The following is a 53,730-nucleotide window of genomic DNA, read 5'->3' on the forward strand; positions in this document are numbered from 1 at the left end:
TGTTCGCTGCTCTGGCCCCCCCAATGGTGGAACAAACTCCCTCACGACGCCAGGACAGCGGAGTCAATCACCACCTTCCGGAGACACCTGAAACCCCACCTCTTTAAGGAATACCTAGGATAGGATAAAGTAATCCTTCTCACCCCCCCCCCCCCTTTAAGATTTAGATGCACTATTGTAAAGTGACTGTTCCACTGGATGTCATAAGGTGAATGCACCAATTTGTAAGTCGCTCTGGATAAGAGCGTCTGCTAAATGACTTAAATGTTAAATGTAAATGGGAGAAACTCCCCAAATACAGGTGTGCCAAACTTGTGGCGTCATACATACCCAAGAAGACTCGGCTGTAATTGCTGCCAAAGGTGCTTCAACAAAGTACTGAGGAAAGGGTCTGAGTACTTATGTAAATGTGATATATTCTGTTATTTAATACATTTTTTGCTTTGTCATTATGGGGTATTGTGTAGATTAATCAATTTTAGAATAAGGCTGTAACGTAACAAAATGTGGAAAAAGTCATGGGATCTCAATATACTGTTGATCACAGTTTGGGGAAAAAAAAACAGATCAATGTCATTCTTACTAAGTTATTCAATATTTGATGTAACACTTTACTTGTCCTAATCTATGAAAATAATTCAGAACATCTGTAAGCAAAATAAATATCATTTAATGATACTGTAGTTACAACTGTAGTTACAACATCTCTTATGATTGAGTAGTGACATAGACAAGCATTTGTTAAAAGTACATCCAACAACATGAAGTGCTTCTAATACCAAAAGAAGGAAAAGCTGAAATTCACGAGGCATCCCGCATGATTGGTAGTGTTAAGAGGGCATGCTTGGAGGTCAGCCACTGCAAAGATTCCCTTACACCAGCTGTTCTACAGTGAGACATCTAATTTAGTCCTGCTTGAGTATCAACAGTCATTCATTTGGTTGACTACACAGATTGACATGCTTTATTCTGAACTAGAATGAATGACCAACGCCTTGAATGGTAGAATGTTTGCGTGTTACACTTCAGACACTACTTTGTTGCCACCAGGGGACACTTAATGTTTGTAAGTAGTGCTGCTGTATTTCTGTAAGGCCTTGTGTATGAGAGTCACTGCTTTATCATTTGTTTCACAAGGCAGAAGTCCCCTAGAGTCATGGAAGAGAACATTAACTTCCTCCACTACGTTTATGTAGTGAGATGCAGATCTCTGGCTTGTGACGAAGTAGTGATCAAAAGTATGGTGCATCACCACTAGAATGACATCTTTGTTACCTGTTGAGAGACACAATTAAATCTTTAGTACTTTCACATAAAAAAAATATATATTTTTCATTAGAGTCAGTCATTCTACAATATGGACCAATACATCCTGTTGAGTTACTTTCATGCTGTAATCCTAAAGGGCTTTCCTACTTTTAATATTGCTCATGGCGGCATCAATGTCTGTTCCCACACGAGATGTAATAGGACAGAAGGTTATTATGACTTGGCAGTCTTCTGGTCTGCTCTCCTCTCGCTTTAGTCCTACTGCCAGGTCATCCACTTGTTTCATGAGTGCAAGGTGAGTGTTCAGGGTTTTTCCACATACTTGTGAATGGACTTTAACTGTTCAAGACAAAAAAATGAATTCACACTTTATATACAACGCCAATATAATAATTCACCATATGTTTATAAATTAGGAGGTAAGATGAGTATCATATTGATTAGTCTCACCTGCCTGTTTCTTATTTAGAGGTTCAGTTGTTCTATGCCACCAAGATGAGGACACCTTTTCTGAAAGTATTCATTTAAAATCACACACTTTCTTAACAATAATTGTGTCCAATTACAAAATATCATTAAAGGATTTCATGACATTGAACAGTTTTTAGGTTTTGATATTGACTTGTGTGGCATTGTGCAGAAATGTGGTTCCTACCTTCTGCTCCTAGATGGTCTGCAGACCTTGATTTATCTTGTTTGCATCGTGGCTCGGGCAGCCTACTACCAGTGGAAATTTGAGGAGGATCCGTTATACTTTTTTGAAAATGGGTGTCAGCACCTAAGGATGAGAACCACATAGCCTACTTGTAAATTCTAATCAAACTCTTGCTAAGGATTTTAATACCAGGTACACAGCCAACAGTCAAATTAAATGTTTGATATACCACATACAGTTGAAGTCGGAAGTTTACATACACTTAGGTTGGTGTCATAAAACCTAGTTTTTCAACCACTCCACAAATTTCTTGTTAACAAACTGTAGTTTTGGCAAGTCGGGTTAGGACATCTACTTTGTGCATGACACAAGTAATATTTACAGACAGATTATTTCACTGTATCACAATTCCAGTGGATCAGAAGTTTACATACACTAAGTTGACTGTGCCTTTAAACAGCTTGGAAAATTCCAGAAAATTATGTCATTGCTTTAGAAGCTTCTGATAGGCTAATTGACATCATCTGAGTTAATTGGAGCTGTACCTGTGGATGTATTTCAAGGCCTATCTTCAAATTCAGTGCCTCTTTGCTTGACATCATGGGAGAATAAAATGAAAATCAGCCAAGACGTCAGAAAGAAAAACTATAGACCTCCACAAGTCTGGTTCATCCTTGGGAGCGATTTCCAAACGCCTGAAGGTACCACATTCATCTGTACAAACAATAGTACGCAAGTATAAACACCATGGGACCACGCAGCCATTATACCGCTCAGGAAGGAGACGCGTCCCGTCTCCTAGAGATTATCGTACTTTGGTGCGAAAAGTGCAAATCAATCCCAGACCACCACCAAAGGAACTTGTGAAGATGCTGGAGGAAACAGGTACAAAAGTATCTATATCCACAGTAAAACGAGTCCAATATCGACATAACCCGAAAGCCCGCTCAGCAAGGAAGAAGCCACTGCTCCAAAACAGCCACAAAAAAGCCAGACTAGTTTGCAACTGGGGACAAAGAGCGTACTTTTTGGAGAAATGTCCTCTGGTCTGATAAAACAAATAGAACTGTTTGGCCATAATGACCATCGTTGCGTTTAGAGGAAAAAGAGGGAGGCTTGCAAGCCGAAGAACACCATCCCAACTGTGAAGCATGTGGTTGGCAGCATCATGTTGTGGGGGTGCTTTGCTGCAGGAGGGACTGGTGCACTTCACAAAATAGATGGCATCATGAGGAAAGAAAATGTGGATATATTGAAGCAACATCTCAAGACGTCAGTCAGGAAGTTAAAGCTTGGTCGTAAATGGGTCTTCCAAATGGACAATGAACCCAAGCATACTTCCAAAGTCAAGTTATTGGAGTGGCCATCACAAAGCCCTGACCTCAATCCCATAGAAAATTTGTGGGCAGAACTGAAAAAGAGTGTGCGAGCAAGGAGGACTACAAACCTGACTCAGTTACACCAGCTCTGTCAGGAGGAATGGGCCAAAATTCACCCAACTTATTGTGGGAAGCTTGTGGAAGGCCACTCGAAACATTTCACCCAAGTTAAACAATTTAAAGGCAATGCTAACAAATACTAATTGAGTATGTAAACTTCTGACCCACTGGGAATGTGAAGAAATAAATCATTCTCTGTACTATCATTCTGACATTTCACATTCTTAAAATAAAGTGGTGATCCTAACTGACCTAAGACAGGGAATGTTGAATACGATTGAATGTCAGGAATTGTGAAAAACGGAGTTTAAATGTATTTGGCTAAGGTGTGTGTAAACGTCCGACTTCACTGTAGGTTACCAGCTGCTCCGGAAGTATGAGAGTGTGACATTGAGGTCTCATCTTGAGTTTCTTTGAAGGTGGGTCTGTTCGGCGCACCAGACACTTCTGTTCTGCATTGTTTGGGCTGGCTGTCAGAGGCACATAAGGCTGAGGACCACATAAAATACTATGAATTAAAATCAACAGTATTGCAGCACATTCTTGTGAGTCTGCAAGTCATTGTGGTTAGCTTTGCAAGCTGTAAAAGGGTTTCATAACAATCTGTAGAATTATTACATTTTGACAATAAAGTGCCCTGTTAAAGGTTTTGCGTTACCTGATGATCCTGAGGTGCGTTTAACAGATGTTTTCTGGACTACAAAATGATTGAAGGACTAGTGCCGTTAACTGGGGTTCTTTCAGGCTAAGACAGGACTGTGTTCCAGTGCCATTACAGTGCCACTAGTTGAAGCCAACCTAGGCCTTGAATGTTTAACTTCTCAACAAAACTATACTATTCTAATCAAAATCAAATCACATTTTATTTGTCACATACACATGGTTAGCAGATGTTAATGCGAGTGTAGCGAAATGCTTGTGCGTCTAGTTCCGACAATGCAGTAATAACCAACAAGTAATCTAACTAACAATTCCAAAACTACTGTCTTATACAGTGTAAGGGGATAAAGAATATGTACATTAAGATATATGAATGAGTGACGGTACAGAGCAGCATAGGCAAGATACAGTAGATGGTATTGAGTGCAGTATATACATATGAGATGAGTATGTAAACAAAGTGGCATAGTTAAAGTGGCTAGTGATACATGTATTACATAAGGATGCAGTAGATGATATAGAGTACAGTATATACGTATACATATGAGATGAGTAATGTAGGGTATGTAAACATTATATTAGGTAGCATTGTTTAAAGTGGCTAGTGATATATTTTACATCATTTCCCATCAATTCCCATTATTAACGTGGCTGGAGTTGAGTCAGTGTGTTGGCAGCAGCCACTCAATGTTAGTGGTGGCGGTTTCATGAAATCTACTACTGTGTTTATGATTTGTATGCCATCCTCTACCGTCTTTTGATTCATGAAGAATGAGGAATGAGACCCACTGTGCTGCAGCTAACACAGCAGTTAAGTCATTTACCCTCAACATTTGATGGCTGGTTTCCTGCTGTAGCAGAGTCAACTGATGGAGATGCAGCACTGCTCTGAGCCTCCATGGACTCTTCTGCAATGTAGCTCTCGAGCAAACCAACGTGTGCCTGAATGAAGTAGAGGGCTTCGGCCAGCTGCTTCTCCAAATCTCTAAGAATAGGGAAGTAGCCATGTAACACTCCCCCGGGAACAAGTGCATCTGTAAGGAGAACGTGACCAGTGCATACAATTACAACCAAAGATACACCAAAACTGTATTGGGTGAGTGCTATGCTGAATTGTTTTGAAAAGGGACTTACTCTCCATGACATCAACCGGAAGGAATTCCCTTAGCTTGTTAAGAACTAAAGTAATAGGTTTAGCTGTGTTCTAAGAATCGGAAATATTACAGAAAACAGGGGAATTAGTACATCCAATGGAATTGCACATTGAATCAAACATTCTAGTAACTAGTGAATGATTCCAGAATAGTGGTACAGTAGCTTTAGAAGCTATTGGGGCTATACCAACCTGTTTAGATGTATTTATAAGTTCACTGATCTTCTTTCTAAGTTTTAAATGTTGAAGGCCTGGCAGAAGTTCGTTCAGATCTGCTCTTGTTAACTCTTGAATGTCAATGTCATCTGTAATTTCAGCAACTAGAAACAAACGATGTAATTAGGAACACAGTTGACAACACAATACATAAAGCTCAGTCAGATGTTCCATGTTAACTTACTTGCCAGGGCATCTGCTGCAACTGGTGAGAGGCTCCTGATTTGCTCTTCCAAACTCATTGTCCTTGCCTAGGAGGAAGACGTTGATATGCTATTTATTAGTCCAAAGCATTGTTCACAGGTTTACACAGCTGCGTAATGTTACTGGTCCTTCTGTAGCTTAGTTGGTAGAGCATTGTAGCCAGGGTAGTGGGTTCATTGACCACCCTCGTAGAATGTATGCACACATGACTGTAAGTCGCTTTTAGCGTCTGCTAAATGGCATATATTATTATTATTATTACTGTATAATGTCATTGTAGTTACCTGACTCATACTGTACTTTTACTTTCACACTGATGCTGTTGTAGGAAAATAGGATTTGATCCCAGCTGCTCTGACCTGTCATTATGGTAACAACGCATTAAGGAGGGTATGTTTACTAGTCTGGGCACAACGTTACAACACTTTCAGAAAAAACATGTATTGTGAAGTAGCCTACAATATACAATTTATCTGCAACGTTTTACATGTTGCAAAATATTGAGTAAGCTAAGCCTGGATATTGAATTTACGATTCCAATAATAGTGACAAGGTATAGTCGACGTCAAACATTCAGCCTGGCACACAGTCACTATAGAAGCTCTAGACTATAGCGCCTGGTTAAATTGTGGTTAGGAGCATTTTTTAACTATCCATGGATAAAGTAGTAAGACATATTGTTTGAATGTCACAACACATCCGGGTATCTCAAGCACCCCGGTAAAACACAAGAGTTGCAGTAATGAACATTTACCAACAGATGGCATCACTGTGCCATTTTACACCCATAACACATATGTTATTGTTTTTTTAATCAGCTTATATTGAATTATTCTGACAATTTTATATTACACAACATTCCCTACGGTATACAGAACGTATTACATTAAACAAACTAACGTTTTCACCACACATGATTTACAGGAAATTACACATCCTTTTACCTCAAATAAGTGACTAGTGTGTTTAGGGATTAATTGTTATATAATTTCTTCCATATAACGACTTATTTCAGGATATTGACCATGAATTTGGACATCTAAAACCGGTATTTTGAAACTGGGCTATAAATCAAAAATCCATAACATCAGGGAGCAGAAACAGTATAATTTTAATGTATGTTTTAGGAATATAAATGATCATATTAACATTATTTTTCAAAATTAATCTACTTAATTTGGTAAAACTACTGAATGAGTCCAAAAACCGTGCTACAGTGTATTGATTTTGATTATATAAGTGAAATCGTGAAAATAAGTTTGTCCTAGTGCATAATCAGTCATAGGCCACGAATCGAGGCATGAAAATTATGAATAGCAACTCACCTGCTGTTGTTTAATATCGAACTTTATCACGCTGCCAAGATCAGACAGGCCATACGAAACCGTCACAGGGTTTAGATGTATATTTAATGCAATGACTGTGGGTTGGATGAGTTGGACGTCAAAAACAGCAAATTATCGGTGTCCTTCAACAGAAATTGTACTGACAAGATTTCTAGTAAAGTGAAAGCAAAACCAAAGACAGAATAGAAAGGTTTAGTGCTGTTCGGGATCCTTGGGACGTCCACATTCTAAACCCTAACCCCTACCTTAACCATAACCCTTACCTTAACATTGATCTGTAAAAAGAAGTATCATAACCATTTAAAATGTAAACTTTAATGGTGTAACGTCAGCGTTTGGACGTCCCAAGCATCCCGAATAGCAAGGATAATACAGGAACTGCTTATCCAGTACGTCACACTTGTAGGCACTGGGTGCGTTTGAGTGGTAAACCGAAAGTAGCCGGAAATCGATGAAGGTACATATCACAGATTATTCATTATATTGACCAGATACTCCATTGCCCACCCTAACAATGAAAATAAATGTATCTTAAAAAGGAGTGCTGTCGGGAAGAGGCAAGACCAGGTGGACCATTCTAGCCAATGAGAGAGCAGATACGAATGTGATAACAGGCACAGCGCCTATATAACGTGTTTTTTTCTCAAAGTTACCGGGGTGTCACGTGTCCTACTTATATCAGTACACTCGTACCAACCTAAGCACTAAGGAACTTATATTCAATCTAAAGCCGCACGTAGCAAATAATTACATTTTTTGTTAACCAAATTTGACACCCTCTCCATTGACCTCCATACAAAAGCTCCTCGCTTGGTGAGCGAAAGCACGCCACCTGCTGGAGAAGGCAGATTTTGGGCCCATTTATCCCTTTTCCTCCTCTGCTGTTTTTAGGAAATGCGCCTCTAGTTAGGATTTTTTTATATATTGGCTACTTAACCAGACGGCCTGACCTCATCACTACTAGCCAAATCTTTCCCCCAGTGGTCCCATGTTCTGAACATGGCTGATAACTTATCAACAATGGCACCAAACTTTGGGCAACAGGTAATTCATATGTTTACCTAAGTAGTTACATGGTTTGTCATTAAATATTAGTATTACATAGACACGCTTCTAATATCTGTAGATTATTGACTGACTGACTGACAATTTCAAAGTACGTTAGCTTAGTTGGCTGGCTTTTGTGTCAGACTAGGTAGCCAAATGGAATGAGTCGCAAGACTGCATGCATGTAATGTTACAGCTAGCCACTGCCACCCATACTGAAATATGTGTGTTTGAGTGAGTGTGTGTGAGAGAGAGAGAACAGTGACAATCCTAAATGGCTATTCCCATAACAATACCTGAAGTCTAGACCCAATCTTGCCTGATACCAGCTGGTTGGGTGACATTATTTCACATTACAATTTGTATATGTCCTCACAGGCGATGGGGAGACACATTATGGACAAGCTCCTGTACAGATTGCAGCGGGCATGCAATGCCTTCCTCTTGATCTTGATTACTTACAGTTTGTCTGCACCATTGAGATGATATTTATCAGCTCACTAGCAAATCAAGTACACTTGCCTCAAGAGGTGTGCAGGGTCTCTCCAATCTGTATAGTCTAGTCAATGCTGAAATGGAAGAAGGAAATGCCCCATCAGTTGTTGTTGATGGCAAAATGGGACGTCTTAAACTGACTGTTTCAGAACAGCACCTTCGACAGCTGATTGAAATGGATCTGCCTGTACCTTGCATCGCCAAACTGCTTGTCACCTCAACACAAACTGACCAACTCAGAATGCAGGAATACAGTATTGTGGTAGACGAGGAGCTGGACAATCTGCTGGCCACAATCAAGACAAGTTCACCACAATTAGGATGGTGTGAGAACTTCTGAAAGCAATGGGTCATCAAGTCCAGTGGACCCGAGTGTGGGACTCAGTGCTTCGTGTAGATGCTGCAGGAATACAGGAAAGAGTGGCAGGACTTGGATGTGTTGTCAGAAGAACATACTCTGTTCAGGCTCCTCTTTCTGTCATACACGTGGACACCAACGACAAGATGATCAGGTAAGCTTAAACTCCATTCAGTTCGGGGGGTCTCATAGGCCATACAATGCTGCCTCTGTTATATTTTACTGCAAGATGGCTGATTTGGCAAGTATACAAAACTGTCCAAAAATGTCTTTCAACAGATATGGTTTTGTAATATTTGGTGGCATAGACGGCTTCTCAAGAAAGGTAACCTATTAATCTCCCATGGTATTTGAAGTTCGTAATGCTTGTCTGACTCAATGTGGATAATCCAGTGCCTTATATAAACAATTAGTTTGAATTGTACAACAGCCCAGCTGTTTTTGTATGTGTTATTTTTTTATTACACACTCAGTTTCATAATGATATCCTATAGATCATGTACCTCGGTGCAGCAACCAACAACAAAGCATCAACCGCCCTTGGATTCTTCCTAGACTGTAGCGAAGCAAGGCTTTCCATTGAGGTAACAGCATCATTCCCTCTAGTGTTGTGTGGAATCAGGCATTTGTTTGTAAATTGACTCCGTTGGTTACTTTGTATATGGCCTCGAATCAGACCATATGCCTGGTCTGCCTGAGGACTTGTCTATCAAGACAAATATATTGATGTTGAACAACTTTCATACACCACCTGGAGGATAGCGATTGAATTATGATGAACAGTTGTCTTGATTATAATGCTAGTGTTTGTATATCATCATCTAGGTGAGAGCAGACCAAGGCGTGGAGAATGTGGACATCGCAACATGCATGTTTCATGTCTGTGGTTGTGGCAGGGGAAGCTTTATCTCTGGTAAAAGTGTTCACGATCAGTCATTTCCACCACTATTTGTTTGTGCTGAATACATAGATTATGACCACATAATATTGAAATGTGATCTGTTCTATACATTCTAGAGTATAGTTAGGCAGGTGGCCTACACCTAAATTATAATCCCTGCACTGAGTAGAGATAACAAACTGTGCTGTTTCATGTATAACTGGTATTTCAATACTTTGCAAAGGAGTGCCTTATGTAGACTAGCCTACATTGCGTGAAGCTGTTGTATCAGCAAGCTGTTGTCTAGAGCGCAGGTACCAAGACCAGAGTGGGTCTCTAACGCAAACATTTGTGACAACTATCCGTAGAGTTGAAAATGTAAATGATTTTGTGTACACTATGTCATCACACACTGATTTTGGATCTTCAACAAGTCTGTTTGGTAGAAAACACCACTATTAGGAAAATGTGCATATTATCTTTACCCAGACTTCAGAATATTCACATAAAAAATCTGTAGCCAATTGGATGGAAACCTAGCTATAGAATCCAATGTCAATTCAATCTCTCACATGCATTGAAGAAAACAGTTCAATTCAACAGGAGACGGTGAAGTAGAAATGCAAAGTACCTTAGAATACTTTGACCAATTACATCTCCTTATGCACAGAAAGGTTACAATAATAGTAATAACTTGTGTAGGACAGAGGACTGGGTATGATGTTCAATGTTTCATTATGTTGCTTCAAATGTTCTCTCATATGCTTTCAGGTTTGAACAGTTATGGCAGGACTTGTAGATGGCCATGCCAAACATATTTGACAGGTCAAGGGAGCCCTCATCTTCCAAACTGTGTAGGACATTGTAAAACAGCCTTCACTTATTCTGTGTGCACTATGTATTCCTTCCACGCCTCCAAGCAGACCTAGACACCTTAACCAATGGATGGGATAAACATTCTCTGCACACCGAGCAAAATCTGACCCCCTACCAGCTATGGGAAATGGGACAAGCAGAGAATCCTTTCACCTTCCCCGGCAATGTGGAAGTATAGATTTAAAGTATCCACTATGAAAATGTAATTAAGTATTATCTAAAAAAAATAAAAAATGAGTTGTTTGTAAATTAACATGATCTTCCATGTTCAGGATTTAAACAACTGTCTGCCTGTCGGAGGGGCATGGCCAGGGAATTTTGGTCCCACCAGTGGAGTGCCCGCTGACAGAGCAGGATATGACACTGCTCAGAGCAGCCATCGACCCAACCTCACCATCGAGACTATGGACAAGATATTTATGCATCTGTTTTGAACTACGTGCTGCTACTTATGGCTGAATGATCCTTACACTTCTGCTGATACTGTCTCAAGGAATAACCGTCTAGTCCAGTAATTCTAAAATGCTGCAATGTTATGTAATGTGGTCGCAGTAAAATTATAACAATTGGTTCATTTTGATTGGCCACTAGTGTTGTGGAACATTTTAGCCAACGATTAAGGCAGCAACTATATAATTGCATAATAGATCAATCTTTAATCAAGCAGCTGCAGGGGAGATCTGATTTCACAGGGAAGTACTCGAGGAGTAAATGGTGACATGTCCGGTGTTATAGTGGGAGGTGATCAGTTAATGATATTGTTACAAAACAGTGATTTTATTCAAGCAACAGTTCCAGAACACAATGGCCTTGTTTTAGTGTGCAGACATACCAGGAGTCTATGAAAGGCATGCCATCAGTCTAACACAGAACAGGCTACAGAACAGCTCACCCCAAATTCGACCACCACTCTATGGACAACAGAATCAATGTTTATCTAAATGACTAAATGGAGATGTTTGAATACAAAAGAGATGCAGTCATTAAATGTTCAAACTTTTCATTTTTTTCTATATGGGGAAAAGTGATCATTTTGACAAAAAAATTAACCTTCAAATAGAAAAAATCGACACTGAATTATGTGATACATGTAACGTCAACTAAGCAAAAAAAGAAACGTCCTCTCACTGTCAACTGTGTTTATTTTCAGCAAACTTTATATATATTTGTATGAACATAACAATATTCAACAACTGAGACATAAACTAAACAAGTTCCACAGACATGTAACTCACAGAAATGGAATAATGTGTCCCTGAATAAAGGGGGGGTCAGAATCAAAAGTAACAGTCAGTATCTGGTGTGGCCACCAGCTGCATTAAGTACTGCAGTGCATCTCCCCCTCATGGACTCCACCAGATTTGCCAGTTATTGCTGTGAGATGTTACCCTACCAAGGTGCCTGCAAGTTCCCAGACATTTCTGGGGGGAATGGCCCTAGCACTCACCCTCCAATTCAACAGGTCCCAGACGTGCTCAATGGTATTGAGATCAGGGCTCTTCGCTGGCCATTGTCATGCTGTAGGGTTGTGTCAGGATGAGCCTGCAGGAAGGATACCACATGAGGGAGGAGGATGTCTTCCCCGTAACGCACAATGTTGAGACTGAGCTTGTTGTCATTGCAGGCAGTCTGATGATGCTGTGACACACCGCCCCAGACCATGACGGACCCCCCACCTCCAAATCGATCCCGCTCCAGAGTACAGGCTTCAGTGTAACGCTCATTCCTTCGACAATAAGCGCAAATCTGACCATCAACCCTGGTGAGACAAAACGGTGACTCATCAGTGAAGAGCACTTTTTGCGAGTCCTGTCTGGTCCAGCGACTGTGGATTTGTGCCCAGAGGTGACGTTGTTGCCGGTGATGTCTGGTGAGGACCTGCCTTATAACAGGCCTACAAGCCCTCAGTCCAGCCTCTCTCAGCCTATTGCGGACAGTCTGAGCACTGATGGAGGGATTGTGCATTCCTAGTGTAACTCGGGCAGTTGCTTTTGCAATCCTGTACCTGTCCCGCAGGTGTGATGTTCGGTTGTACCGATCCTGTGCGGGTGTTGTTACACGTGGCCAGCTGTCCGTCCTGTTTCCCTGTAGCGCTGTCTTAGGCGTCTCACAGAACGGACATTGCAATTTTTTGCCCTGGCCACATCTGCAGTCCTATAATGCCTCCTTGCAAGCATGCCTAAGGCACGTTCACGCAGATGCGCAGGGACCCTGGGCATCTTTCTTTTGGTGTTTTTCAGAGTCAGTAGAAAGGCCTCTAGTGTCCTAAGTTTTCCTTAATTAATGAATATGGACCTGTGGAATGGTCGTTAAGAAACTAACAGCTTACAGACAGTAGGCAAATTAATTGCCTACCGTCTGTAAGCTGTTAAAATCAAATCAAATGAAATGTTATTTGTCACATACACATGGTTAGCAGATGTTAATGCGAGTGTAGCGAAATGCTTGTGCTTCTAGTTCCGACAATGCAGTAATAACCAACAAGTAATCTAACTAACAATTCCAAAACTACTGTCTTATACACACAAGTGTAAGGGGATAAAGAATATGTACATAAAGATATATGAATGAGTGGTGGTACAGAGCAGCATAGGAAAGATGCAGTAGATGGTATTGAGTACAGTATATACATATGAGATGAGTATGTAAACAAAGTGGCATAGTTAAAGTGGCTAGTGATACATGTATTACATAAAGATGCAGTAGATGATATAGAGTACAGTATATACGTATACATATGAGATGAATAATGTAGGGTATGTAAACATTATATTAGGTAGCATTGTTTAAAGTGGCTAGTGATATATTTTACATAATTTCCCATCAATTCCCATTATTAAAGTGGCTGGAGTTGAGTCAGTGTGTTGGCAGCAGCCACTCAATGTTAGTGGTGGCTGTTTAACAGTCTGATGGCCTTGAGATAGAAGCTGTTTTTCAGTCTCTCGGTCCCAGCTTTGATGCACCTGTACTGACCTCGCCTTCTGGATGATAGCGGGGTGAACAGGCAGTGGCTCGGGTGGTTGTTGTCCTTGATGATCTTTATGGCCTTCCTGTAACATCGGGTGGTGTAGGTGTCCTGGAGGGCAGGTAGTTTGCCCCCGGTGAGGCGTTGTGCAGACCTCATTACCCTCTGGAGAGCCTTACGGTTGTGGGCGGAGCAGTTGCCGTACCAGGCGGTGATACAGCCCGCCAGGATGCTCTCGATTGTGCATCTGTAGAAGTTTGTGAGTGCTTTTCTTCAGCCACCTGAGGTTGAAGAGGCGCTGCTGCGCCTTCTTCACGATGCTGTCTGTGTGGGTGGACCAATTCAGTTTGTCTGTGATGTGTATGCCGAGGAACTTAAAACTTGCTACCCTCTCCACTACTGTTCCATCGATGTGGATAGGGGGGTGTTCCCTCTGCTGTTTCCTGAAGTCCACAATCATCTCCTTAGTTTTGTTGACGTTGAGTGTGAGGATATTTTCCTGACACCACACTCCGAGGGCCCTCACCACCTCCCTGTAGGCCGTGTCGTCGTTGTTGGTAATCAAGCCTACCATTGTTGTGTCGTCCGCAAACTTGATGATTGAGTTGGAGGTGTGCGTGGCCACGCAGTCGTGGGTGAACAGGGAGTACAGGAGAGGGCTCAGAACGCACCCTTGTGGGGCCCCAGTGTTGAGGATCAGCGGGGTGGAGATGTTGTTGCCTACCCTCACAACCTGGGGGGCGGCCCGTCAGGAAGTTCAGTACCCAGTTGCACAGGGCGGGGTCGAGACCCAGGGTCTCGAGCTTGATGACGAGCTTGGAGGGTACTATGGTGTTAAATGCCGAGCTGTAGTCGATGAACAGCATTCTCACGTAGGTATTCCTCTTGCCCAGATGGGTTAGGGCAGTGTGCAGTGTGGTTGAGATTGCATCGTCTGTGGACCTATTTGGGCGGCAAGCAAATTGGAGTGGGTCTAGGGTGTCAGGGTGGAGGTGATATGGTCCTTGACTAGTCTCTCAAAGCACTTCATGATGACGGAAGTGAGTGCTACGGGGCGATAGTCGTTTAGCTGGCCCTCTTGAAGCATGTGGGAACAGCAGACTGGGATAGGGATTGATTGAATATGTCCGTAAACACACCAGCCAGCTGGTCTGCGCATGCTCTGAGGGCGCGGCTGGGGATGCCGTCTGGGCCTGCACCCTTGCATGTTTTGGTTGCAGGCCGTGTCAGTGGCACTGTATTGTCCTCAAAGCAGGCAAAAAGTTATTTAGTCTGCCTGGGAGCAAGACATCCTGGTCCGTGACGGTGCTGGTTTTCATTTTGTAATCCGTGATTGACTGTAGACCCTGCCACATACCTCTTGTGTCTGAGCCGTTGAATTGAGATTCTACTTTGTCTCTATACTGACGCTTAGCTTGTTTGATTGCCTTGCGGAGGGAATAGCTACACTGTTTGTATTCGGTCATATTTCCGGTCACCTTGCCCTGATTAAAAGCAGTCATTCGCACTTTCAGTTTGACGCGAATGCTGCCATCAATCCACGGTTTCTGGTTTGGGAATGTTTTAATCGTTGCCATGGGAACGACATCTTCAACGCACGTTTTAATGAACTCGCACACCGAATCAGCGTATTCGTCAATGTTGTTGTCTGACGCAATACGAAACATATCCCAGTCCACGTGATGGAAGCAGTCTTGGAGTGTGGAATCAGATTGGTCGGACCAGCGTTGAACAGACCTCAGCTTGGGAGCTTCTTGTTTTAGTTTCTGTCTGTAGGAAGGGATCAACAAAATGGAGTCGTGGTCAGCTTTTCCGAAAGGAGGGTGGGGCAGGGCCTTATATGCGTCGCGGAAGTTAGAATAGCAGTGATCCAAGGTTTTGCCAGCCCTGGTTGCGCAATCGATATGCTGATACAATTTAGGGAGTCTTGTTTTCAGGTTAGCCTTGTTAAAATCCCCAGCAACAATGAATGCAGCCTCAGGATGTATGGATTCCAGTTTGCAAAGAGTCAAATAAAGTTCGTTCAGAGCCATCGATGTGTCTGCTTGGGGGGGAATATATACGGCTGTGATTATAATCGAAGAGAATTCCCTTGGTAGATAATGCGGTCGACATTTGATTGTGAGGAATTCTAAATCAGGTAAACAGAAGGACTTGAGTTCTTGTATGCTTTTGTGACCACACCACGTCTCGTTAGCCATAAGGTATACGCCCCCGCCCCTCTTCTTACCAGAAAGATGTTTGTTTCTGTCGGCGCGATGCGTGGAGAAACCAGCTGGCTGCACCGACTCCGATAAGCGTCTCTCCAGTGAGCCATGTTTCCATGAAGCAAAGAACGTTACAGTCTCTGATGTCCCTCTGGAATGCTACCATTGCTCGGATTTCATCAACCTTGTTGTCAAGAGACTGGACATTGGCGAGAAGTATACTGGGATGTGGTGCACGATGAGCCCATCTCCGGAGTCTGACCAGAAGACTGCTACATTTCCCTCTTTTACGAAGTCGTTTTTTTGGGTCGCCGGCTGGGATCCATTCCGTTGTCCTGGGTGAAAGGCAGAACACAGGATCCGCTTCGCGAAAGTCATATTCTTGGTCGTACTGATGGTGAGTTGATGCTGCTTTTATATTCAGTAGTTCTTCTCGACTGTATGTAATGAAACCTAAGATGACCTGGGGTACTAATGTAAGAAATAACACGTAAAAAAAACAAAAAACTGCATAGTTTCCTAGGAACGCGAAGCGAGGCAGCCATCTCTGTCGGCGCCAGTTGATGATAGTGTCTTAACGACCGTTCCACAGGTCCATTTTCATTCATTGTTATCTTTGAAAGACAGGGTCCTGAAAAGGGGACATTTCTTTTTTTGCTGAGTTTAGAAACAAAAGTGATGCAATTAAGCACATCGAGTAATGAGTATATTCTGTGCTCACATGTAAAAGCATTATCAAAAGTAAACACTTTATCTGCCTTTCCAATGAAAACTAGTTGAACATTTTTAACATTTTCTGGACGATGCACAATGCTGCCTGGTTGAAAACATGACTGACACATCATGGGCCATAGACTGGTGGTGACCTGCAACTCAGCAGAACCGAATCCGAAATGTGTGTGAGCGAGTCAGTGCGAGAGTTATGATATGATATTCATTGATCTGGCCAAGGCTTTCGACTGTCAATCACCACATCCTCATCGGCAGACTCGACAGCCTTGGTTTCTCAAATGATTGCCTCGCCTGGTTCACCAACTACTTCTCTGATAGAGCTCAGTGTGTCAAATCGGAGGGTCTGCTGTCCGGACCTCTGGCAGTCTCTATGGGGGTGCCACAAGGTTCAATTCTTGGACTGACTCTCTTCTCTGTATACATCAATGATGTCACTCTTGCTGCTGGTGAGTCTCTGATCCACCGCTACGCAGACGACACCATTCTGTATACTTCTGGCCCTTCTTTGGCCACTGTGTTAACAACCCTCCAGGTAAGCTTCAATGCCATACAACTCTCGTTCCGTGGCCTCCAATTGCTCTTAAATACAAGTAAAACTAAATGCATGCTCTTCAACCGATCGCTGCCTGCACCTGCCTGCCTGTCCAACATCACTACTCTGGATGGCTCTGACTTGGACATGGACAACAACAAATACCTAGGTGTCTGGTTAGACTGTAAACTCTCCTTCCAGACCCACATCAAACATCTCCAATCCAAAGTTAAATCTAGAATTGGCTTGCTATTTCGCAACAAAGCATCCTTCACTCATGCTGCCAAACATACCCTTGTAAAACTGACCATCCTACCAATCCTCAAATTCGGCGATGTCATTTACAAAATAGCCTCCAATACCCTACTCAACCAATTGGATGCAGTCTATCACAGTGCCATCCGTTTTGTCACCAAAGCCCCATATACTACCCACCATTGCGACCTGTACGCTCTCGCTGGCTGGCCCTCGCTTCATACTCGTCGCCAAACCCACTGGCTCCATGTCATCTACAAGACCCTGCTTGGTAAAGTCCCCCCTTATCTCAGCTCGCTGGTCACCATAGCATCACCCACCTGTAGCACGTGCTCCAGCAGGTATATCTCTCTGGTCACCCCCAAAACCAATTCTTTCTTTGGCCGCCTCTCCTTCCAGTTCTCTGCTGCCAATGACTGGAACGAACTACAAAAATCTCTGAAACTGGAAACACTTATCTCCCTCACTAGCTTTAAGCACCAGCTGTCAGAGCAGCTCACATATTACATTACAGTACATTTACTGCACCTGTACATAACCCATCTATAATTTAGCCCAAACAACTACCTCTTTCCCTACTGTATTTATTTTATTTTATTTATTTATTTTGCTCCTTTGCACCCCATTATTTTTGTTTCTACTTCGCACATTCTTCCACTGCAAATCTACCATTCCAGTGTTTTACTTGCTATATTGTATTTACTTTGCCACCATGGCCTTTTTTGCCTTTACCTCCCTTATCTCACCTCATTTGCTCACATCGTATATAGACTTGTTTCTACTGTATTATTGACTTTATGTTTATTTTACTCCATGTGTAACTCTGTGTTCTCAACTTGCCTACCTGGTTAAATAAATAAAGGTGAAAAAGTAATTTACAGATTTTTGGCCGAATTGATCAATCATCAAAATGGGGTAGACCCTATGATGGGTTGGGTATGGAAAGCAAAATGACACATTTCCTGGATTCTGGGACCATTGATATGCACCTGGCCATCTCCTGGTTACTGGAGGAATGCAGTGGTCTCTGGGTCTGTCCCTGCAACTCTGTTTGCTGATGATGCCCCTGACCATGCAATGGATGCACCTGAGCTTGTTGATGCGGTGGCACTGGACTCTGACCCTGATTAATAGTCTGGGTCAGCACAGAGATGAGGCTGTGTGCAGCTGGAACTACCTCTGAATACTCTCTGCTGAACACAAGGTGAACATCAGCTGGATATAGAGACAAGGGAAAAGCATTAACTGACTTGACCAATGTTGAATGTCTCTAGCTTAAAGAGCCAGCTAGTCCAGAACATTTTGCTGAGGGTAATTCAGATACAATCAGATATGTATGACTGGTTTGAACGTATGCTTTCAGTAAACCAAGTAGCTGTCCATAAAGGGCGAAATGTGATTTCAATCTCATGATGTAAGAATGTTACCTAGCTAGCTAACTTGAGACATTCGTGATGGGACTAAAATCACAATGGCCTATTTCGACGTGACTTGGTTTAATAAAAACATACGGAGAACCATACGGCTGGCAGTGACTAGCTACAGGCATGTAGTGTCTAGCGATTCAGTCCATTTGGCTAGCTTGTCAGACACTTAAGCCAGCCGACTAAACTATTGTTAAGTAACTTAATTCAAAATTGTCACTGGTCAATATACATTGACTAAATATATAAGCGCAACATGTAGTAAAAGATCCCCAAAAGTTTTCATCCACACAAAAAGCATATTTATCAAAAACATTTGTGCACAAATGCAGACCACATGTATGGCGTTGTGTTGGCGAGCGGTTTGCTGATGTCAACGTTGTGAACAGATTGCCCAATGGTGGTCGTGGGGTTATAGTATGGGCAGGCATATCTTACGGACACCGAGCACAATTGCATTTTATCAATGGCAATTTGAATGCACAAAAATACTGTGACGAGATCCTGAGGCATTTTTTAAAAAAGGAAACTGTGACCAACTGATGCATATACAGTGAATGCATGGAAAGTATTCCGACCCCTTGACATTTTCCACATTTTGTTACGTTACAGCTTTATTCTAAAATGGATTTGATTGTCCCCCCCCCCTCATTAAACTACACACAATACAGCATAATGACAAAGCATAAACGGGTTATTAGAATTTTTTGCTAATTAGTATCGCATATAGGTATCAGACCTTTTACTCAGTACTTTGTTAAAGCACCTTTGGTAGCGATTACAACCTCAATTTTTTTTTTTTTTTTGGGGGGGGGTGTATTATGCTACAAGCTTGACCCACCTGTATTTGGGGAGTTTCTCCCATTCTTCTCTGCAGATCCTCTCAAGCTCTGTCCGGTTGGATAGGGAACGTTGCTGCACAGCTATTTTCAAGTCTCTCCAGAGATGTTCGATTGGTTTCAAGTTCGGGCTCTGGCTGGGCCACTCAAGGACATTCAGAGACGTGTCCAGAAGTCACTCCTTCTTGGCTGTGTGCTTAGGGTCGTTGTCCTGTTGGAAGATGAACCTTCACCCCAGTCTAAAGTCTTGAGTGCTCTGGATCAATGATCTCTCTATACTTTGCTCCGTTCATCTCTGCCTCAACCCTGACTAGTCTCCCAGTCCCTGCCGCAGAAAAACATTCCCACAGCATGATGCTGCTATCACCATGCTTCACCGTAGGGATGGTGCCAGGTTTCCTCTAGACATGACACTTGGCATTCAGGGCAAAGAGTTCAATCTTGGTTTCATCAGACCAGAGAATCTTGTTTATCATGGTTTGAGAGTCTTAAGGTGCCTCTTGGCAAACTCCAAGTGGACTGTTGTGCATTTTACTGAGGAGTGGCTTCCGTCTTGCCACTCTAACATAAAGGCCTGATCGTTGGAGTGCTGCAGAGATGGTTGTCCTTCTGGAAGGTTCTCCCTTCTCAACAGAGGAACTCTAGAGCTCTGTCAGAGTGACATTTGGGTCTTGGTCACCTCCCCGACCAAGGCCCTTTTCCACCGATTGCTCAGTTTGGCCAGCTCTAGGAAGAGTCTTGGTGGTTCCAAACTTCTTCCATTTAAGAATGATGAAGGCCACTGTGTTCTTGGGGACTTTCAATGCTGCAGAAATGTTTTGGTACCTTTCCCCAGATCTGTGCCTCAACAAAATCCTGTCTCGGAGCTCTACAGATTCCTTTGACCTCATGACTGGTTTTTTTTCTTCAAATCATGTCTAATCAATTGAATTTACCACATGTGGACTCCAATCAAGTTGTAGAAACATCTCAAGGATGATCAATGGAAACAGGATGCACCTGAGCTCATTTTCGAATCTCATAGCAAAAGGTCTGAATACTTATGTAAATAAGGCATTTCTGTTTGTAATTTTTAACAAATTAGCAAACATTTAAAAAACCTTTGTTCATTTTCTCGTTATGGGGTATCATGTATAGATTGTTGATTTTTTATTTATTTATCCATTTTAGAATAAGGATGTAACATAAGAAAATGTGGATAAAGTAAAGGGGTCTGAATACTTTCCGAGGGCACTGTATGTATTTCCTGTATGTATGTATTTCACTCAATCTAAAGCATAGACTTTGAATATGACATAGTCAGATTTTAGTTTGGAGAAATTACGTAACGGACTATTGGTGAAATACATGTTGTCAATATAGGATGAATGAAATGAATGATTGATGATTTACATTTTTATTTTGGGTAGTAATGACCGTTACTGAAAAACTAGCTTTTTATTTTTTGAGAGGTGATTCAGTAATGATCATCTATTTTATATTGGGTGCATAATGCGAGCGGCCATTATCAATGCTAGTTGTTTTGGTTTTGGAGAGGTACTCATCTCTCCTTGTCACATGAAATGATGTTGGAGAGCCGAAGCAGGTACGGGGAGTAAAACATTTAATTACGGACATATATAACGAGTCCAGCATAGCGTCAGCGAACAGAAACTAAGACAAAAAAAGCAATCAATGCAGCAGCCGGGAACAGAGCAAGGGAAATGACAAATATAGTGGAGGAAATGAACATGTGATAAGTGAGTCCAATAACGCTGATGCAAGTGACGAGGGAAGGCAGGTGTGAGTGTGATGGATGGCAGGAACGAGCGCCAGGGGAAGGGAGAGCGGAAGCAGACGTGACACTTCTATTTTATTTTCAGTTGTAATGCGAAGAGATCATTACTGTAATACTAGTTAGTTTCTTTAGGAGAGGTAGTTCAGAAATAATAATCACCTCATTTTATACTGGTTATTTTGGTTTTGAAGAGGTGGTTCAGCGTTAATCATCTATTTTATTTTGGGTTGTAATGCGGGCGACTATTACATAAATACTAGTTATTTCTTATATAGTAGTGTTTATTTTGAAGAGGTACCCAGTGAATGAGTTGAGTTGTTTATGAATAGTGGTAATTCTGTGTGAGATTTACCAAGTGAATGAGTTGAGTTGATTATGTATAGTGCGATGTACGTTTCATTGTTTGGATGTCTATGGATTATGGCAGGGTTTATTGGGTAAAGGCCCAATAGTGGAATAAAACAATTATTTGAATAGGTTGAACGTATTTGTTCATAAAAATTTGTTCATAAAATGTTACTTTGTATCACCACCAGGGGGCACTGGTGTATAACATATTACTATTACTCTACACCCTTACGATATATCATTAGGATTTTTTTTTTCACCTTTATTTAACCAGGTAGGCTAGTTGAGAACAAGTTCTCATTTGCAACTGCGAACTGGACAAGATAAGGCAAAGTTCGACACATACAACAACACAGAGTTACACATGGAATAAACAAACATACAATCAATAATACAGTCGAAAAGTCTATATATAGCATGTGCAAATGAGGTAGTATAAGGGAGGTAAGGCAATAAATAGGCCATGTCCCCATGAAAATGTGCAGCAGCCTTAACAAAGGCGACCAAGACGACCAATGAACACCCCAGGGGTGAGACCTATGACTGACCGACAGATAGACATAACTGAGATATAGTGCGACCATCTTGAGTAAATGAAGGAACTAACTTCTGTTGTAAGTTTTCTCCTCTCTCACAGTAGGAAAGCAGCAGAACCAATCCCAGGCGAAGACCCTGACGAGCTACCCATAAACATTGGAGAATGGGTGAAACTCAGGGTCCACAAGCGAAAATGGAACCAACCACGATAGATGGGTCGATTCCATGTAACCATGGTAACATCAACAGCGCTGCGGGTAGAGGAGAGGTCCGGCTAGCATCATCTCTCCAATTGCAAGCATCTCCCAGAGTGGAAGCCATGGATGAGCGACTGGAGGAAGGGAGAGCAGAGCCCCGAGAACATCTGAAGGAGGAAGAAGGTCCGAGCCAAAGGACAGGAGCAGAAGGCTGAGACCAAAGGTCAGAAGAACCAACAGAGGGTTCAGCCACAGAACCTGAAGAGTCATCAGATGTCGAGGAAACCATCATACACACACACTATGGTTGTCAAACCAGAAATTCGCAACCATGGAAAAACACATACAGGGTATTTATTGTTCTCCAAATCCTACTTGTTCCCTTTGTGGACGGGGATGTGGAGAATAATAAATGGGGGAAATCAGTGACATACATAGGATTACAGGGGAGGGGGAACACATCTGGCACACAGGTAATGATTCTCCAGAAACCCACCCCCACAGCCTCTCTGTCAGGAACCCAGGCAGTACCAATTGGAAAGAATGATTTTGGTTGTTAATTACTAAATTTTATGCAATGGAACAACACCAGGGTTTGACAAAGAAACAGCAATTATACTATTCTGATGTTGGTCACTAGGGGGAAGGATGTAACATGGGAAAATGGATTATCCAATAAGGCAATAGGTAATAGTACAGATGCAGCTAAAGAATTTAAGGAGAGTGTGCACATTGAGACCAGATGGCCAAGGTAGGAGAAGGTTCCTTTAGCGTACAACCAGGCAACAATTCCCATCTGATTAAATGCATAGGACCTCCAAAAGTACAATGGGGGGAGTATTTGACTTGTAGTGTAAAGCCCCTAAATGATAAAGGAGATGTTGTGTTGACAGGATTAAAACCCACAATAACTTTCCCTGTTTGTATCTGCAACTCAGGGAATGTGGATGTAGGAAACACCACTAATTGCCTGTCTTACACAGGCCTAAAAACAGATACCAGTAGTTTTGATGTGCTGGATGGGCAACAACTGATAACTAGGGTAAATATGTCAAACATAAGCAAAGGCATGGGGACACCTCCGGATCATCTCTGGATCTGTGGGGGTATTGGCTACATTTCCCTCCCCATGGGATGGAAAGGGTGTTATTATCTGGGGGAAACTGAACTGACAGTAACAACATTACTTGCTTCTGAGCTGCTGAACAGTTCTTTGCAAATTAGTTTCAGATCGATTGGCAGAGATAAAAGAGCAGTGGCTCAGAATAATGAAGCTTATGGACATGTGCTGCCTCAGGTAGAGATGTAGCCCTAGTAAAGTAAGCTTATGGACATGTGCTGCCTCAGGTAGAGATGCAGCCCCAGTAAAGTAAGCTTATGGACATGTGCTGCCTCAGGTAGAGATGGCAGCCCTAGTAAAGTAAGCTTATGGACATGTGCTGTCTCAGGTAGAGATGTAGCCCTAGTAAAGTAAGCTTATGGACATGTGCTGCCTCAGGTAGAGATGGCAGCCCTAGTAAAGTAAGCTTATGGACATGTGCTGCCTCAGGTAGAGATGGCAGCCCTAGTAAAGTAAGCTTATGGACATGTGCTGTCTCAGGTAGAGATGGCAGCCCTAGTAAAGTAAGCTTATGGACATGTGCTGTCTCAGGTAGAGATGTAGCCCTAGTAAAGTAAGCTTATGGACATGTGCTGTCTCAGGTAGAGATGCAGCCCTAGTAAAGTAAGCTTATGGACATGTGCTGTCTCAGGTAGAGATGCAGCCCTAGTAAAGTAAGCTTATGGACATGTGCTGTCTCAGGTAGAGATACAGCTCTAGTAAAGTAAGCTTATGGACATGTGCTGTCTCAGGTAGAGATGCAGCTCTAGTAAAGTAAGCTTATGGACATGTGCTGTCTCAGGTAGAGATGCAGCCCTAGTAAAGTAAGCTTATGGACATGTGCTGTCTCAGGTAGAGATGGCAGCCCTAGTAAAGTAAGCTTATGGACATGTGCTGTCTCAGGTAGAGATGCAGCCCTAGTAAAGTAAGCTTATGGACATGTGCTGCCTCAGGTAGAGATGGCAGCCCTAGTAATCTTTCCAGGTGCAGGAGTTGTAGTAAAGGGTAAGGGGATTAACCATTTGGCATACTCCATGCAGGCCCTTACTAATGTTATAGTACAGGGTTTTACTCAGTTATCACTAATTGTGCAAATGTGAAGGCAGTAGTGACCAGAGATGAAAGACAGAGGGGCCTACAGGTCCCTTGGAATAAACAATGAGGATTACTGTGTCATGTTGCTTCCTGACTCCTCTGACAACATGACAGCTATTATAAATGACCTGGCTAAATTAGGAGGTACTCTGTGAAATGCTGACAACACCATCTTTGACCAAATTGGACACTGGTTTAATGGTGTATTTGGAAACGTGATGGGTAAGGTAATGATGTTCCTGTCTGCCATGATTGTTCCACTCCTGGTAGGACTACTGTGTTTTGCTGTTGCTTCATGTATAATAAAGTGCTTGGCTAGAAAGACTGTTGAACATTTGGGGATTATGGGACACATCTATGTTGGGGTGGTCACAAGAAGGGAACAAACTTACCTAATGTGGTAGATGGAAGATATGGGAGATACTAGAGCTTGTTGTGTATATATGGGTCAACTGAGAGAAGAGTATAGTGATAGGAGAAACTATGATAAAGGGGATTTTAGTGTAGTAGATGTACAGCAACAGGTGACAGGTGTAAACCTCTCTAGGATAGAGGAAGGCATGGGAGCACCTTTTGGATGGATGTGGCTATGCAGTGACAAGGGGTATCTCACTTTACCTTCTGGATGGGGGGTGTTGTTATTTGGGGAGAACAGAAATGTACATGTTAAGAATTCCGGTCACCGATCTTTTCAATGAGACAGGTAAAACCAACTCTGGTGTACTGCAGCGTGGCAAACGACTCATCCTAGAAAATCAGGAAGCCTATGGTCATGTCCTACACCTGGGTGAGATTTTGGTATGTCAATCATACCCTCCTGGGGTGTGGTTGCCCTAGGAAAGTGGGTAAACAATTTAACCTATTCTTTACAGGCCCATATGAATTTAAGCCAACTCTCGTTAGATGTCCAAAATCTGAAAGCAATCGTCAGCCGAGTTGGCTTTAGATCAGCTTTTGGCGAAGGAAGGAGGACACTGTAACGTACTAAGTATTATTGATCCTGAAAACTGTGTTATGCTCCTCTCTGACTCCTCTGAGAATATGACTGCAATAATTTATAAGATTTCTGATCTTAGTAAAAACTCTCTCAAAATCTGCTAAATCTGTTTTTGACAAAGTTGGTGACTTGTTTAATGCTAAATTTGGAAATGTGATTGGAAAAGTTGTTGACTCTGTTTTCATTGTTTATTCCTATACTTGTGGGAGGTTTGGGGATTTTGGTTACTGCTTATATTTGTAAGAAAATGACTGTAACTGCTCATGAACATGCTGGAATGATGGTGTTGGTGGAAGCTCATACACATCATGCTGAAAATGATACTGGTACATTTTTGGTTTCTCTTAATCCCATTTGTTATTCAACTCGTGTAGTTTCTCCCAGGACTCAAGAGGAAATGGGAGTATAGACAGACTCACCCCACCCCCACCAACATTCCAGGAACCTCAGGAGTTGTTTCTCCCTTTAGCAGGCCATCCCTGGGATCAAATGGATCCAGGGGATTTGCCTAATCTATTTGACTTCAGAGGAGAATATTATGATTGAAGCTGTGAGACTAATTAGTCTCAAAGGGATATAAGATATTGTCATAATGCTAATTTCACCAATGATTGACAAGGAAACAGGAATGAACCCTAACAGGGGCTGAAGGGAGGGGTTCGCCCAGGGAGCCATACAAGCTAGAACCACCATTGGGTGCAGGTGTTGGTAACTGGTCAGCCACTAAACCCTCTAAACTGCTCATTGGGCGCTGCACTGCGGCTGCTAAAACCTCTCCAACCTAATGTGTGTTTGTGTGTATGTGTGTGTATGTGTGTGTGTGTATATGTGTTTGTTTGTATGTGTGTGTGTATATATGTGTGTGTATATGTGTGTGTGTGTATATGGGGGATTAGGATAAAAGCAGAAGGCACAATTCCATCTCGCAGCGACTAATAAAGTATAGCATCTAATCAATGGGGTAATGAAAGAGTTTGTCACGTTCTGACCTTTATTTCCTTTGTTTTGTCTTTATTTAGTATGGTCAGGGTGTGAGTTGGGGTGGGCAGTCTTTGATTGAGAATCATACTTAGGTAGCCTGGGTTTCACTGTTGGTTTGTGGGTGTTTGTTTCTGTGTGAGTGTTTGTCGCCACACGGTACTGTTTCGGTTTCGTTCATGTTCACATTTATTGTTTTGTATTTCATAGTGTTCAGTTTATTTATTAAAGTAATCATCATGAACACTTACCACGCTGCATCTTGGTCCGATCCTTACTCCACTTCAGATGAAGAGGAGATCTGCCGTTACAGAAACACCCACCACAAAAAGTACCAAGCGGCGTGATAACGGGCAGCAGCAGCAGCGAACACAAGACTCCTGGACTTGGGAGGAGATTATGGACGGTAAAGGACCCTGGGCACAGCCAGGGGAATATCGACGTCCCAAGACAGAGCTGGAGGCAGCGAAGGCAGAGAGGCGCTGGTATGAGGAGGCAGCACGGCAGCGCGGCTGGAAGCCCGAGAGGCAGCCCCAAAAATTTGTTGGGGTGGCACACGGGGAGTGAGGTGAAGACAGGTAGGAGATCTGCGCCAACTTCCCATGCTTACCGGAGAGAGAGAGGGACCGGGCAGGCACCGTGTTATGCGGTGGAGCACACAGTCTCCCCAGTGCGTGTGCATAGCCCGGTGCGGTACATTCCAGCTCTTCGTATCGGCCGGGCTAGAGTGGGCCTGGAGCCAGGTGCCATGAAGCCGGCTTTACGTATCTGGTCTCCAGTGCGTCTCCTCGGGCCGGCGTACATGGCACCAGCCTTACGCATGGTGTCCCCGGTTCGCCAGCACAGCCCAGTGCGGGCTATTCCACCTTGCCGCACTGGCCTGGCTACCGGGAGCATTCAACCAGGTAAGGTTGGGCAGGCTCGGTGCTCAAGAGCTCCAGTGTGCCTGCACGGTCCGGTCTATCCAGTGCCACCTCCACGCACCAGCCCTCCGGGGGCAGCACCCCGCACCAGGCTGTCTCTCCGTCTTCTGCCTACAGGTGCTCCCGCCTGTACAGCGCTGCCAGAGCCTTCCTTCTCTTCAGCGCCGCCAGAGTTTCCCGTCTGTCCTGAGCTGCCAGAGTCTCCCGTCTGTCCTGAGCCACCAGAGTCTCCCGTCTGTCCTGAGCCACCAGAGTCTCCCGTCTGTCCTGAGCCGCCAGAGCCGCCAGTCTGTCGTGAGCCGCCAGACCCGCCAGTCTGTCCTGAGCCGCCAGTCAGCCAGGAGCCGCCAGCCAGCCAGGAGCCTCCAGAGCCGTCAGCCAGAAAGGAGCCTCCAGAGCCGTCAGCCAGCCAGGATCATCCAGAGCCGTCAGCCAGCCAGGAGCCACCAGAGCCGCCAATCAGCCAGGAGCCGCCAGAGCCGTCAGCCAGCCAGGAGCCGCCAGAGCCGTCAGTCAGCCAGGCGAAGCCAGAATCGCCCTTCACTCCGGAGCTGCCGGAGTCTCCCGTCCATTTGGGACCCGTGGCGTGGGTCCCCAGTCCAAGATTGGCGGCGAGGGTCGATGCTCTAAAGAGGCCATGGAGGCGGGCTAAGAGGCTCACCAAAACTATGGTGAAGCGCCAGACCCGCCATCGTGGACAGACGCCCACCCAGACCCTCCCCTATAGGTTCAGGTTTTGCGGCCGGAGTCCACACCTTTGGGGGGGATACTGTCACGTTCTGACCTTTATTTCCTTTGTTTTGTCTTTATTTAGTATGGTCAGGGCGTGAGTTGGGGTGGGCAGTCTGTTTGTTTTTCTATGTTTGGTTTCTGTTTCGGCCTAGTATGGTTCTCAATCAGAGGCAGGTGTCGTTAGTTGTGTCTGATTGAGAATCATACTTACGTAGCCTGGGTTTCACTGTTGGTTTGTGGGTGTTTGTTTCCGTGTGAGTGTTTGTTGCCACACGGTACTGTTTCGGTTTCGTTCATGTTCACATTTATTGTTTTGTATTTCATAGTGTTCAGTTTATTTATTAAAGTAATCATCATGAACACTTACCACGCTGCATCTTGGTCCGATCCTTACTCCTCTTCAGACGAAGAGGAGATCTGCCGTTACAGAGTTGGGACGTCCCAAGGATTACGTTTAGAATTTTCCACCCCAGATTACATTATGATTAAATTAAATGTAGTTATTGACCTCAAATAAGGCTTGAAGAACGAAGGGTTGCCTACACTCCTTTTTTGTACAGTATGAAGAAAAAATACATGCAGCTGACACAAATTGACACTCCCTCAGATGTGTTAATTCATTTTTATTAAAAGGTACAATCTGAGATATTCAATTCTGTTGAATAGTAATTTAATAGGCCCCTTGTCACACCCTGATCTGTTTCACCTGACTTTGTGATTGTCTCCACCCCCTCCATCTTCCCCATTATCCCCTGTGTATTTATACCGGTCTTCTTGGTTTGTCTGTTCCCAGTTCGTTTCGTTCATTCAGACCTATCAGTGGTTTTCCCCATGTTCCTGTCCTGTTCATAGCGCCCGTTTCCTAGTTTTCCCGGTTTTGACCTTTCTGCCTGCTCTGAGGCTGCCTACCGTCCTGTACCTTTGCCCCACTACTCTGGATTACCGACCTCTGCCTGACCTGATTCTGAGCCTGCCTGCCCGTACCTTTGCCTGCCCGTGTTCGATTTAATACACTTTTGTTACTTCAACATTGTCTGTACCTGGGTCTTACCTTTAAACCTGATGTATCTATTGATTCTTGAATAATATCTTATATGCCACGTGGGCTTAGTAGGTTACAGCTGTTGATGTTAGAGTAGTTATATTTCTCTTTATTCCACACCCAAGTGCCAGGGCTGCCATTGAGCCAAAACACTTCAGGATAATGTGATAATGCAACAACAACAAAAATATAATTTCAGCTATATTGAAATGCCACATGATTATGATCAACCCTGTGTCTGCAAAAACACAGTATGTAGCATAATAAAGTATATATATTTATATAAACACAACCGGTCAAAAGTTTAAGAACACCTACTCATTCAAGGGTTTTTCTTTATTTGTACTATTTTCTACATTGTAGAATAGTGAAGACGTCAAAACTATGAAATAACACATATGGAATCATGTAGTAACCAAAAAAGGGTTTTATATTTGAGCTTCAAATAGCAACCATTTGCTTTGATGACAGCTTTGCACACTCTTGGCATTCTCTCAACCAACTTCATAAGGTAGTCACCTGGAATGCATTTTAGTTAACAGGTGTGCCTTCTTAAAAGTTAATTTGTGGAATTTCTTTCCTTCTTAATGTGTTTGAGCCAATCAGTTGTGTTGTGACTAGGTGGGGGGTATACAGAAGATAGCCCTATTTGGTAAAATACCTAGACCATATTATGGCAAGAACATCTCAAATAAGCAAAGAGAAATGACAGTCCATCATTACTCTAAGACATGAAGGTCAGACAATACAGAACATTTCAAGAACTTTGAAAATTTCTTCAAGTGCAGTTGCAAAAACCATCAAGCACTATGATGAAACCGGCTCTCATGAGGACCGCCATAGGAAAGGAAGACCCAGAGTTACCTCTGCTGCAGAGGATATGTTCATTAGAGTTACCAGCCTCAGAAATTGCAGCCCAAATAAATGCTTCACAGAGTTCAAGTAACAGATACATCTCAACATCAACTGTTCAGAGGAAACTGTGTGAATCAGGCCTTCATGGTTTAATTGCTGCAATGAAAGCACTATTAAAGGACACCAATAATAAGAAGAGACTTGCTTGGGACAAGAAACACGAGCAATGGACATTAGACCGGTGGAAATGTATTTTTTGGTTTGGAGTCCAAATTGGAGATTTTTGGTTCCAACCGCCGTGTCGTTGTGAGACGTGGTGTGGGTGAATGGATGATCTCTGCATGTGTATTTCCTACCATAAAGCATGGAGGAGGAGGTGTTATGGTGTGGGGGTGCTTTGCTGGTGACACTGTCTGTGATTTATTTAGAATTCAAGGCACACTTAACCAGCATTGCTACCACAGTATTCTGCAGCGATATGCCATCCCCTCTGGTTTGGGCTCAGTGGGACTATCACTTGTTTTTCAACAGTACAATGACCCAACCTACCCCCAAGCTGTGTAAGGAAGGAGAGTGATGGAATACTGCATCAGATGGCCTGGCCTCCACAATCCCCCGACCTCAAACAAATTGAGATGGTTTGGGATAAGTCGGACCGCAGAGTGAAGGAAAAGCAGCCAACAAGTGCTCAGCATATGTGGGAACTCCTTCAATACTATTGGAAAAGCATTCCAGGTGAAGCTGGTTAAGAGAATGCCAAGTGTGCAAAGCTGTCATCAAGGCAAAGGGTGGCTACTTTGAATTATCTAAAAAATGTACTATATTTAGATTTGTTTTACACTTTTTTGGTTACTACATGATTCCATATGTGTTATTTCATAGTTTTGATGTCTTCACTATTATAAATAGTAAACGAATAGTAAAAATATTGAAAAACCCTTGAATGTAGGTGTTCTAAAACTGTTGGCAGGTAGTATATATTTATTTATACTCCCATCAAAAGTTGTCTCAAGCATTATATTACATTATCTTTATACTTATCCACATTAATGGAGTTAATTATTAAGCAATTTTGACAAAACACACTTTAGCTGTTCTAGACTCACTTAGGCTATAAGTGCATATTCTAACGCTTATAGTTAGTTATATTTCTAGGGTTAAATTGTCAAATGTTTTGACTATGAATAGACATTTTTCAAAATCAGACTTCAATCCACTTATTCGCTCATTATTATATCTTAAAGGCTGGGGAGCAATGTGCTTCATCTTAATGTTGCACTTCATGATTGCAAACAGGCACTTCAACTGTTGCAGTGTAAGCCTCAGTCACTCTGGCCAACCAATCTTTTGCCAACCTAAAGAAACAAACCCACATCAGATGTTACTGACAGTATCTTGTCCTGATATAAATCTAATATCCTTCAGCTTTATGAGAGTCAGGCCCTTGTTGTGGCATCCTAAATCCTAAACATCCATTGGATATGTTTTTCATCAAAGGGATACTTTGGAGTTTTGACAAAGAGCCCCTTTATGTACTTCCCCAGAGTCAGGTGAACTCGTGAATATCATTTTTATGTCTCTGTGTGCAGTTTGAAGGAAGTTGCTAACTAGCGCTTGTGCAATTACTAAATGTTGTTATTTTGTTATTTTGTTCGGTGTTCATTCTTTTAATAAAGAGAATGTACGCATACCACGCTGTGCCTTGGTCTGATCCGTTCAACGAACGTTGACACACGAACGTTGACACACGTTGACTTAGTTATTGTGCTAATGCTAGTCAACATTGGCTCATGAAACTACGTCTAACTTCCTTCATACTGGACACAGAGTGATCAAAATCATATCCACAAGTTCATCTGACTCTGGGGGGAGGAGATAAATGGCCTCCTTGCCAAAATCCCGAAGTATCCCTTTAATCTTCCTGTTATTCATAAAAGCAATGTCAGCATCATTGTCTTCTTCACACTGTAAAACACCCAGGAACAATTAACAGTACAACTAGGAGCTAGTGTGGTATCAATTTGCAGAATTCAATTTTGATTACTGAAGCTAACATAACATTTGAAATTGTACTTTCATCTTATCTTGATGTGACCTGTGTTCATGTAAACAATAATATCAATTAATATACTTACCAGATGATACGAGGGTAAAAGGAAGAAACTGCAATCTGTGAAAAAATAACAAGGAATTCAAACTGGTTCTCCTTGTATAAAATGTGTTCTATAGAGTCATATTGTATTTAAAATAGTGTACAAATTATAGAATACCTCAGGATGTATATTAAGCTTCTTCAGAATCTCTTTGACTGCTGCTTCATTGCGATGACACTCCAATAGTCCCTGGCTCTCATGGAAGAGACAGTCCACTGTGAGTATTACATCACCTCTGGTCACTAGTCTGCTGCTGTCAGGTACAGTGTAGTCTGGGTTGAAGGTGTGATGCTTCACTACCAAAATGGTAGGTTTACCAGCTGTCAAGAGAGTGAGGGACAAATAAGAGAATTTGGAATAAGATTCCATTTTTTGAGAAGTTTCTTTATGGATATTGTTGATCTGGAAATAGTCTCTGATGACAGACTGTTACAGTACACTTGGTTCTGGGTGCCAAGATTACCAGGAATCTGCTGCAGTGCTGCTTCAATATCAGTCCCGGCACGAGAGACAATGGGACAGAAAGCAATGATGACATCACTCTCCGCCGATGACGTCACCTTCGTTAAACCTTTTGTAGTGAGCCGGCGATTTATTTCCTCATGAGACCCCAGTGTATTCCCAGTCAGAATGGTAAAGAATTTCTCCATCTTCAACTCTATAGAATAATAAACATATGGTTTAAGTATGTGGTTAGGTAACTGTGACACCTCAGTTACAACATAAGCATATTCAAAGAGTCTTACAGCCTGCCATCATGATGGATCTCAGTTGCACGTTCCCTAAATGACAGCGTTGTAGGCTAACTTCAATTGTATTGAAGCCTCTGCTACAATAAAGACATCTAACTACCCTGCGGGAATCACTTGCTGTGCCCTTACAGGCAATGTCCGCTAAAATTGATGGGCACCGACAAAATGACAGAGCCCATTCATTTTGAATGGAAGGAAAGCGGATCAGGCTCAAATGAGCACGGCCAAATAAGTTCAGATAACAGAGGGATGCAAAACGTTGGAGATAGTGGAACTTTTAGCAAAGTCCTGGTGATATCGCGGTGTGATTGACCAATTGGGGACCATAACTGTTCGACTGGTGCACAAACATTCAGCACCATGCCAGCGCCACAGCAGCACAAACTACAGTAGATATCGGGGCAAACATTCTATGGGCTCGCAAACATTCAGCAACATGGACAGCGCCACGATCAGCGCAAACTATATACCTGCGCACAATTATTTAGGACAATGGACAGCGCCACGACCAGCGCAAACTGATAGCTAGTAGGCTTATTGTTTTCAGACACAACCTTTGTGCATCACTACAAGAATGACAGGTTTAGGAAACAAAATATATGTCAACTCTTAACAATGGATATGAGAAGCCTAGCAACGTATGCTGAATGTAATAACATGCACAAGTTACTGTTGCCATTGTCAATTACTTGTATTTCTACCCATCTAAACATGGAAGACAATAGCTGTCAGAGGAATTTGGTCAGATTACTGATTTGCCTGGAATCTGCTGCAGTGATGCTTCAATATCAGTCCTAGCATGAGAGACGGTGGGACAGAAAGCCATGACGACACTCTCCTCTGGTGATGTCACCTCAATTAAGCTAGTGGTTGCGGTGAGTTGCTGTGTTATGCCCTCATGAGACCCTAGAGTATTCCCAGATACAATAGCTAGTAGAGCTATCCTTGGCGCTACAGAGAGAAAAAACATTTAGGTAAAAAATGCCTGTGCTGCAACAATGGTACATTGTGGTACATTCACATGCGTCAAATTTGTTTGCAAAGTATGTCATGAAATACATAGGGGACATTTCGGAAATATGCCCCTGAAGGTGCAGTTGTATCCACTTTGCAGCCACACTTTTCTTAACCTGTGCTGCAGTGCAGGGAAACGTAATAAGCTTCCCCAACTGTGGGTATAATATCAATGTTCGATTTATAACAGGTACTTTCTTACCTTTTGGAAAATCCTGCTGCAACAGAGAGAAGTTCAGAAATTACCCCAGAAAGTAAACTCTCTCAATTTTGCATCAAAGTTAACAGTTTTTTGGTGCTGTGACTCATTCGATCACCCATTCAATGTCTATTAGCTGCTGGGGTTGCTACAGAGAGGAGGTCACAGGGGGGTCCAGTGTAGCCATGTCATTAGTAACCCTGCTGATTGCTTCATTGCTTATGGATTGTTTTTAGTTCCCAAAACTAATGTCTAGGCTTTAGTTAAGTGGTCTAATGCGGTCTTGACAGTCCATATTAAGTATGTTTAATCATTCCTAGGAAAGTGTCTGGACACCAGCATAATACATTGTATATTTTTGTACAGTTGTACACTCACATCAGCCGTTGAGCAAAGTACCAAAATCTCAAGTGAGAAAAAAATACCTCCAAGATTTTATGCTCAAGGGCTTCACTGGCTTCACCGGCTTCACTGGCTTCAATAATCTCCCAGTCATCCTGCAAGTTAAAATACACAGTATAAGTAAGTATGCAGGAGGTGCTACTTGGTGTTAGTATTCCCAACTAAAGCTTGCATTACCCCACTGGATAAACTACATTACCATTGGCAGTATTATGTCCACAATCTTTTTGAATGCTGCTTCATTGCGATGACACTCCAATAGTCCCTGGCTCTCATGGAAGAGACAGTCCACTGTGAGTATTACATCACCTCTGGTCACTAGTCTGCTGCTGTCAGGTACCGTGTAGTCTGGGTTGAAGGTGTGATGCTTCACTACCAAAATGGTAGGTTTACCAGCTGTCAAGAGAGTGAGGGACAAATAAGAGCATTTGGAATAAGATGCAACTTTTTGAGAAGTTTCTTTTTGGATATTGTTGATCTGGAAATAGTCTCTGATGACAGACTGTTACAGTACACTTTGTTCTGGGTGCCAAGATTACCAGGAATCTGCTGCAGTGCTGCTTCAATATCAGTCCCGGCACGAGAGACAATGGGACAGAAAGCAATGATGACATCACTCTCCGCCGATGACGTCACCTTCGTTAAACCTTTTGTAGTGAGCCGGCGATTTATTTCCTCATGAGACCCCAGTGTATTCCCAGTCAGAATGGTAAAGAACTTCTCCATCTTCAACTCTATAGAATAATAAACATATGGTTTAAGTATGTGGTTAAGAAACTGTGACACCTCAGTTACAACATAAGCATATTCAAAGAGTCTTACAGCCTGCCATCATGATGGATCTCAGTTGCACGTTCCCTAAATGACAGCGTTGTAGGCTAACTTCAATTGTATTGAAGCCTCTGCTACAATAAAGACATCTAACTACCCTGCGGGAATCACTTGCTGTGCCCTTACAGGCAATGTCCGCTAAAATTGATGGGCACCGACAAAATGACAGAGCCCATTCATTTTGAATGGAAGGAAAGCGGATCAGGCTCAAATGAGCACGGCCAAATAAGTTCAGATAACAGAGGGATGCAAAACGTTGGAGATAGTGGAACTTTTAGCAAAGTCCTGGTGATATCGCGGTGTGATTGACCAATTGGGGACCATAACTGTTCGACTGGTGCACAAACATTCAGCACCATGCCAGCGCCACAGCAGCACAAACTACAGTAGATATCGGGGCAAACATTCTATGGGCTCGCAAACATTCAGCAACATGGACAGCGCCACGATCAGCGCAAACTATATACCTGCGCACAATTATTTAGGACAATGGACAGCGCCACGACCAGCGCAAACTGATAGCTAGTAGGCTTATTGTTTACAGACACAACCTTTGTGCATCACTACAAGAATGACAGGTTTAGGAAACAAAATATATGTCAACTCTTAACAATGGATATGAGAAGCCTAGCAACGTATGCTGAATGTAATAACATGCACAAGTTACTGTTGCCATTGTCAATTACTTGTATTTCTACCCATCTAAACATGGAAGACAATAGCTGTCAGAGGAATTTGGTCAGATTACTGATTTGCCTGGAATCTGCTGCAGTGATGCTTCAATATCAGTCCTAACATGAGAGACGGTGGGACAGAAAGCCATGACGACACTCTCCTCTGGTGATGTCACCTCAATTAAGCTAGTGGTTGCGGTGAGTTGCTGTGTTATGCCCTCATGAGACCCTAGAGTATTCCCAGATATAATAGCTAGTAGAGCTATCCTTGGCACTACAGAGAGAAAAAACATTTAGGTAAAAAATGCCTGTGCTGCAACAATGGTACATTGTGGTACATTCACATGCGTCAAATTTGTTTGCAAAGTATGTCATGAAATACATAGGGGACATTTCGGAAATATGCCCCTGAAGGTGCAGTTGTATCCACTTTGCAGCCACACTTTTCTTAACCTGTGCTGCAGTGCAGGGAAACGTAATAAGCTTCCCCAACTGTGGGTATAATATCAATGTTCGATTTATAACAGGTACTTTCTTACCTTTTGGAAAATCCTGCTGCAACAGAGAGAGAAGTTCAGAAATTACCCCAGAAAGTAAACTCTCTCAATTTTGCATCAAAGTTAACAGTTTTTTGGTGCTGTGACTCATTCCGATCACCCATTCAATGTCTATTAGCTGCTGGGGTTGCTACAGAGAGGAGGTCACAGGGGGGTCCAGTGTAGCCATGTCATTAGTAACCCTGCTGATTGCTTCATTGCTTATGGATTGTTTTTAGTTCCCAAAGCTAATGTCTAGGCTTTAGTTAAGTGGTCTAATGCGGTCTTGACAGTCCATATTAAGTATGTTTAATCATTCCTAGGAAAGTGTCTGGACACCAGCATAATACATTGTATATTTTTGTACAGTTGTACACTCACATCAGCCGTTGAGCAAAGTACCAAAATCTCAAGTGAGAAAAAAATACCTCCAAGATTTTATGCTCAAGGGCTTCACTGGCTTCACCGGCTTCACTGGCTTCAATAATCTCCCAGTCATCCTGCAAGTTAAAATACACAGTATAAGTAAGTATGCAGGAGGTGCTACTTGGTGTTAGTATTCCCAACTAAAGCTTGCATTACCCCACTGGATAAACTACATTACCATTGGCAGTATTATGTCCACAATCTTTTTGAATGCTGCTTCATTGCGATGACACTCCAATATTCCCTGGCTCTCATGGAAGAGACAGTCCACTGTGAGTATTACATCACCTCTGGTCACTAGTCTGCTGCTGTCAGGTACCGTGTAGTCTGGGTTGAAGGTGTGATGCTTCACTACCAAAATGGTAGGTTTACCAGCTGTCAAGAGAGTGAGGGACAAATAAGAGCATTTGGAATAAGATGCAACTTTTTGAGAAGTTTCTTTTTGGATATTGTTGATCTGGAAATAGTCTCTGATGACAGACTGTTACAGTACACTTGGTTCTGGGTGCCAAGATTACCAGGAATCTGCTGCAGTGCTGCTTCAATATCAGTCCCGGCACGAGAGACAATGGGACAGAAAGCAATGATGACATCACTCTCCGCCGATGACGTCACCTTCGTTAAACCTTTTGTAGTGAGCCGGCGATTTATTTCCTCATGAGACCCCAGTGTATTCCCAGTCAGAATGGTAAAGAACTTCTCCATCTTCAACTCTATAGAATAATAAACATATGGTTTAAGTATGTGGTTAAGAAACTGTGACACCTCAGTTACAACATAAGCATATTCAAAGAGTCTTACAGCCTGCCATCATGATGGATCTCAGTTGCACGTTCCCTAAATGACAGCGTTGTAGGCTAACTTCAATTGTATTGAAGCCTCTGCTACAATAAAGACATCTAACTACCCTGCGGGAATCACTTGCTGTGCCCTTACAGGCAATGTCCGCTAAAATTGATGGGCAACTTTTAGCAAAGTCCTGGTGATATCGCAGTGTGATTGACCAATTGGGGACCATAACTGTTCGACTGGTGCACAAACATTCAGCACCATGCCAGCGCCACAGCAGCACAAACTACAGTAGATATCGGGGCAAACATTCTAAGGGCGCGCAAACATTCAGCAACAAGGACAGCGCCACGATCAGCGCAAACTATATACCTGTGCACAATTATTCAGGACCATAGACAGCGCCACGATCAGCCAAACTATATACCTACGCACAATTATTTAGGCCAATGGACAGCGCCACGACCAGCGCAAACTGATAGCTAGTAGGCTTATTGTTTTCAGACAGGTTTAGGAAACAAAATATATGTCAACTCTTAACAATGGATATGAGAAGCCTAGCAATGTATGCTGAATGTAATAACATGCACAAGTTACTGTTGCCATTGTCAATTACTTGTATTTCTACCCATCTAAACATGGAAGAAAGTAACTGTCAAAGGAATTTGGTCAGATTACTGAATTGCCTGGAATTACATTTACATTTACATTTAAGTCATTTAGCAGACGCTCTTATCCAGAGCGACTTACAAATTGGTGCATTCACCTTATGACATCCAGTGGAACAGCCACTTTACAATAGTGCATCTAAATATTTTAAGGGGGGAGGGGGTGAGAAGGATTACTTTATCCTATCCTAAGTATTCCTTAAAGAGGTGGGGTTTCAGGTGTCTCCGGAAGGTGGTGATTGACTCCGCTGTCCTGGCGTCGTGAGGGAGTTTGTTCCACCATTGGGGAGCCAGAGCAGCGAACAGTTTTGACTGGGCTGAGCGGGAACTGTACTTCCTCAGTGGTAGGGAGGCGAGCAGGCCAGAGGTGGATGAACGCAGTGCCCTTATTTGGGTGTAGGGCCTGATCAGAGCCTGGAGGTACTGAGGTGCAATTCCCCTCACAGCTCCGTAGGCAAGCACCATGGTCTTGTAGCGGATGCGAGCTTCAACTGGAAGCCAGTGGAGAGAGCGGAGGAGCGGGGTGACGTGAGAGAACTTGGGAAGGTTGAACACTAGACGGGCTGCGGCGTTCTGGATGAGTTGTAGGGGTTTAATGGCACAGGCAGGGAGCCCAGCCAACAGCGAGTTGCAGTAATCCAGACGGGAGATGACAAGTGCCTGGATTAGGACCTGCGCCGCTTCCTGTGTGAGGCAGGGTCGTACTCTGCGGATGTTGTAGAGCATGAACCTACAGGAACGGGCCACCGCCTTGATGTTAGTTGAGAACGACAGGGTGTTGTCCAGGATCACGCCAAGGTTCTTAGCGCTCTGGGAGGAGGACACAATGGAGTTGTCAACCGTGATGGCGAGATCATGGAACGGGCAGTCCTTCCCCGGGAGGAAGAGCAGCTCCGTCTTGCCGAAGTTCAGCTTGAGGTGGTGATCCGTCATCCACACTGATATGTCTGCCAGACATGCAGAGATGCGATTCGCCACCTGGTCATCAGAAGGGGGAAAGGAGAAGATTAATTGTGTGTCGTCTGCATAGCAATGATAGGAGAGACCATGTGAGGTTATGACAGAGCCAAATGACTTGGTGTATAGCGAGAATAGGAGAGGGCCTAGAACAGAGCCCTGGGGGACACCAGTGGTGAGAGCGCGTGGTGAGGAGACAGATTCTCGCCACGCCACCTGGTAGGAGCGACCTGTCAGGTAGGACGCAATCCAAGCGTGGGCCGCGCCGGAGATGCCCAACTCGGAGAGGGTGGAGAGGAGGATCTGATGGTTCACAGTATCGAAGGCAGCCGATAGGTCTAGATAGAAGGATGAGAGCAGAGGAGAGAGAGTTAGCTTTAGCGGTGCGGAGCGCCTCCGTGATACAGAGAAGAGCAGTCTCAGTTGAATGACTAGTCTTGAAACCTGACTGATTTGGATCAAGAAGGTCATTCTGAGAGAGATAGAGGGAGAGCTGACCAAGGACGGCAATTTCAAGAGTTTTGGAGAGAAAAGAAAGAAGGGATACTGGTCTGTAGTTGTTAACATCGGAGGGATCGAGTGTAGGTTTTTTCTGAAGGGGTGCAACTCTCGCTCTCTTGAAGACGGAAGGGACGTAGCCAGCGGTCAGGGATAAGTTGATGAGCGAGGTGAGGTAAGGGAGAAGGTCTCCGGAAATGGTCTGGAGAAGAGAGGAGGGGATTTAGACAATACATATTTTGTAAGGCCTTCTTTTGAGGGCCTAGTTTGACTCTAATATAGTGTTCTGAAACTCAGTTTACAGGCCACGTCAGGCCTGCAAGTCACATTATGCTGGCTTGCAAAGTGATGTGTAATTGCTATTGGAATCCAGACAGAGAGGTGATATCCAACATTTTGAATTTTTATTCACCTATATTCTGCATTCAGAATGACTGCCATAAAGCAGCAATCAGTAGTTGAAACGGTAACAAAGTATCCCCCCTGTTTTGGTAAGAAGCTGAGGGGTGAGGCTGGAGAAATGTAACCTCTCTCAAATACAAAGCTATGCATGCAAGGACTGACCATACATGATATGACAATGATAGTTTTAAACATGTTTTGAGGCTATATAGTGTTTGTTCACATTTACCTTGCTTACAAACCCACAAAACAAGCTTATATTTTGGGTTCCGAATGGGTACGACAACTAAACCCATGAGCATGAGTACATGTCATTCATTTATAAGTCCAACAATAGGGATAGCAGCTGCTGATTGCCCCTTTAAAACATCTAAACTGGAACAACCATTTCAGTAATGGGTGCAAAACGTCCAAGTAACAGATTGGAATAGCAAAGCAAAATGTATGTTATTTAAATTTGAGTAGCATAGGGTAATTAATAAATCAACATACAGTACCAGTCAAAAGTTTGGACACACCTACTCATTCAAGGGTTGCTATTTTTACTATTTTCTACATTGCAGAATAATAGTGAAGCCATCAAAACTATGTAATAACACATATGGAATCACGTAGTAACCAAAAAAAATGGTAAACAAATCAAAATATATTTTAGATTCTTCAAAGAGGCCACACTTTGCCTTGATGACAGCTTTGCACACTCTTGGCTTTCTCTACCAGCTTCAAGGGAAATTATTTTCCAACAGTCTTGAAGGAGTTCCCACATATGCTGAGCACTTGTTGGCTGCTTTTCCTCCACTCTGCTGTCCAACTCATCCCAAACCATCTCAATTGGGTTGAAGTCGGGTGATTGTGGAGGCCAGGTCATCTAATGCAGCACAGCACTGTTTTTTGGTCAAATAGTCCTTACACAGCCTGAAGGTGTGTTTTAGGTCATTGTCCTGTTGAAAAACAAATGATAGCCCCACTAAGCGCAAACAAGAGGGGATGGCGTATCGCTGCAAAATGCTCTGGTAGTCCATGCTGGTTGAGTTGAGTTTTTCTTTTTTTTACAGGGACAGTGCACATTAATCAACGTTTCAGTAAATGTGCCGATTTTAGCCAGCCGGCTAATTTTCAACCGCAGTCCCTGGGCAGGTTATTAAAAACAATTACAATATAGACAATAGCAACATAGGACAAGCAAGACATAGCATACAGACATAGCAACATAGGACAAGCAAGACGTAGCATACAGACATAGCAACATAGAACAAAAAGCAGCTAAAAAAAGTGTGACTTGAATAAATAACTGACAGTGCCACCAACAAAGCACCCCCACATCTCATCCTCCATGCTTCACAGTGGGAACCACACATATGGAGATCATCCATTCACCTACTCTGCATCTCACAAAGACAGGGCGGTTTGAATCAAAAATCAGAAATTTGGACTAATCAGACCAAAGGACAGATTCCACCAGTCTAATGTCAATTGCTTGTGTTTCTTGGCCCAAGTAAGTCTCTTCTTACTGGTGTCCTTTAGTAGTGGTTTCTTTGCAGCAATTTGTCCATGAAGGCCTGATTTACGCAGTCTCTTCTGAACAGTTGATGTTGAGACAAGTCTGATACATGAACTCTGTGACGCATTTATTTGGGCTGCAATTTCTGAGGTGCTGTCACGACGTCCGCCGAAGTCGGCCCTTCTCCTTGTTCCGGTGGTGTTCGGCTCTGGCATACATTCCTGTTCTGTCCGTGATTGTTTATGTCGTTAGTGGTTGTGTTATGTGCTAGTGTTTTTTGTATGTTCCCATTTGGATTTTTGCTTGATATTTTGAGTAAACTCATTTATGTTACTCAATACCTGTGTCCTGCTTCTGACTCCGCTATAACTCTGCACCCAATAGCTGACAGGTGCAGTTAACGCTAATGAACTAATCCTCTGCAGCAGAGGTAACTCTGGGTCTTTCTTTTCTGTGGCGGTCCTCATTGAGAGACAGTTTAATAGCGCTTGATGGTTTTGTGACTGCACTTGAAGAAACTTTCAAAGTTCTTGACATTTTCCACATTGACTGACCTTCATGTCTTAGAGTAATGATGGCCTGTTGTTTCTCTTTGCTTATTTAAGCTGTTCGTGCCATAACATGGACTTGTCTTTTACCAAATAGGGCTATCTTCTGCATACCACCCCTACCTTGTCACAATACAACTGATTGGCTCAAACGCATTAAGAAGGAAAGGAATTCCACAAATGAACTTAAATGCATTCCATGTGACTACCTTTAAAAAAACATATATATTCTATTTTTATTTCACCTTTATTTAACCAGGTAGGCTAGTTGAGAACAAGTTCTCATTTACAACTGTGACCTGGCCAAGATAAAGCAAAGCAGTTAGACAGAAACAACAACACAGAGCTATAAATGGGATAAACAAACGTACAGTCAATAACAAGTTGGGCAAATGTATATACAGTGTGTCTAAATGTAATAAGATTAGGGAGGTAAGGCAATAAATAGGCCGTAGTGGCGAAATAAATTACAATTTCGCATTAACACTGGAGTGAAAGATGTGCAGATGATGATGTGCAAGTAGGGATACTGGGGTGCAAAAGAGCAAAAAAAATAACAATATGGGGATGAGGTAGTTGGGTGGGCTATTTACAGATGGGCTGTGTACAGGTGTAGTGATCGGTAAACTGCTCTGACAACTGATGCTTAAACTTAGTGAGGGAGATATACGTCTCCAGCTTCAGTGATTTTTGCAATTCGTTCCAGTCATTAGCAGCAGAGAACTGGAAGAAAAGGCGGCCAAAGAAGGTGTTGGTTTTGGGGATGACCAGTGAAATATATACCTGCTGGAGTGCGTGCTACGGGTGGATGTTACTATGTTGACCAGTGAGCTGAGATAAGGCGGGGCTTTACCTAGCAAAGACTTATACATGACCTGGAGCCAGTGGGTTTGGCGACGAATATGAAGCGAGGGCCAACCAACGAGAGCATACAGGTCGCAGTGGTGGGCAGTGTATGGGGCTTTGCGGACGGCACTTCCCCCTCTATATCAGTATAGATGGTTATCAAAATGTGTTATTTCTTGTGTATGCCAGGCTGCTATTGTACTTTAAATAAATCCCGTGGATAAAAAATGGCCACGTTAGCTACCGCCTGCGACACTACCATGATACCCAGTTTGATTGACTTTAAATCGGCAAGTACGTTGATACAACACTGCTGCAGTGGTTTTCGATTTACTCGTCGTCCAGCCCAATCAGCCACGCAAAACGGTAGCAACAAATCTGCCCAACGAGCTGACTTGATTTCCATATACACACTCCTTTCGACACACCCACTCGCTAATACTCCAGATTGCCATATTGTGCTGCAGCTACCCATACATGGAAATACAGTACATAGCCTAATTAAATTGTGGTTGGGGCAAGAAAAATATGCCCAATTCAATAATATCAATTTGTTTACCTGCACAATACTCTCTCGATGTCAATCAACAGAGAAAATAAACAAACTAATCACAACGTCAGGTTTGGATGAGAGGGTCGTCAAACACCAGATCAAAAGTGATATTATCTTATTAACATGTTATGTAAACATGTCCGTACTGCTTCTACTTTCACGCTTGAAACATCCTCCTGATTTCGGGTAATCAGAAAGTGAAAGTGTCCACAGCCCGTTGGTCGGGGATAACGTTCAACGCATATTCAGCCAACACTCTTTTGCTCTGACAAAAATAATTGATCTATTCGTTTTTATTGGTTAATTTCACAACAGCTCATTCTTGTCACAACAATACAAAATGTTCGAATTGCATTACACAATGCAAATATTGATTGGTTTTACCATAATAATCTACATGAATTTGTGAGTTCATTGACTTACTATTCACTGACCCTGCAAAGCAACACAGAAAGCTTCACTTGTTATTGAAATACATAGCCAATTGCATCGATTGTGACTGAGGCAAGAAAAAGATGTGCAATTTAAGAATATCAATTCGTTTAGCTACTTACCGCACAATATTGTCACGATGTCAACCAAGACAGAAAATAAACAAAGTAGTCACAAACATCAGGTTTGGATGAGAGCGTCGTCAAATACCAGATCAAAGTCGTATTATCTTAACTTGATCTGTCTGTCTGTACTGCTCTTCCAGTAATCAGAAAGTGAAAGTATACACAGCCCGTTGGTCGGGGATAACGTTCAACGCATCATCAATCAACACTCTCGCTCTGACAAAAATAAATGTATCTATTCGTTTTTATTGGTTACTGTCACAACAGTTCTTTCTTTTCACAACAATACACCATTTTCTGATAAAGTAAAGGTCAAATTGCATTACATAATGTAAATATTGATTGGTTTAACAATAATAATCTGCATGAATTTATGAGTTCGTTGACTGACTGTATTTCACTGACGCTGCAAAGCAACACAAACAACAGGTTTAGATGAGAGGGTCGTCAAATACCAGATCAAAGTCGTATTATTTTAACTTGATCTGTCTGTCTGTACTGCTCTTACATTCACTCTTGAAACGCACAGATAGAACAATGAGACAGATATTTAACCGGATGTATAAATGTGCTTGAAGTTGCCACTCACAAATATGGTAGTGAGAGGAAGCCCACTTGCCGGCAGCGGCAGAATGATGAAACAAGATGGATTTTGTCCGACATTCTGTTATGAACAGAGTGGACTAAGTTTTGTAGACTTTACCCTTTGCAAACGTTTTTTAAAATCGCGTTGTTTAGAAGGATTGCAAAAGAAAACTGAGTTATTGCACACGCTTACTTCACATAATAGGCTTTTTCCCTAATGGAAATAGCCAGAGACATGCCAGAACGCGCCAATTAGGATGTTGGTAGCTTGTGCTTGGCTCTGCTCACCATGGGTGTGTTCGTAAATTAAATCTGGAGTGCCAGAGTGCGCTCAGGGCTTTCGGAAATTCAGAGTATTGTCAGATTGTCATTTGTAAATTCAGAGCGTTTACTGCGCACACGGTCACTGAACGATCTGACCGAGGAGGAAGCTTGATCCGATCGTTCTGACCTCACAACGGCAGTCAAGCACCCAAGCTCATTGGCTAAAACGGGTGCCCGGCGGTAGTCGATTCATCAGTTATTCTGCGCTCTGGCACACTCAGACAATAGCGCTCTGAAATCGGAGTACATAGCCAGAGCCAATTTACGAATAATTTGTTTTTATTGGAAACGACAGGCTGGGGTCTAGCTTGGTTTAGTTAAAAAATATATATATTTGGTGCAAGTGTCAGTAGCATCTTTGGCGCCCCCTGACAACGGTGAGTCAATGAAATTTCTGGTTGCGACAACAAATCAAAAAGCTGTAACCAGCGAGTAACCAATAATTGCACTCATCAACCAATCTGAGACGCCTGCGCAACCAAGACGTACCCAATAATTGATCAATGAGAAAAGAGTTGTAGAATTGACCGGAACTAGAAGAGGAGCGTCTCTTCTCTGTCTCTACCGTGAACATTTAATTAAACTGTAACGTTTTTCAACTTTAGCGGCTTATGTTATCATTTTCTGATATCAGAAGTTTTGTTGTCTGCTGTTTTCGATTGGAATATCTAGTAGTAGCAGGTAAGATCAGTGCATTAGGCTACATCACGTCAGTAGAGTTGGCTAACAACTTAGCTAGCTAGCTACATTAAGTACAGTAACAGTAGCTAGCTGTGTGTTTTAACTGGTTTTCAAAATAGTTTGTCATATCATCATCAAAATAGCCTGTCAGCTAGGCCTTGGCAAAATGGCCAGAAATATCTTATCAGGTATAAAACATATATTTTATGTTTTTGAATAATACAAGTTCTACATTTGTTTTATGAGTTGTGTGTGAACCTAGGGTGGCAACACATACATTCTAAGTGATTTCAATGGGTCTTTCTCTATTCTGATTGTTTTATACTACTACTACTGCTACTCCTACTGCTCTCTCTTCGTCCGCCCACGTGTTCTCGCACACCCCGAGAGCTTCTGGTCAGCGGGGTGGTGGCATAGGGATCCTTATCTCTCCCATGTGGTCATTCTCTCTTTCTCCCCTTACCCATCTGTCTATCGCCTCCTTTGAATTTCATGCTGTCACAGTTACCAGCCCTTTCAAGCTTAACATCCTTATCATTTATCGCCCTCCAGGTCCCCTCGGAGAGTTCATCAATGAGCTTGATGCCTTGATAAGCTCCTTTCCTGAGGACGGCTCACCTCTCACAGTTCTGGGCGACTTTAACCTCCCCACGTCTACCTTTGACTCATTCCTCTCTGCCTCCTTCTTTCCACTCCTCTCCTCTTTTGACCTCACCCTCTCACCTTCCCCCCTACTCACAAGGCAGGCAATACGCTCGACCTCATCTTTACTAGATGCTGTTCTTCCACTAACCTCATTGCAACTCCCCTCCAAGTCTCCGACCACTACCTTGTATCCTTTTCCCTCTCGCTCTCATCCAACACTTCCCACACTGCCCCTACTCGGATGGTATCGCGCCGTCCCAACCTTCGCTCTCTCTCCCCCGCTACTCTCTCCTCTTCCATCCTATCATCTCTTCCCTCTGCTCAAACCTTCTCCAACCTATCTCCTGATTCTGCCTCCTCAACCCTCCTCTCCTCCCTTTCTGCATCCTTTGACTCTCTATGTCCCCTATCTTCCAGGCCGGCTCGGTCCTCCCCTCCCGCTCCGTGGCTTGACGACTCAATGCGAGCTCACAGAACAGGGCTCCGGAAGGCCGAGCGGAAATGGAGGAAAACTCGCCTCCCTGCGGACCTGGCATCCTTTCACTCCCTCCTCTCTACATTTTCCTCCTCTGTCTCTGCTGCTAAAGCCACTTTCTACCACTCTAAATTCCAAGCATCTGCCTCTAACCCTAGGAAGCTCTTTGCCACATTCTCCTCCCTCCTGAATCCTCCTCCCCCTCCCCCCTCCTCCCTCTCTGCAGATGACTTCGTCAACCATTTTGAAAAGAAGATCGACGACATCCGATCCTCGTTTGCTAAGTCAAACAACACCGCTGGTTCTGCTCACACTGCCCTACCCTGTGCTCTGACCTCTTTCTCCCCTCTCTCTCCAGATGAAATCTCGCGTCTTGTGACGGCCGGCCGCCCAACAACCTGCCCGCTCGACCCTATCCCCTCCTCTCTTCTCCAGACCATTTCCGGAGACCTTCTCCCTTACCTCACCTCGCTCATCAACTTATCCCTGACCGCTGGCTACGTCCCTTCCGTCTTCAAGAGAGCGAGAGTTGCACCCCTTCTGAAAAAACCTACACTCGATCCCTCCGATGTCAACAACTACAGACCAGTATCCCTTCTTTCTTTTCTCTCCAAAACTCTTGAACGTGCCGTCCTTGGTCAGCTCTCCCGTTATCTCTCTCAGAATGACCTTCTTGATCCAAATCAGTCAGGTTTCAAGACTAGTCATTCAACTGAGACTGCTCTTCTCTGTATCACGGAGGCGCTTCGCACCGCTAAAGCTAACTCTCTCTCCTCTGCTCTCATCCTTCTAGACCTATCGGCTGCCTTCGATACTGTGAACCATCAGATCCTCCTCTCCACCCTCTCCGAGTTGGGCATCTCCGGCGCGGCCCACGCTTGGATTGCGTCCTACCTGACAGGTCGCTCCTACCAGGTGGCGTGGCGAGAATCTGTCTCCTCACCACGCGCTCTCACCACTGGTGTCCCCCAGGGCTCTGTTCTAGGCCCTCTCCTATTCTCGCTATACACCAAGTCACTTGGCTCTGTCATAACCTCACATGGTCTCTCCTATCATTGCTATGCAGACGACACACAATTAATCTTCTCCTTTCCCCCTTCTGATGACCAGGTGGCGAATCGCATCTCTGCATGTCTGGCAGACATATCAGTGTGGATGACGGATCACCACCTCAAGCTGAACTTCGGCAAGACGGAGCTGCTCTTCCTCCGGGGAAGGACTGCCCGTTCCATGATCTCGCCATCACGGTTGACAACTCCATTGTGTCCTCCTCCCAGAGCGCTAAGAACCTTGGCGTGATCCTGGACAACAAACTGTCGTTCTCAACTAACATCAAGGCGGTGGCCCGTTCCTGTAGGTTCATGCTCTACAACATCCGCAGAGTACGACCCTGCCTCACACAGGAAGCGGCGCAGGTCCTAATCCAGGCACTTGTCATCTCCCGTCTGGATTACTGCAACTCGCTGTTGGCTGGGCTCCCTGCCTGTGCCATTAAACCCCTACAACTCATCCAGAACGCCGCAGCCCGTCTAGTGTTCAACCTTCCCAAGTTCTCTCACGTCACCCCGCTCCTCCGCTCTCTCCACTGGCTTCCAGTTGAAGCTCGCATCCGCTACAAGACCATGGTGCTTGCCTACGGAGCTGTGAGGGGAACGGCACCTCAGTACCTCCAGGCTCTGATCAGGCCCTACACCCAAATAAGGGCACTGCGTTCATCCACCTCTGGCCTGCTCGCCTCCCTACCACTGAGGAAGTACAGTTCCCGCTCAGCTCAGTCAAAACTGTTCGCTGCTCTGGCTCCCCAATGGTGGAACAAACTCCCTCACGACGCCAGGACAGCGGAGTCAATCACCACCTTCCGGAGACACCTGAAACCCCACCTCTTTAAGGAATACCTAGGATAGGATAAAGTAATCCTTCTCACCCCCTCCCCCCTTAAAATATTTAGATGCACTATTGTAAAGTGGTTGTTCCACTGGATGTCATAAGGTGAATGCACCAATTTGTAAGTCGCTCTGGATAAGAGCGTCTGCTAAATGACTTAAATGTAATGTAAATGTATACTGTTAACTTCAACTTAAACCAAAAATATTTTATTCATGTATGCTCCCTGCACTCATTTGAGATCATTTCCACACTGCCACGAAGTGCAGCATGATCTGGGCACACCATTTAGACCTTATTTTTAACCAAATTTTGCAATTGAGATTTAGAGAAAAATCATGGAAATGTAATGATTATTCTAATTCTATAGTTAGAATATAATAGTGGGCACTTTGAATACAGTGTTTAACATGACATGGAGGAGTTATTGTGACTGGGTAGGAACCAAAGTGATGGTCAGTGTTTTCTAGGGGACCTTATAATCTTTGGCTACATGTAATGTTTTATCTTAGCTACTTCATGTACTCATGCATTGCATAATCCTCTTTGATTTAGAAGATGCTGTTGCACAAACAACATGCTGATTTAGGTCACACCATCCCTGGTATAATCTGGAGGGACAGCTAGCTATGTTTGCTCAGACTCAGTACATTTATTAGCTAGCTAACTAGTGTTAGTGGCTAACAATATTTAGGCCCAACATGCTAAGAAAATACAAACTAGCCGTATGCAGATGTAAGAAACACAAACTTGTAGTGTGAAAAGAATCTCTCTTTCTCTCTTGCTTCTCTTTCATTATGGAAGAAATTAATATTTTCAAAACTGTTCAACTATTTTCTTTCTCTTTGAGTCAACTACTCATCACATTTTATACACTGCAGTGCTAGTTAGCTGTAGTTAATGCTTTCAGTACTAAATTAATTCTCTGATCCTTTGATTGGGTGGATAACATGTCAGTTCCTGCTGCAAGAGCTCGGATAGGCTGGAGGATGTCCTAGGAAGTTGTCATAATCAAATCAAAATGTATTTGTCACATACACACGGTTAGCAGATGTTAATGCGAGTGTAGCGAAATGCTTGTGCTTCTAGTGTAGTATGATCTAAAATAATGACGCGCGACAACGAGGTTCTAGCTCCAGCATGTTTATTAACCTAACCCTCACATGTCCTACCTAGGTAAGGATACCCCCAAGGGACATCCTACTACATCTTCCCCTCTCCCATGAATAAGAACTCAACATGCATAACCACTGAAGCATAACGGAAATGCAATTTGGAAACCAGTATTATTCTCTAACCTGCTACTTCCCATCCTGAAACAGTATGAAAGCATTAAATCACACAGTATGAACATGAACTTAGGTACAGTCTCTTTTTGCTGGTTATGGTCCCCAACAGTATGTTTTCTCTTCACGTAACAGTCTTTCAGACACTCTGGTGGCTTCACATCCCTTTTTGGGTGTGCTTGTGGCTCTGTGAGCATTCTCTCTCCTTCACCCTCTTTTTGTGCATTTTCTGTGGCCTCAGTCTGTGTGGCTGGTAGATCTGGAAGAGCTCTGAGGTGTGTTTTGTTCCTTCGTACCTCTTCTGAGCCTTTGTCCACCACATAGGAGCGTGGGGCCTCTGCTTTCCTCAGCACTATTGCTGTAATCCACACACGTTGACCTTCAGCCAGCTTTGCCTCTCCTTAGCTTTGGCCTCTCCTTAGCACGGTGTCTCCGATTAAAGTCTCCAGTTTGCGTTTGTTTTAGCCGTTTCTCCCTCTCAGCGAAGGCCTTCCTGTTAGGCCATTGGGGTTTAAGCTGAGCCGGCGAGAGAGGCAATGGACCTTCAAAACTGGCCGAAATGGATCAGGCGCTTTGAAAGGTACAGGGTAGCATCAGGCTTAAATGTGAAAAATGAGGCATTTCAAGTTAATACACTGATCTACTCTATGGGTGATGAAGACGAGGATATATTAAATGCTTCAACATTGACTGAGGAAGAGAAACTTAACTACAGTGCCGTTAAAGACTGTTTTGAAACACATTTTGTAAGGAGACACAACATTGTACTTGAGAGAACTAGGTTTAATATGCGCAAACAGGAGCAGGGTGAAACCACCGACAGTTTTATCACAGCTGTTCACAAACTAGCAGAACCTTGTCAGTTTGTTGCGCTCAGGGAAGAGCTGATCTGAGATCGGATTGTAGTGGGAATAAGAAATATATCACTTTCTGAAAAGTTACAGTTGGATTCCCAGCTTACCTTGTCCAAAGCTGTGAACCAGGTTAGGCAGAGTGAGAGTAAAAAGACAGCAGATGATACTAGCAGCTCCTTGCAGAGCGAAGAGAGTGAGGAAATAAATGCATTTTTATACTGAGCTAAAGAAAGAGGGGAACAGAGACAGACATGGAGAAAACAATCACAGACAGGACCAGTACTTAGTTTAAGTGTTTGTCGCAAATGTGGGAAATCCCCTTTCCACAGATGGAAAGATTGCTCAGCAAGGGATGCGGAATGCAGGAAATGTCACAGGAGAGGACACTTTTCAGCTGTCTGTCGATTAAAGCAAATACATGAGGTCTCAGAGGAGGTACAGCAGGACAGCATCTTTCTGGGACAAGTAAAGGAAAACAATGAGGCTGGCATTCAGACATTACACTCAATGGGGAGGTTGTGTCATTTAAACTAGACATTGGGGCAGCAGTGACAGCTATTCCAACTACGCTGTATAGCTATAGTAGAGATGGCCCTTTGCTCTCTACAAACAAACAACTGTACGGGCCCAGTAATAAGGTATTACCAGTGGTAGGGCAATTGATGATTAAACTGGAGAGTAAAGACAAAAGTGCCATCCAGCCCGTCTTTGTCATTGACTCTCTAGCCAGACCGTTGCTGGGGATGCCAGCAATTGAAGCATTGCAACTCATTGAGAGAGTGAGTGAACTGGAAGGAAGAAATTGGGGCGGTGTCTAAAATAGAGAGTCCCACACACTGGTGTGCAGGGATGGTAGTGGTCCCAAAAGCCAATGGGGAAATAAGGATCTGTGTGGACATGACTAACTTGAATGAGGCACTCTGCAGAGAGAGACACATCTTAACATCAGTGTAGCAGTCACTGGCTCAGTTGGAAGGCTCACAAGTCCTCACAAAGCTGGATGCCCGCTCAGGTTTCTGGCAGATACCGCTGTCATCAGAGAGTAGGGCACTCACAACGTTTATAACACCGTTTGGCCGTTACTGTTTTAATGTTTTGCCATTTGGAATCGCTTCCGGTCCTGAGCATTTACAAACACGCGTGTCCCAGCTGTTGGATGTGCTGAGTGGCATCATAGTCCACGTGGACAATGTGCTCTTGTGCGGAAGGGACAGAGCAGAACATGATTTAAGGCTCACAGCAGTTCTGACCAGACTCCAGGATCAAACTTCACACTTATTATTCCTGGCATGAATTCACACTTCATCCTAACATACACTCTTCAACCTTTATGAACTACACCCGATGACATGAAAACTTAGCTAACGCAGCGCAGGATTGCCTTCCCTCCAAAAGTGTGTTGCTACAATAAGGATCCCCGTTACAACAGTATTAGCTACGTAGTTCCGCTTGTATTATCATTTCCCCCGCACAGCGGACACATAAACAATTCAAACAAAAGACAACGACATAACCTGTAAGTCTAACTGTCAGTTACACTGCTCACTTTCTACTTGTTGCCATAGCACATTTCACCGTACATACCGTTACTGCTAGTTTTACTCCTACTTTTATACCTATATTTGTTTACCACTTTCCTTACTGTGTTATTGTTGTTTTATTTTTTATATTTTTATATTTCACTGCACTGTTGAGAGGTATCCCAATAATGGACTAAAGGAGACAAAATGTTACTCCTTATAGTCCAAGGACCTTGCATGTTCTGTTTAAAATGTGAATTGGTTCTGTAAGCCAAAACAGGCAATTACTCCATCTAAGCGTGAATTGATTCTCCATTGTTGTACAGTTCTAGACACATCAAATCATTTCAAAAAGGCAAAATAAACACTGTTTTAATCGGATTTAACAGTTGCAGCCAACAGTATTTTTCAGTGACAACATGTTTGTGGTGTACACACAGGTATTAGGAGACGAAGGCAGCTACTTAGCACTGTCACGCCTGCTCCCGCTCTCCCTCTCTCTGGCGCTGCCTATCTTTACGCACACCTGTCCCCTTCGTTACACGCACCAGCGCCTCATTGGACCCACCTGAACTCTATTATTATTATTATTATTATTATTATTATTATTATTTGATTGCCTTCCATTCATCTGTCTGTTCCTCACGTTATTCCCTGTGTCAGCACTGATTTCGTTACTTTGTCCTGTCCAGACGCTGGTCCTGTCCTGTTTTATTTCTGTAGTTGATTAAATGTTCTCCCTGTACCTGCTTCCTGTCTCCAGCGTCATGCCTTACAAGCACAGGAAGTCGACTCTGTCTTCCGTCTGTTTTCCGTAAACACAACCTGTAACATGGAGATATGGCGTTGTGGTAACACTAACCCTATAAAGGTGTGTATCAATTTAATAAGGTCCTTAAGCATGCAAAACTGTACCTCAAGCAATGTGTGTTAATGTTCAAACCATGCGTCGGGCCTCTTAACAAAACTCCCTCCTACAGAAGACGCCTTCGTCCAGTGACATGTAATGTAATGGAACTGAGAGTCATGATCAAGGGC

General features: G+C 43.3%; 2 protein-coding genes and 1 long non-coding RNA gene across 8 annotated transcripts; 1 reads left to right on the forward strand and 2 right to left on the reverse strand.

Annotated features, from left to right (window-relative positions):
* Positions 1 to 648: 648 nt before the first annotated feature.
* LOC123990786 lies at positions 649 to 7,450 on the reverse strand. 4 transcript variants are annotated; one of them, XM_046291649.1, is made up of 12 exons: positions 7,206 to 7,450; positions 6,922 to 7,016; positions 5,881 to 5,955; positions 5,577 to 5,643; positions 5,369 to 5,496; positions 5,158 to 5,227; positions 4,848 to 5,057; positions 3,724 to 3,852; positions 1,925 to 2,047; positions 1,720 to 1,779; positions 1,417 to 1,608; positions 649 to 1,275 (listed from the first exon to the last, which is right to left on the reverse strand). In XM_046291649.1, the coding sequence occupies exons 3-12, from the start codon at positions 5,887 to 5,889 to the stop codon at positions 1,058 to 1,060; spliced, it is 1,206 nt and encodes a 401-aa protein (XP_046147605.1). In that variant the 5' UTR covers positions 5,890 to 5,955; positions 6,922 to 7,016; positions 7,206 to 7,450; the 3' UTR covers positions 649 to 1,057. The 4 variants fall into 4 exon arrangements, with proteins under 4 accessions (XP_046147605.1, XP_046147604.1, XP_046147607.1 ...); XM_046291648.1 differs by having other exon boundaries at positions 6,922 to 7,093; XM_046291651.1 differs by lacking the exon at positions 5,881 to 5,955 and having other exon boundaries at positions 7,206 to 7,448.
* A 938-nt stretch (positions 7,451 to 8,388) lies between these two features.
* LOC123990321 lies at positions 8,389 to 11,469 on the forward strand. Its single transcript, XR_006830624.1, has 4 exons — positions 8,389 to 8,996; positions 9,122 to 9,167; positions 9,337 to 9,426; positions 9,668 to 11,469. It is a non-coding gene; the product is annotated as an uncharacterized LOC123990321 (long non-coding RNA).
* A 19,505-nt stretch (positions 11,470 to 30,974) lies between these two features.
* LOC123990788 lies at positions 30,975 to 44,593 on the reverse strand. 3 transcript variants are annotated; one of them, XM_046291654.1, is made up of 13 exons: positions 44,436 to 44,593; positions 37,638 to 37,832; positions 37,298 to 37,494; positions 37,122 to 37,193; positions 36,697 to 36,709; positions 35,192 to 35,386; positions 34,852 to 35,048; positions 34,676 to 34,747; positions 34,254 to 34,269; positions 32,749 to 32,943; positions 32,403 to 32,605; positions 32,268 to 32,302; positions 30,975 to 31,487 (listed from the first exon to the last, which is right to left on the reverse strand). In XM_046291654.1, the coding sequence occupies exons 2-13, from the start codon at positions 37,822 to 37,824 to the stop codon at positions 31,400 to 31,402; spliced, it is 1,470 nt and encodes a 489-aa protein (XP_046147610.1). In that variant the 5' UTR covers positions 37,825 to 37,832; positions 44,436 to 44,593; the 3' UTR covers positions 30,975 to 31,399. The 3 variants fall into 3 exon arrangements, with proteins under 3 accessions (XP_046147610.1, XP_046147609.1, XP_046147608.1); XM_046291653.1 differs by having other exon boundaries at positions 30,976 to 31,487; positions 34,254 to 34,266; positions 36,697 to 36,712; XM_046291652.1 differs by having other exon boundaries at positions 30,976 to 31,487; positions 36,697 to 36,712.
* Between the last annotated feature and the right edge of the window lie 9,137 nt (positions 44,594 to 53,730).

Source organism: Oncorhynchus gorbuscha, linkage group LG12, assembly GCF_021184085.1.
Source record: "Oncorhynchus gorbuscha isolate QuinsamMale2020 ecotype Even-year linkage group LG12, OgorEven_v1.0, whole genome shotgun sequence".
Classification (NCBI taxonomy): domain Eukaryota; kingdom Metazoa; phylum Chordata; class Actinopteri; order Salmoniformes; family Salmonidae; genus Oncorhynchus; species Oncorhynchus gorbuscha.

Coding starts and splice junctions, on each gene's coding strand:
- LOC123990786 (XM_046291649.1), bottom strand. Junction 2,048..3,723: donor TCATACTTCCGGAGCAGCTG/GTAACCTACAGT, acceptor TCTCATCCTTAG/GTGCTGACACCCATTTTCAA. Junction 1,780..1,924: donor AGACCATCTAGGAGCAGAAG/GTAGGAACCACA, acceptor GAATACTTTCAG/AAAAGGTGTCCTCATCTTGG.
- LOC123990788 (XM_046291652.1), bottom strand. CDS start 37,824: ATGGAGAAGTTCTTTACCATTCTGACTGGGAATACACTGGGGTCTCAT. Junction 32,303..32,402: donor AGCTTAATATACATCCTGAG/GTATTCTATAAT, acceptor ATTTTTTCACAG/ATTGCAGTTTCTTCCTTTTA. Junction 31,488..32,267: donor TTTTACCCTCGTATCATCTG/GTAAGTATATTA, acceptor TTGTTTCTTTAG/GTTGGCAAAAGATTGGTTGG.